General features: G+C 45.7%; 1 protein-coding gene across 1 annotated transcript; it reads left to right on the top strand.

Moving 5' to 3' along the window:
* The first annotated feature begins 2083 nt into the window (after window positions 1-2083).
* On the top strand, window positions 2084-55909 carry LOC119461019 (uncharacterized). Its single transcript, XM_037722192.2, has 7 exons — window positions 2084-2272; window positions 37504-37675; window positions 38678-38857; window positions 43203-43457; window positions 48100-48332; window positions 48930-49148; window positions 51151-55909. Exons 2-7 carry the CDS (start codon window positions 37513-37515, stop codon window positions 51373-51375), a joined length of 1275 nt encoding a protein of 424 aa, XP_037578120.1. The 5' UTR covers window positions 2084-2272; window positions 37504-37512; the 3' UTR covers window positions 51376-55909.
* The last annotated feature ends 1103 nt before the right edge of the window (window positions 55910-57012 follow it).

Raw genomic sequence — 57012 nt, 5'->3', positions numbered from 1 at the left:
AAAGCAGAGATGATCATATTGATATGGGTACTTCATAATGGATCCCCATGTTGCGTTCTACTGAATACTGTCTTCTCGAGGGAATAAATGACATGGTCTTTGGAATGTGTCGCAATTTCTCTTCGGCGTACAAAAAAAAAAAGAATGTCAATGTAGCAATGTCACTGCTGGAAGTTCTTTAATCAAGGAAAACTCCCGCTGTTTTGAAAATTCGGATCACTTCTGATGAAAGCTTGATTCTTTTTGCAAGGGATTAAGAGCTTACACAGACGCTACAAAAAAAAAAAGAAAGAAAAAAAAACTGCCTGAAACGAATGCCTTTACAAGAAAAGTTAGGCAGGGACACTTTAAACAAAGAATCAGCGGGAAAATTTCTAATAGGAGATATTCGTTGCTGTTTGTGACTGATTAACTTCGAAAGGCTAAAGGACGCACAGCAGTATTTCAGTTGAATGCGATGGTGTTGCGTTAACACGGTACGATATTCACGCATAAAGCCTATCAGCAATTTCAATTCTAAGACCGCAAGAGATCACAAAATTCTTTAACAGGACATATTTGGGCTCACTGAATGTTATTGCACTGTAATGCAGTGATTTGGGCTTGTTGGTATGGCATCGTGATGCTTATAGCGCATGAAAAGACAAGGACAAATGAAGAGGTGACACACACAGGCGCTAACTTGCAACAATATTTATTTCGAGCAAAGGACCCACACATATATACAACTGTTTCGCATACATCATCATACATGCGCCGTTTACAAAAATGCCTTACACACCATTACGCAGGTAAGCTAACTCTTTGTGGGAAAGGGCAATTGATGGTTGTGAAATACAGTTATCCCCGAGCCTATCAATCAGTTATTGCACTGCCATTTCAATAGCTGCGCGCGCAGTTCGAGTCTGCTCCCCACATATCATAACTCTTTGTTATGCACGGGGTATAACTGCGTGGCCTCGTTTTTTTTTTCCGGCGCGATTTGTGACAGTCACTAAAATCATTGTGACCGGTACAGTATATTGGTGGCGGCCGCCCCGGACCAAGGTATTGGAACTTCCGTAGCTTCCATGTTGTCCGGTGACTCACTGCACTCAGGGTGGATCTACGAGAACTTTGACATGTTTTTGCGCATGAGCATAAATAAACGCGAATGAAACGCACTAGCGACGATTAGTTCCACGTTACGCGCCATGTTATTTTTTTCTTCTTTTTGGCTGTACCGTATATATAGCTGCCATCGACAGAGCATTGCCAGTTAATTCTGTGTTCAAGACAATAAGGATGTACGCCAGCGAGGACGTACAGTATTGAACTTGTTACGACAGGAGCTGCTCAGGCAACGAATCCTGACGCATCCAAGCAAGTCACAAGTGCGTCGCAGTAACATATATATGTATACATCAGTATTACCAAAAATTTATTCCCAACTTTAATGAGACAGAAACGACACGCTATGGGCTCTCGATGCATACGATGTTTGCGCGTTGCCAATAAGGAGGTGTCTGCGAGCCCGAGGCGACGGCAAGAGATTAGGGAGAAGGGCAAGGCGAAAGCATGGTCGAATTCCAGGAGGCTCCAAGCGCAGGATTTTGCGGTCGTTCCGGTCCGACAGGAGCTCTGGATCATCGTGAGGCACTGGAGACACCGGTGCGAAAGCCCCTTCCGAGGTTAACGATTGTGTCTTCCCTTTACCTAGGTGCGCTGTCGAATGGGAGAGCGATGCGAAGTAGAGAAGCGAAGAGAGAGAGAGAGAGAGACAGAGAGAGAGAGAGAGAGAGTGCGCCCACGCATCCTCGCGCGTCGCCCCGGCAACGGCGCATGCGCGGACGCTCTGCGCAACCTTGTCGAGAAGCCCTCCCGCTCTCTCCCCAATATTTTCGGCTTCCTTTTTTCCCTTCTTCCCGACGGTTGTACTCCTGTCTTTCCCTGTTCGACATCCCTGCTCTCGCTGTCCGCTCCGCCCTCTCTTTGTCTTTCTGCTCTCCCTTTCTTACGAGTCTCCCGCCAATTCACCTCTTCCTTTCCTTCCCCACGAGGCGCTCCCTACACGCCTACGAAACTACGGCGGCGACGGCGCGCACTAGAGCACCGTTACTTCGGTCGGGCCAGTTGCAGCCGTCGTTGTCTTCGTCCTCAGCGCGCCGCCGCTGATTCTTTCTTCGCGTCGAGCGGAGGGCCTTCTCGAAAGACGAACGGGAAGCTCGGGAGGACGCCGGGCCGCCATCTGAGGACCAAGAACTCGGGCCGAAAGCGCAGACAACAGGCCAAGGTGAGCGCCGGGGCCTTGGAGAAAAGCAACATAAAGGGCCAGCAACGTTTTGCTGCGCGCCGTTCGGGGGCAGCGCAGTGCCGGCGATGACGGGCAGTGGAGGCGCTTGTCGCGCAGTGGGGACCGCAGCAGCAGCCATGTTTCGCGCGCGAGAGGAGGGGGGGTCGAGACGTCCCGCGTCCAACAGCTGTTGGCCCGAAAATCGTGATTAACGCCTGCGACGCCTCGTGTCTCTGAGGTTACAAGGTTCGTCACTACTGAGCGCGTTGTCTCTGAGCGGCTGACGCGTTCGGGTGGTTTCAGAAACATGTGAGCGGGCTTTGACGCGACCCTATACGCGGGACACGGCCGAGGCATTCGCTGATACGTGTATGCCACACAATGCGTTTCGAAGGTGAGAAGATCGTGGCAGGCAGGAGCAAATATTTTAGAGCTTAAGAATTGAGAATTGCTTATTAGTTGGAAGCGCCACTTGGGTAAAACCAAACAAAAGCGTTGCATAATATGCAGCTCGCTCGAATGGCATGGCTAGTGCTCATGGTCGCCGAAATACTCTTAAGCGACATTTGCTCCAATACTTATTCCTGTTCTTAACAAAAGAAATATTTGAAGCTATACTTGGCGGATATGTGCGAATTTCTAGAGTGTTGTTACGGTGAAAACATGAACAGCAAAATGACTTGACTGTTCGGAGCAGCTAAGGCGACGGAACGTCTGTCGCAGGCTGCGACCTTGATTGAACCCCACCTGTAGATGGCGCCGCTAGCCGCACTGAGATTGCGCAATGAAATTATAAACAGACCAAGAGGTCCATCCTTTCGACAAGTACTTGTAGCGCCACTGTTCTCCCGCCCCTCTCTTTCTCATTTTCTTTTTTCTACTTGCGGCGGTTGCTTAGTGACTATGGCGTTCTTTTGCTAAGCCCGATGAGCGGGCTTTATTATTGGCTGTGGGTGGCAGCACGCAAGACGCTCGTGTAGTTCAATTTGCGTGCAGGCCAAAGCACAATAGTTGACCAGGATTAATTAAGAGCCCTTCATTACTGCGTCTTTCGAAGAACAGGTGATCCTTTTCGGATTTAAACATAATTAAAGAAATTAATTTTTTTCTCAGTCGATCTTCCATCTTAGTGGCGGTGACAGCAGGGCAAGAGAGGTTGATAGGCAAGTCACTACAGTCAAACAGCCAGCCGCATTCAATCGAAGCGATTGAATCGACGACATTGGTCCTAACACGTGAAGCTTCATTTTCAGTCGCTTTGTTTCCTCTGACCATATAGAATCAAAGGGTTGTAGTTTTTCAAACGCGAGATCTACTTACTGAAAGGCTTTACAAATCTCAGCGTTACACTAGTTTGTTGCTGCACACGCACTTGCTCGGGCTCTGATTACCCATTATGAGAGCGTAATTTGATAAATAAGATATAGTCCCAGAGAAAAAACTTGATCTCCCTAGTTAATACGCGTATGAACAAACCACATATATCCGGCATAAACTATACGCCGAAATAATAAACATGCTATGATTATGAATATGGATATACTATGAAAATGTCAGTTGCGTGAGAAGTAAAAGACATAGAAGGAATAACGTGCATCAGGAAATACGTTTTAATTAGGCACACGCCAACGCCGGAATCGGTTGATGTAACCGAAAACTTGATGCGCCGGGGCGTTGGTGAAAGGCAACGATGTACTATCGTGGACTAATGAAACGCGGCGAGCCAATTATAAAGTAGAACATCTCTTACGAATGACTAATAGCCCGAGAGGGCGATTTTGTACCACCACTTTCCTATTTCAGCGACAGGAAAGTAGCCCCCCCCCCCTTGGCAGAGATCCAGGGTGCGCTACTGGGTGGTAGTATCTGAAAGAGTATAGACAAGCAAGCAGTTTACTTTGCCGGCAATTGCTCCACCCGATCGTCTCTTGCAATTCCACCGAAGCACATCACCAGAATGTCAGCCAAATAAGTGCAGAACGCCATAGCCAATGAGCAACCGCGGATGATTACGGTGGTGTTCTTGCTCCTGGTGGTAATATCTCAAACCGTATAGAGGGACGAGCAGTTTACTTTGCCGACAAGAGTTCCACCCAATCGTCTCTTGCAATTCCGCCAAAGTAGGTCACCAGACTGCCAGCAAAATAAGTGTTGCTGACGAAAAAAAAAAAGATGCGCTAAACTTCTTCGCAGACTATAGTGAATCTATCTGGATCCACGAGGCGTTGTAACCTCGCACGTGGAAAGAATCTCTTCTACAAGCTTCCACGGAGCACGTTCCTTCAAGCACCATAGCACGATCACGCCTAGAGATGCTTCCTACCACCTGTAACGAGGAATAGAAGGAAGAAAGAGGACACCGCGCCAGAGAAGACTGTTGCGCCTCTTGGCGTAACCGTTCCGAAGGAAGTTCCCTTTTCGCGGATGAAGCATTGCAGTGAAGCGCCAGCTGGTGAAACTTGGCTTGCAGCAGCTCAGGTTGTAGCAGTAGTTCAGGTTTGCGATGTTTTTGCCGGCCTATGGCCTTGTCATGTTGATGCAATCACAGCATGTCGTGAAAGCTTCGTAACACACCGGGGCGGATCATAGGTACACAATTAAATTTATGCAATTTGATCAAGTATGCAGGTTTGTTCCATGACCAGCACCTTTACCCTTAAAGGGTAAGATCGAATTGTTGATGTGGACAAGTTTTCCTTTAGGGCGACCTTTTGCGACAACAAACCCGATGATAGTTGCAATGGAAGAGACGAAAACTGTCTGAAATAGTGTTCAATGGCCATAGCCGCCAAACTGTCATGTCAGATATTTCGGCGCTCACCAGGTGGTCAGAACTATTACAGTTTTCAACGATACGGATTCTGTAATCACATATGCGCTTCGAGCTAGCTGTAATGAATAAAATAATTTTTGTTACAGCCTTAAGGGTAAAGGTGTTAGCCATGGGAAAAACCAGTCCCTTTAGGGGATGCAAAAATAAGAGGGCCCCTTTCTTGATCCACCAATACTGCGGCATAGCAATTCGTCGCTGTCCATGATGACCTTCGTAGCCTATCGTCCAGACATGTTATAAGACAAGCGTTTCCGATCGTCAAGTGCTACATTTATTATTAGGGTAACAATTATATGGACACTCCAGGTGCATTTCTGTCGTTGCCGTGATGTTCCGTATAAAGTTCAAGGGCGATAACATCGTCCTCGCGCGCCGTATGCTGCACGGGCGAGTGAAAGCAGTGCGAGGGTTAGCCGACGATGGTGGCTCAATCTTGCGTGTGCAACGGAGCACAGCTGGGAGGAAGCCCGCTGTCTTCCGTCGCACGCAAGGCTCCGGGATAGGGGAGAGACGGGGAGGGGCGTGCTACTCCGGCGGCGGCTGCATATGGCGCGGCCGCGCGGGCTGTATTTTGAAAGCTATCTGCGATGGAGACAGAGTGCGCCGAGTGCCGATAGCTTCGTGTGCGCTGTGTTCTCGCCGCTTAGTTCACGTTGAGGCTGGAGGCAGCACGAAGGTCAATTCGCTCGCTGCTGCTGCCGCGCTTCGTCACTCCAGCGTTTTGACAGCGAGTGTGCGCGGTTATCGAGTGAGATGTTTGCTTGTGCGCACGTGATACCATTCTTGTTAATTTAGTTAGCAAGCGAATGTTTACAGGATTATACGGCCGATAAAACTACTATCCTTACTTCGTATAGCTGTCTACTAATTTGCTGTCGCAATCGATGCTTCGCCTTTCGGGCGAAACTGCGACATTTCTTTTGTAATTGTACAAGGTGAATTCAAATATTTAAAGAGCAAAAGCACAATGCCATTTTCAGACTTCGATGTCACCAAACTGCCTATCAGGACTTGTAGCGCGAAGTTTCTGTCTTATAAAGTAGTTAGCGGATTCTCAATGGAGCCACCTCCTTGAGCTAGACTATGAACAATTAATTTACTTTAAACCACAGCAGCAGTTTTTCGCGATGTCACCCTCAGATTTTCATTTCACGGAAATTACACCATCGCACGACATGGCGTAGCACAGGACAGCGCACATATAAGAAGTCGGCGCACATACGTATAGCCATCTGTACTATAACACTATACAGATGCACTGGTCATCTGCTCTGCTCTCTATGGAACTGTCCAAGAAAACAAGAAACGCCACCTAAATATCCTCACTGCAGCAAATGTACGCCGCCAAGTGCAGCAGTGTTTTATTAAACCGAATCGATTGCTGCGCCTATTTCGCCCCGTTCTCGAGCTTGGACATTCTCCGGTGTTCTCGCTCGACACAGTTTCGAAGCGTGTATGTTGCCGAACGCCAACTATAGCTCTCTGAGACGCACATGCTATCGCGCGATATCTTTATGGCATCCGAAGGTTTAGATGTTGTGGTCGGTGGTGACAGCGCTGTGTCGCTTTCTTCCGTCGCCTGGGGCTAACTATTGCAAGGTGCGTTTGTCCTTTCGGCGTCTCCTGTCGAGATGCGCCGAAACGCTACTCTTCTTTCATGGGTAACACACATTTCAATGCCATATATCCACAAACCTGTCTATGACTACTATCGCTGTTCCTATAGAAACTCAACGGCGGCAGCTTCTGCGGTAACTTACAATCAAATAGTACGCATAAAAATTAAAACAATGGCGATCTAGCGGTAAATGCGACAGGAATACGTTAACATTACGTCGCACATCTTTGAGGTCCAGGTTCCATCATTTAACCCACGTTCACCACGTTGGAGAGTGTTGTTCACGCGCTCACTCAACACACGTGTATATGTATATATATATATATATATATATATATATATATGAAGGCAGTATTTATTCGGATCCGGTGTTTAATCAGTTAAAAGAAGTGCAGGCACACGTAGACAAGCGAATAGATTTAATGTCGACGTTTCGGCCGGGGTCAATAAAAAAATATTGGCATGCAGCTCCAGAGCTACGTAGCTCAGATAGTCTCGCATATTTTACCTCTACTATAATTCACCATTCGCTCTGTAAATCAATTGATTCCGTCCCTAACAATTTACTGCAGTTCCAGTAGGCATAAATGTGTGCTCTTAGGACGCACAAGGATGTTCCTAATTCTCAACACAGCCAAAATAAATTCTAATAACTATTGTCAGCAAAGTTACCAGTCCTTTAAAGCTATGCGGCTGTAGATTTCGTGGTGGGTTGTGGAATGCTAATTCATGGAACTGGTTAAATCCTCATTAAAGCAAAGTTTTACTTTTGTGGAGTTCAACTTCAAGCTGGATAACAATGAGTTGCACGGAGCCAAGTACGAAGGATGAGGCGAATAAAGCACAAGTTAGAAGCCTGAATCGTGAAGTTAGGATTTTTCGATGCTACTGAGCGGAAAAATTTATTTGATTGCATTATTTGTTTTTGTTTTTTCATTTATCGTGGTAACTGCGCCTCGCGGCTCGCCGCAAGCATTTTCGCAGCGCCCGACAACAAGCTTTAGGAGTCTTTCTGTTCCCCCTTTTTTTGACAATTTTTCACAGTCAACATGAAAACAACTTGCAAAGCAAATTGATTGGAATTGTGAAAGTAACCTTATATATGAAATTTATTAGAAGGTTGACCGAAACGATGTTATTGAGGTCATGAAAGGAAGTAAGCATTTACAGACGCCATAAAAAAAAGAAGCAATTTTATAAACGCTCCGAACACAACGACGATCTCGTGGTTTCCGCTAAAGCTAAGATATGCGACAGGTTGACGCTTGAATAACAAATCTAGCTTACGTAACGAAGTTGGAAAAAGCAATCAACGCTGTAATAACAGTGTTTCTTAATAGCGATCAGTTTACCTTCGCGGTGAGAGCGGAAAACACCCGCGTAATCGAAACCTCCGCGGCTTTTATTTCTTTGGCGGACCAATCTTTCATCAACGTTCATGTCTACCCAGAAAGAGTAGGCGATAGGCGAGATACCACAGAAATGTGCTGGCTGAAAAAAAAGGAAAAAGACAAAGAACGTATCACGTCCCGCTGGCTTCGGCAGAGAGAGGTTGCGGGATAGATTATTATCGATTTCCCGGGCTGCAGGGGCCGCCACGTATCTAATCTGTCTTTATTTTTCTGCACGCTTTCTTTTTTTCCTCCTCTTCTATTCGCTACCGCGCAGCATATTAAACTGCCTCAGCGCAAGAACAGAACAAGCCATTATACCTGGTGAGAACCCACAATTTGTGTAATACAAAATACCACTCTAAATAGAAAGCGCTTGTACGGGCTCCACGTTCGAGGAAACCTACGGCAAAAAAAAATGTTTTACTTTAGTACAGTATTTGTGTTTCAGCAATTTTGGTGGTAGACGCACGTAGTGGAGAAAAAGAAAATAAATAAATAAAAAATCGAAGCGAATTATGCTGAACGTCATGAACAGTACGAACGAGAAGGTTTTACATCCCCAGAAAGTGGACAGAGAAAAAAATCTTCGAGAGTGGAACTTAAATTCCGACATGCACCTAAATCCGAAGAGAAATGGCTCGACAAGACCGGCTCCGTATACCCCAGCGCAGAAATGTATTTTTTCAGTTCTGGACTTAAACGACGACGTGCCTGAAAAGGGGACGCAGTGGCTAACCCGACTGCAAGTTGCGAAATAGGTTATAGACTCGAGAGGATGCTTTGAGCCTATAGCCGCAGATTCGTATAGGCTTCACGTGGAGCACTCCGAAAATGGCTTTCCATATCGAGAAAGCTCCGTGCTGGGAAATGCGCTGAAGTGACGGCTCTGTGGAGAGCCTTTAAGCCAGAGAAAAATGTATATCGCACGATTCGCGTTTCGCTCGCATTTTCCCATCAGCTCCTGATGGGGAAAATATGAGAATTTTCTGCGAGATGCCACCGTGCCAGTTTGACAGGATAAGAGCATATATTTGGGCGAGTCGGTGCGGATACATGATGGAAATAAGCAGCGCAACTTTTACTCAGACCGCATAGGCAATGAAGACACACGCAAGAACTGACTCGCAACTAATTTATTTCTTTAAAATCATAGCGACATATATATGGCAGAATTATCACAGTGCAAGAATTAAAATTATGCGACCAACAGAAAATAATCCTCTATAAGCATGCTACGCATGCACATACAATCAACGCATTTGCCACTTGTCAAGATACGGATGAACGATGAAGGAGACGCTGACAGCTAACTTCTGACTTTATTGCTGTTACTTCTTATTACGGTCGTGGGTGGTGGGAAAATGACCAACGTGCTGAAGGAGCAAGCAAAAACAACAACAAGAACAACAACAACGAAAAGAACCATCATATTCAACGCAAGATGCCTGATTCGTTTGGGTTCCACAACATGGAAAATGCTCGAGCGATATCAGCTAGTTTGGTTTTGGAGCCATCTTGTAATTGCAGAAACCTGATACCGCAGCGTTTAAGTATTGGGCTGCAATACTTTGATTTACTTAAAGCTGTGCTTTCTGTTCCCCTGTCTCTCTTTTTCTTTTTGAGTGCACTGCAATCAAGCGAAACCTCGTCAGAACGACGATTTTGATGTGAATCCTGGTGCTCACTTCGCTATAAACTGTCTTTTGGCGTGACACTTTGCAGCAAGACAACATTTAGACGTAATGGAAGCACCTTCGCGAAACTCATTGCTTCGTTTTTTTCCCCCAGAGATTCGCGGAAGATTTTTGCTGATACGTGTTCTGCACAGAAGCATGGCAGGCCGCGTGCTTCATCCACAATGCAGAAGAGGCTTGCGCAAGACGTCGCTTCTAACGGGTGAATTGCGAAACGGGATTACGTCGGTGGATAGATATACGAGACCAGTTCGGTTTGGGATAGTGCAGGCTCCTGTTGACGCTTACGCGTAACCTCTCATCTGGTGCGCATTTCGCTAGGTCGGCTGATAAGCACGATCTGCGAACTTCGCTAGAAGCCCGTGCCTCGCAATCGATGGTCTCGACGGCAGCTGGCGCCCTATCTCTTCGTTCAGTAGTCGCGTACCCACAAGAATGAATGCCCATTTATGACTTTTGTTTCTGAACAGGAAACTTTGCAACTGGCGGTCAGATTGGACTGGATTGGAGCAAACTTTATTTGTGCCTGCAGTTGGGCGTTCGCGCGCCCCGACGAGGGCCTGCGTCGTCTACGAGGTTGCCGTTTTTCTACAGAGGTTCTACGTTTTCTACGTTTCTACAAAGGTGCCTGTCTGTTCTCCCTATCGACAACACTTGCTTATTTCAGCGCCTGTGCTTGGTTCTGAATTCCTGGAACAACAACTCATGAGTGTCAGCGCCCGCTCTACCGACATGAATGACCGAAACTATTATTCCAGTATTTTGTCCATCTCTATCTTTGTGCCCATTTTCATTCCAATTTCGTTCTAAATGTCATGTACCTATTGTCCTAACAACAAGCACTCTCTAAACAAAAAAGAAAGGAAAAGAAAGAAAACGAAACAAAGAAAAGGAAAAGGAAAAAAGAAAGAAAGAAAAACTGCGTGATGAATAGGCAGCATCACGTAGTTTAATGAGCTCTCATTTTTCATTGAATTGATTGATTCGCAAGGTTTACCGTCCGAACGCAACACAACACTGGGTCTTTGAGAGAGACTGTAGTGGAGAGGGTTAAGGATTAAGTTTGACTAGCTGGAGTACTTGATCGTTTATTGAAATCCAAGTATACACGACCGTTTTTGAAATTTGACCTCTTAGAATGCAATGGCCGCATCTGGGAATCAAATCCGTGACTTCACGCTATGCTCAGGGGTTCATGGTGAGGGAAGGCGGGCGTTGCAAAAACAAGAATCAGAAGGACGGCACGAACGCCGTGTCCGTGTCTCGGTGTCCGCATTTCGCACTGCTTTCTTCTCGATCCACGAATATCTCGGCTAAGTTCTATAGCACTCTAATCATCAGGGTTCTGTCCAGTGGATAATTCATGTGATCTGTAGTGAATGTTCTGTAAGGGACACAAGGAGGCGCAAGTGAAAGAAGTACGTGGTTCTTAGCGTTCTTTCTTTCTTTCTTTCTTTCTTTTGTGGTGCAAACAAAGACTGGCGTTAACCAGGACGTGATGACACTGTCATGAGAGTCTTACCGCTTTTGATAATGATTTGACAAGTATTTTATTTCATTCAGTAAAAATATAAAACAGAGAGAGAGAGAGAGAGCAGAGCTTAGTAACATCCTAAATTACAACGCCACTGGGACCAACGGTGGGTCCTGGAGCGACTGTAAACGTGAACACGGCGTGGGCATCGGATGCTGTCGTCATTGCCAGTAGGGAAATTAAGCCCGTCGCGACGGCTCTGCGATAAAGCTGTCTGGGGCCTACGTACTGCACTAAAGAGGCTGCCGCTTCTTGGAACACTTTCCGGAACAGGCTTCCCTTATTGCTTCTCCTATTACAGCTGTGTGCGCTGTGCTGCCGACGGCTTAATCGGAGTGTAGGCGATAGGACGCTCGAGGCCATCGCTGTCTCCGTGCGTAAAGCGCTGGGGCACGGTGATTGAGTCCATGACATGATTCGGCTTCGACACTTGTACCTGCAGGATAAGCAAACTGAGCGAAGATATTTTCTTATTGTTCCACTTAGGCTGGAATAAAGAAGCGTTGGCACGTTCTTAGTTTAGCAGTTTGGGTGCTTTTGGAGAATGAAAATAAGCTATGCAGCAAGAAGCCTACATTTCATGTAACAACGCAAAACCGGCGCAACGTGGGGATAATAGGAATCTGGAACAAAATATAAGTATACCTTCGAAACGATCAGACTCGAAAATTTACAAGCTTGATATGGATGCTACTGCTGTAACATAGGAGCAACTTGAAGACATACGTAATAGACTTTCATCACGTTAGTGGAAATTAGAATGCATATTTTTATATTATTATTATATTATGATTATTATCATTAGTAACAATAACTAAAACAATAACATAGTCTGAGTAAAGAATATGACAATGAAAAGAAAGAATTTGTGTAAACACAAAAAGCAATGAAAATTATTAAAGCAGAACGTTGTACTGAAAAGGGAGTAAGCGGTACAGCATGCCCTTACTGTCACAATCGAGCGCAACTTGCGAGCTCAATTTTTTTCTTACAGTGAACATGGCACGTAATAAGACAAAACCTACGAGAAAGCAAGCATTCGTCGTAAGTACAAGCTGAAAGGGAAGCATTCGATAACACTGCTTGAACTTTCAGACGTTAGCTAAACGCTTTCAGGAGGCTTATGGACTACGTGAGGCAACATAACATCATTCTCGCGCGATAACACTGTAGAATCTTCTTCTTCAATGCGCACTTTCCTTATAATCTAAAATAATGAAGTACTCGACACACTTGACCAAGTAAAATCACACAGCACCAAGCACGCGTACAACACAAGACACGCCGCTATGTGCGAGCCCTTCTTCAGCAGTCCTACTAATGCCGCTCGTCCCGGCCATTTTTTAACCCATTGGTCCCAATTTTCACTGCAAGACACAACAGCCTTACAGGAAAGTGGTTTCGACAATTCAGGTTGTTGGTTCGGGGGAAAAAAAAAAGAAAAAGGCTGACGCAAGGATAAGTGCGCCTCACTCCGGCAGATCCGCTTCGCGGCCGTGATCTCATTCGGCTCAGCAATTATTGCGACGCAGTGAATTAAAGGCATTCATTGCTTAGAACAGGCTGTACCTTGCGCCTACGCGGCGAGCGTTCGGTTTTCGAGAATGCCCACGCCCCATGAGATGCCGTCCTAAGCGTCCGACCGTTAAGCCTTCTCCAACTTCCGGTGCTGTGGAATTCGTGAAATCCAGTAATCCCAGAGTTGGATTTAGATGAGCCACCACAGATAAATATAAAATGCACATGCACAGACGGAGACCGAACTAGACTCCGTCTCGCAATGTGTCAGCAGTGCAACGAAATGTACGTGGCGCCTGAGCCAATCAGAGAAGCCCACGTGCAGATGATGTCATTCCGCAGTGTATCAATCCGCGCCTGTGCCAAGCCGCTGTTGCATTTTTACAACGAAATAGCGTTTTTAGGACGCTAGAAAATAGACACAAATGTATGTAGTGCTCCCCTATACTAGATCTATGTATATATTGGCAATATAGCCGATGCCGAAGCACGGAACTATATTCTAGTGCGTACTACGTGGTGCAGGTAAAGCACGTAGCGATGCCTTAGCAATTCCCGTATCTTTCGCTGTACTGCAAGTTGATATTTAGACGGATTATTGTCTGCTTGCGTTGTGTTTTGGCGGACAGAAAGATGCATAGGTAGAAAGCAAGTATAGGAACGGCAGGGAGATCAGCCGGATGAACGTCAGGTGCGCTACCTTAAACTAGGGGCAAGGGAAAGTGGGAATATAAAGAGCAAAATAGCGAGACATAGAGAGAGGTAGCAGTGTGAGAACGCAGAACGATGTACGGGAGAACTATAAACATTCGCCCAGGCCAGCGCACGAATAGCTTTTTGCGCCACCGACGGATGCAGCCACGGTCCAAGTATTTATGACTCAGAAAATGCTTTAGAGACCAGCTGGTTTAAAGCTGTCTGAAGCGAGAGGCGTTGGACGTCGTACCGACGACAGGTGCACAGCAGGCACTTGAAGATTTCCTCGCCTTTACAGGATTACCAAGTGACTAGCGGAGATCACGCATTGATCCTAATGGCATACTGCGATCCCCCTCTCCCCCTCTAATTCCCTGGCTTGTGAGATTGCTAAGAACGCTACCTAAAAGCCTTGGCCCGGACTGAGAAGTTCATACTCGGAGGATAAGAGTGGGGGACAAAGTCGTAGAGTCTCCGTATCATCGGCTGAAACCAATATGGCTCGGGTAGAATATTGCACTGGCTAATGGCGCAAAGTCCGAAAGAATGTCACGATAAATAGAACTAGTGTGTGAGTTTTCTTACACTTGCAGTTTATCCCCAATACTAATCTCAATTAGACAAATATATTCTGATAGAAAAAAATATCCACATCATGCAAGATTGTTATGGCTTTGCAATAAAAAAAGGCAAACTAGTACTTTGGGGAAAATGTGCACTCCTTCAACTGATTGCCTGTCTTTTGTCGGTAGGCAGCAACTCTCATCTTACAGAACGGGCTGGATTCTTGGTCGATATATTTTGGTGAGAGGAAGTGTCGGCACGAGAACAAAGCTTTAGTACTGCTCGTGTAACTTCTCCCATCCCATCCATCTGATTCGATCAATCATTTTCTCTTGAATCGATCACTTTTCCATGACGTGACTTTCGACGCGATGCACCACTGCACTGGCGAGAATCCTAGCACTGCACTCGAGACTGATGCGACGGGAAAACAATGCTGACGAAACGTGATATCTCCACCATTGAATCAGCTTCCACTGGCCTAGCCGGAGACGCACACCGCAATGGATAGCGCAGAAGACGATTGATTAAGAACACAGCGCCAGTTTTGACCCCATAACAGATACTGGACCGGTAGATTGAGTCGGCAACGACGTTAGTCAAGTTACCTCCTCGGCGTCGGCTTTGCACGTTGTTCTTGCATGTACGGTCACGGTTTCGCACGCGTACGTACGTCCCCCGGGCGTTGCATTATATTTAGATTATGTATTTATATGTATTCGGATACATTTTGTTGCAGTTGAGATCCGCCTTGATGCTTACAACGGCGTGCACACTCGCTTCCGTCTACGTCACCCGCGTTTGAAGCCACTGCAATGTTTTCTATGCGCTCCGTCATGACGGAACTACTCAAAATCGACGTCGAAGTAATTATCACCACATGGATGGAGAGGTGGCGTCTTTGTTTACAGAAACGCAGCAGTATTCATAGATTACTAGCTAGCATATTTAAAAACAAAGAAATTTACGCAAGCGGGCTTCTTTGCATCAACAGTCGTATTGCGGAGAAACACTCTTTGAAAAGCGTTTGGCATTCGCGTATACGCGGATGTCGTTGGAAGACTGTCACAAGCCGCATGACGGCGAAAATCAAAATCGTGGGTAGGGAGGGGGGAGGCCGCGTACTACGCCGCGCGCTTCGGCCCGGGCGGTTGTATGTTGAAAGGCATCGGCGGTGGGGGTAGAGGCCGCCCTCTTTTTCTTCTTGCGGCTTAGTTTGCGTTGATGCGAGCGCCGGCATGAAGCTCAATTCGCTTGCTGCTGCTGCCGGGCTGAATCACTCCAGCGTTTTGAATCACTCCGCGGTCATCGAATGAGATGCGTTCATGTTTGCTTGTGCGCGTGTGAAACCATGCTTGTTAATTTAGTTAGTCTGCCTATGTTTACAAGCTTATACGGCCGATAAAACTGCTATTCTTATTTTGTGTAGCTGTCCATTAATTTGCTATCGAAATAGATGCTTTGCTTTTCGGGCAGAACTGCGACCTTTTTGAAACAAGTATACACTTAACAGGAAAGGGAAAGTGAAGAGCAGGCTGGCAACTGCACCCGGAAGGGGCACAGCTCCTTCCTACTCTTCAGAAAGGAAGAGACAAACATAGAAATGGAAGATAGGAAGAAGGGGAGGAAAGAGGAAAGAAAGAGCAAGATGACAAATCTAAAAGAATAAAGCAGTACACACACAGTACAGGTCACTCACAGTAGGTCACGCTACTAAAGAGATACACTATTAAGCTACAAACGTGAACCTAAATTAGTTACTTTTACAAAAGTAAGGGGAGCTCGATGAGCCTGATCGTGTCGAGACGCACAACCACTGGGGTTCAAATTTTCGTCGAGTGTCGTACACCACAGGCCAAGCTAGGATATCATAGTCCCTCACTAGCGACGTGCTCTGTGCAATGAAACCGGGACACTCCAATATCAGGTGCTGAAGTGTCTCGCAGCAACCGCAAGACCTACACGATGGACTGACCACACGTCCTAGTCGGTATAAACGTTCGCATGAGTTCACACAGCCAACCCTTAGCTTGAGTTGTTGCGCTCTAACGCGACGAGGCAAGCCTCGACGGCGAACGCGGGGCGGGAATGTTCCACATGCGACGCGCTGGTCGGGGTGCTGCTTGAGTTCGTGGTGACGAATCAGCAGACGAGCGTCATCAAGCTTGCACAAAATGTCTGGGCAGACAAAGTCGTTATGAGCGCAAGTTGAATCCAGCCAATCAGCCTCTTCATTTCCGGCGATATATATGCGAGAAGGTATCCATTGGGCAACGAGAGATACCACACGTGATCAAATTTTGTTTGCAGAGTCAGTAATGCTGCGCACAACTGGACAACCAATCTGACTGCAAGGCCAGCGCGGGAGTCCGTAAAGATGGCAATCTTCAATGCGGTTAACTTCTCTTGCACGTATTTCAGTGCAACATTCTTCGCTGCTAGCTCAGCAGTTGTTGACGAGGTTGGATGGGGTATATGAAATATACGCCGTACTTGAGTCGAAGGGCAGAAAAAAGCTGCAGAGGCGCCTTGACCATCGCTGTGTGCAGATGCATCTGTGAATACTTGAATATGAAAACCTTGTGAACATGTCTGACTGAGCCAATTGGAATATTGCCGAAACAGGCATATCAGACGTTTTGTCTATGTCAGGGATTGTGAGATAAATAGAAAATACGTCTTTGATATCTTTGGGAGGTGGAGGCATAACTAAGTAGCATGTTCAGAACTGCGAGCAATGTTCCTAATTAATACCGCCATTTTTTCAGGCGAGAAAACGGGCGGTGAATCAGACGATTAAGGAGCGATTGACCATTCGATGCGTGGTGCAAACGCTCAATATTGTAGCGGCAATGCGACTATATAGAGCTTTTGGGTCTGCTTGCGGCATCAGGGGTAACTGATGCGCTTTCAGTGAGCAATGGTACGGATTGCGCCTCACGAGGTAATCCCAGCATCAGTCGAAGGGCAACGCGATGATCTCGTTCCAGTTGGGCCATCGAACTAGGTGGTACGTTCAGGACTGCTAACGCGTACATCATGCCTGAGAGTACACACGACTGGTACACCTGCAGAGCCGTTGTTTGGTCGCAGCCGGCACCTCTAGCACTCAAGGAGGCCACATACATTTCGATTTGCGTCGTACAAATTTAATGGCAGGACGCCAATACATGTAATCATACACATTCATAATAATAATAATAATAATAATAATAATAATAATAATAATAATAATAATAATAATAATAATAATAATAATAATAATAATAATAATAATAATAATAATAATAATAATAATAATAATAATAATAATATTATTATTATTATTATATGATTTGATTTGAAAACATACACACAGAAAAGGGAAAGCGAGGACCAAGGCTCGCAACTGCCACCAGAAGGCGAACAACGCCTGCCTACTCTTCAGCCAACGTCACCAGTTTCAATTTCACACGCCGTGTTAGGCATTTCGTCGACGTGGTGTTGTCGCCGCCACAGTTCGTAACCGGCGTAGCAACAGGGCGCGGCGCTCGGCCGTAAGCAGGTTTTCCGCCTGTTCGTGAAAGCCTTCGGTGTAGGATGATCGACCAACCTCTTTTCCCGACGGCGCCTCCCGCCCCCCCCCCCCTCCCTCCTCCTCCTTCCTCCACTCTTCCCCCTTTCCCCCAAGAGAGGTTAGGTTTCGCCGCGGCGCTGCTTTGCCCGGGCGTGCGCCGACCTAAATATACTCGCTATCTGCGTTTCTCCGTAAGCTTCGCATTAGCTCAGGTTCTGCACGCACACGCCCCCGCACGGAAAACAATCTCCACTAGCGCGCAGGGCGCTTGTTGCGACCTGAATCCTGCAGCGGCAGAAACACGAGCCCCGCTGGGCCATAGAGTACAGCATGCCTTTTGCTTGTTTAATTATTTTGCCTACATGCCTTTTTGTTTTTGTTTTGGTATTGGTACGCCTCGTGCTTTGTTCGCGTCGTGCCTACCTCCTTTATCGCGCTCAAGCCAGGTGTCTGCAAATGTTCATTTTACGGGGATGGTTCGTGCCTCACTTCGGTGCAGATGTTTAAACGAGAGGGCTTTTCATCGTCGCGGGAGCTGTTATATAGTTTTTTTTTACCTTTTTAGACACTTCTCTCTCCGACAGCAGGAAAACTTGGAGAGTTATAGTTCCCGCTCAGTGGCTACTGTGAGGGCTTTGAGCTGTACTGATGAGTGGTGTTCACAACTCACATAAGGACAGACTAAGGGGGTCCAGACTATTTTTAGTTTTTAGAAAAATTTTTATATGTGGTGGGAAAATGTCTCTGTAGAAAGAATCGACCTTCGTTCTGCTAAACTTAGGACGGATTTCTTGAAAGAAAAAAAAAGAATTATTATTGCACTAAAGGCGGAAAAGAGCGCTTTAGACCAGCATTGTACACCACCAACTTTTTTTTTCGGCAAATCTATGCCACTACTACTATTGTCGTCCGGGAAGTTAAATTTATGCCACCCACAGGTTGTTTTTGAAAAATTGCCAAACTTTGGTATTTGAGCAACTGCCTCCGACTGACCCCGAAATCAGGGCCTTATTTTTTTTGGGGGGGGGGGGGGGGTCAATTTAGGTAAAGCGATGAAGCTCAGAAAATATTACTGACAGATCTTCAAAATATTTCTCGCGAACTATAAAAAAAACGAAGTATGCAACTACACCACATCTTTATTTGGTTATAAAATCCGAAAAATGACAAAATTTCAAAAAAGCGAAAGTTGGAACTTTTTAGCGAGGTATTGAAAAAAATAATCATCGCCGACTTAAAAAAAAATGTTATAGAATGTCCACCCATGACTGGTATATCTATTCTGTAAAAACACGCTGGATTATTTTATTTTAAGTGAGAAGCTTTAGCCTATTTTAGGTCTGTAAAAACACGCTGGATTATTTTATTTTAAGTGAGAAGCTTTAGCCTATTTTAGGACCCATGTTTGGTCATCCCAACAGCGAGACTGATTCTAATAATAAAAACGCTTAACCTTGCACTCGACCGCGCAAGGATTTTCCGGAAGTGCGTGCGTACTTTTCATCTTATTACTCATGATGATAATGTCTTTTCGCGCGTCTCGGACTTACGGCCGTCACTGCGCGTTGCTTAGCGTAGCTTGCAACACCGACACCGCGTTCCAATGCCGACACTGCGTTCCCCCGCGTTCCACCGCTTTGCAATGCCGACAACACGTTACAGCAGACCCGCTCCGTGAATGCATCTCTCTCTCTCTCTCTCGATCTTATTTTCTATATCTCTCTCCCGAGCATAGAACGCAAAACCTCTTCTTAACGTTGCAGAGCATTGGCACAAGCGCGTGCGAACGCGCCAGCTGAGGGCGAAAACGACGACGCTCGAACGCAATCAAATGGTTCGCATAAATGCATGTTCTGCAAGCTGGCTGTATAGCCTAGTGGTTACGACGATCGCCTTGGGCCCATGGGTACGCGGGTTCGAATCCAGCCTCAGTAAGAACGTTTTTATTTCTTTGTTCATCGCTTATTATGACAGTTTCTTGATACGAACCACAATATGACGGCTGGCTTAAACACCTTCACTGTTAAAAAAAAAAGAAAAAGAAAACAGCCGGCAGATCCCACGTCCTGTGAGAATCGATGTTATGCGAAGCAGTGTGCGGGGAAAGCCTACCAAGTTAACGAAACGAACATGAGAGCACCAAGACGTAGGTGGCTCTTCCATGACATGCATGTCACGCCATTCATGCCATGAGTCCTCAGGAGTCCCTTTAGGTACACATAAGATACCTTAAGGCGAAAGCTTTAGCCATGCTCATGGCTATTCTTTCGACCATCAACATTTTGCCTTTTCCTTCCCTTAGTACCACATCCGAACCCATTCCATTCATTGGTTTTTGAGGCATTCTCATTTTTGCTGAGTAATGGTAATGACTATGAGTTCTACCACAATCTGTTAGCGTTTCCTTCACTTAGTGACTACGTGATAATCCATTTCAGTGGTTTTTGAGTATTAATCTTTTTTCGCTGAGTAATTGTCATTTTTGTTGAATCATGGTCATGACTATGACTTCTACCACCAACCTTTAGCGTTTCCTTCACTTCGTAGCCACGTCCGAACCAATTTCAGTGGTTTTTGAGTGTTAATATTTTTCGCTGAGTTATTGTCATTTATACTGAGTCATGCTCATGACTGATTTCTACCATCATCCTTCAGTGTTTACTTCACTTAGTGCAGACGTCCGAAACCATTCCAGTGGTTTTTGAGTGTTACTTTTTTTGGTGGGTCATTGTCATGACCTACATGACACGCATGTCATGACATTTATGTCATGGCCCATCATTTATGTTCCTCATTTATGTTATGTTCCTCATTATGTTCCTCAATTTATGTTATGTTCCTCATTATGTTCCTCATTTATGTTCCTCATTTATGTTCCGCATCTACGTTGAGGTAGCAAGCACGCGAGAGAGCTTACAGAAAGTGTTTTTTTCAAGACTAGTCAGGGGAACCTATTTATGGCATTGATCTCTAATTACATCTGCTATCCGAAATGTTCCCCGCGTACATGAACGATGCAACAGCCTAGTGGGGATGCGCGATGACGCCACTGCAGTGGATGAGCCAGCTGGATATTTTCAGATAAGGACAGTCGCAAAACGGGTCCCGAGTATTTTCTCATTTTCGCTAGATTTTTTTTATATTAAGCATAAACACCCATCCACATCGCAGAACTGCGATTAATTTTCCAACACACATTTTTTTCACACACAAGAAATCTTAACAAAAATAAAAATAAGAAAAAAGAACAACACAAACACGAACACAAGCGCACAAAGAGTGTTTCGTCTACGGGCGCCAGCACCAAAAGCCTACTCTAGTAACTATAGAATGATCAGAGCAGTCAAGGAGACCGCATGAGTTTCTTCATATACTCGTATACACCACCGTGACACCATAAACACCACCGCGAGATCAAATCATTAAGAAAGAACCACAATGTAGAGATAAAGAAAACTAAGTTTATTTCACTGGGGGTAAAGGTTCGCGATTGAGCAGCGTCTTACAATGAGAGAAATGGTTCCGCTTGTAGTACGACAGCTAAGGACATCGATACGTACACTGCAAATCATTCACTAGTGTTGCCTCCTTTAGGAATTCCACTAAATGTTTGTCAACGCTAGCTATAGTATCCGTAACAGTGCGTGTTTACAAAACAGGATAAACATACGCTACAAACAGCTCGGTGGTCGTTGTATACGGCCACACTCTGTTCGCCGATCGTGAGTGCTATACTTGTTTTGCCAGCGCCATAGCTGTAATTCTCTTTCAATCGTTGGGCGTACTCCCGATAACACACCAAGCAGATTTAGGGCACGGTCCGCCGGGCGATTACTGCACCCGAGACGTTAATCTGATATTAACTTGTCCGTCAGCATTACGGTCGTACCGGGGCTGGCTTGAAAAATAAGTCGTTGCACCTGGCGCCGAGACGTAGGCACAACTTTGTCGCAAAATGTTCCAGCTCTGTCGGGAAAACATTATTACTTTTATGACGGTCTCATTTCCAGGCGGAAGGAATAGTCGCCAGGTGTGGCGTTTCTCTTGCTACTTGGCAAAAGCGAGTATTCTTAAGCAAATTAAAAGGCCTCGGTCTACTCGGCCAGGACACTGAGCGCGTACTCTTTGTCTTTCATCTTTACTTTTTTAATCCTGGTATACAAGGTATTGAAATTGTTTAAAATGTATGCGAGATTTAAACGATGTAAGCATAGCATTCAGGTGTCATGTGTCGTGAAAACATTACACACTACATAAAAAAAAACAAAATAACAACTGATTCTCTTATGTTAGCAAATATTCCATGGCGGCGAAGATTGGAGTGCGATATGTAGCTGTCTGTCAATTCATAACTAAGCAACTTTCTTTTCGAACTAAATGGTAAAGGTACCTCAGCTGTATAACACTTTCAAAATGAACATTCTGATGAGCATGTGTAAATAAATATTTTCAGATCTTCACCCCCAATTAGAGTGAATAACACTTGAAGCGCGCTTTGTAATTCTGCTGGCAGTCTCTGCCTGGTCAGCTCTAATTAATTAAAAAATAAAGATAAGCCGGAAGAGAAACGCCTGAACAAATGTCTGACAGACGCTGTTGCCACCTTGCTTCGTGTCTTTCGCGTACGAAATGAAAGAAAATGCAAGGCGTACTAACTTTCCGCACTTATGTACCCGTCGGTGCATGGTTAAGACGCCCCAAGTCGGTTTACTTCAACGGCTACGAGCAGAAGAGGCTCAGATCATGGAGGTCTCTGGGAGAAGAATTGCCTTTGAAGAAAAGAATACAGACTAATGAGCTCCTTGGGCACGTTTGTCTCTCTCCTCTCTTTCTTTTAATGCGTTAGCATTAGGAGTGCCAGAGTGTAAAAAAAGAAATGTGTGTGTTAAGTGTGAGAAGGCCGGCCCCACAAATCACGCACGGACACGTGTACACGCGCCCATACTCTTATATTGCCAATAATAAGCAAAGAAAACGTAGCACTTGTGACGTGGCTTTTAGTGTTCCTGTACGGAGCCTACATTACGTTGCGGTGATCAAGAGGAAAGCAGTGGCAGGCCTCTGATCGACGCATCATCTGTCATGTTTCATGTAACACCGTGTGCAGCCGACTCACGGCGGATATTTCTTTTTCTTTTATTTTTGCGTAGCGGCCAAGTCGTTCAATGATGCGCCCGCAATTACATGATGCGCCCATTCAATGATGCGACCGTGATAACGATTCCGTCCAGCAATTACAGCTCTGCCTCCATCTGCTCATTGTTTTATTTCGTATCAAACATGCACGCGTTTTCCGAGCTCCTACGTACGGCTGGGCTCCTTCAGTCTGTGGATCATAATCTTTGCCAGTCCTATTCGCGGAGACGAAATAACTTGGAAGGCTCCGCGGTGAAACTTAAACATTAGTTTTATGAACAATGACACTCCTCGCACGCGCTATATGCCCAATGTTATGCCTTTTGAGTGTTACAAATTTTGTCTGTAGCTTAGTAGTACTTTGGTATGTACCCTAACCGTTCCACGCCATGAAAGCGAATACATATATGTGGGCAGCTCTGTGCTACATGATTTGTGTATATTACATTGACGTTACAGCACTTTTGTTCGTTTCGCTGTCGCTGTAAAAGTGAAGTTTGTGGACTGGTATCTTGTGGTCTTGTAAAGCCACAGTGCAGTGGAGGCGCATCTTAGCAGTGTACATGGTATACTACAGTGCATTGAACGGTTGCTGGAATGAATGCGTTGGTGTGCTTAGGGATAAATCTCTGCGGAGTACTAGCTCTTTTTTCTGAAGACAAGAGAATATAGAGCTTAATAAAAAGCCTTGCATGGTGACTACATCGTTACGCTTGAAGTTTACTACTCACTTCCCGCTGCCTCGATCTCTGTTACGCACAATCGCTGATTTTATTTAGCTTTCTTGTGACCACACTGAAAACAAGAGCTGTCAAGATGGAAAACTACTAATATGGCAAAACTAAATGTCCAGCGAGGAATTACACAAAACCTTCAGCTTTTACGACAGGTTAGCGTAACTATCGTGACCACCTTTCCACAGTTCTCTCTTGCTGTTCTTTGTATCGTTCTCATGACTTGGTATGTAACTTGGTATGTGATTTGCAATCGGTAGGTAACTTAGACAATGAACACATTTGTAACTTTTGTGAGAGGAGAAGGACATAAATCTGATATCTACAGCCATATACATGAGCATGCATAGTTTCTCGAAAGCATTAGGATAAACCGATGTCTCTGAGAACGAACCATACCGACGCAGAACAAGGCACTCTGGTACGTTTATCTACGCTGCTGACTAGTGGTGTGGGAAGAGAGAGAGACAGAAAGGGAATGAAAGACAGGGAGGTTATAGCCAGTGTAAGTACCGGCGGGCTACCGTGTGCTGGGGAAAGGGGTAAAGGCAATAAAATGAGACAGAAGAAACAAATACTAAAAACAAAATGAGAAACATTCACACAATAACGTGATGATACATGCTATAACGTTCAAAGTCGGTCGCACAATTCACGAGCCCATAAGAACTTGAGCAGAGCCCTTAAGGCCTTGAGCGCCGAAACCATGCGAGAAACATGTACAGCTGTATGAATGTGCGAGAAAAATGTACGGGAAATGTAGGAAAGAAAAATGGCCAACAACTCCTCATGCGACACCTGCAGCTGTGATGAGACGCTCACACTCACTAATCTGTGCGTGCCCGCGCTATAGCGCCAAGAGGCAAGTGATGTGCAGGGTGCTGGACAAATTTAACAATCTTCCGCTATCAGAACTAAAATTTATAGGCCCGTGCTACGAAAGAAACTCCGCGCTGAAGGCTTTATTCGTGCTACTAAGGTTTCTGTGGTCTACGGGCGTTCATAAGAGATCTTAAGAACGCGGCCCACTACTAATCTATAGTGTGCACGGTTTGTTTGGGCTTGTCTCTCTCTCTCTCTCTCTCTCTCTCCCACCTTCCACTCTTTTCTGTTTCATCCATCCAACCCTTCCCCCCGTGCAGGGTAGCCATCCAGAGGCAGTTCTGGATGGCTACCCTGCACGGGGGGAAGGGTTAGATGGATGACCATCCCTGCCTTTCTATGCATCCTGTCTCTCTCTTCTATTTCTCTCTCTCTAGGAAGCAGCGAACAGACATCACCGTTCTTTGTGAGTCGTCTGTATTGCAGACAAAAGAAGAAGCGCTATCCACGCCACAATAGATGGTGGCCCGAAGATGCAGTGCCGGCGTGCATTACCCGGATCGATGCGCTCCTGTCTTGATAGCGTTATTCTCCGCAGGGGGAGCGCCTTTTCTTTCGCGTTGGTGCTCTTTTACACGACATTCGCTTCTATGCGCTGAAGTTACGATTATGCCAAAGACGTCTCTTGCTTGGCTCCTATTTTACTTGCGTTGCCCGCGCTATCACCATAGCACCTTTAATGATTTGATGGCCCTTGCAATATCGTGAGCAGTATGAAAACGAACACAGAAACGCGTGGCAGATAGCCTCGCGCCCACCTTGGGGTGCAGTTAGATTGGTTACGCTTAGTCAGGGTGCAACTGGCGGAATTCCCACCGGCGTTTGAGTTTTCACGATGCAGGAAACCCCTTTTCGACAGCTGATGGTGATATCGCTGCCACTGCAAATGTCCCGATCAAGTACGCGAGCAGGTACATACGGAATTGAAGAGATGATCACTTTATTTCAAGCTCATCACTCTAACCACAATGCCAGAGCCAGCTTCTTCTTCTTCTTTTTTTTTTTGCAAACAGTAAATGGTACTTGTATTGTTAAATTGTTCTCTCACTTCCTTTCTTTTTGCAACCATAACGGCTGCTCGCCGTGAAAAATAAAAAAGGACAAATGAACGAAGTATACATGACAGGAAGACATGTTTCCAACAAGCCAATGACATTGCGGCGGTTAAACACGAACGGCAGCGGCCTTTCGCCTTTGTGTTTGTCACAGTGAAGACAGGCCACAAGGAGTAATGGATACCGTGCAGCGTTACTGGCGCGTTTACTTGAAGCACATGTGCCGGTCCGAGTTCACTACCGAGTGCAACGAACACACTTTCAACAAGCGTGTTTTGCCTGCAGTCATCCATTACAGGTCGTACGTCGATGCTATAACAGGGTGATCCAAAATGAATGTTCATTATTGCGAGAAGCGCGAACGGACAGAGACAAGTGAAGAACACGGGACGAGGGCTTACTAACTGAAACGTTTCTATTCAAAACTAGCATATATATCAGGGCTTCGATGCGTGCGCATGTCACGTGACAGCCCATCAGCACGCGGACAAGGCAAGATTACGAGACCGAAATTTACCAGCGATTGCACCATGTCAGGCCTCAAGGAATCTACTTCCCAACGGTAGATTTCTGGAGCCCCGAGGATTAAAATATTTTTTAGGCCTGACACGTGGCGATCGCAGGTAAATTTCGGTCTCAGAATCTCGCCCTGCCCGTGTGCTCAAGGGCTAGCTGTCACTTGACATGTGCACGCATCGAAGCCTTGATATACGTGACGTGTGCATGAGGTTGTGGACGCAGAACATGGTCTCTTGAACACTAGCTTTTATTCTTCGTCTTCCTCTCCTTTCTGACACAGTCCACCTGTGACAATATATGTCAGTTTCAACTAAACATTATCAATTTGTTAGTAAGCGCTCGTCCTGTGTTGTTCACTCGTCTCTGTCCGTTCGCGCCTTTCGCAATAATGAACGCTCGCCATCTCGCCAAGTTTGCATTTTGACAAAACGAATGGCACTCTTGTACCATTCATTTTAAGCGTGTGTCAAAGCAGTCGCTGTGTTAGACCGTCGTATCTGGCAATGCGAGTTCGGACACGTACCCGTGCGATGTGTATGACTGTGTGTGGTGGTTTCAACAGAACTTGATCAAGGCACCTGAAAGAGAATGAATAAAAAGAAGCTTATCAGCCCTTATATGTCCAGTACATTATTTCGCACGCAGGGAGAACAAAACCTCCGAATTATTTTCTCTTCGTTAAATGAAGGCGGAAGAATCGTGCCATATTCAAAACGGCAGAGGTGCCAAAATTTGTTTGGAGCTGGACGTTGAGGAGAACAAGTCTACGGGGACGCGTTTGGGCAGAGAACGCTTTTTCCGATAAGTTTGATAAAAACTATATTCACTTTAAAAAGAAAGTGATATTTTGGAGCACAATGAATTTACGACCGCCTGTGGAAAATCTCAGCGTCGACCAACAATACGTAGCAAGAATCGGGGTGGGAACGCTACAATAACGCACTTTCACAGGCACCTGGGGCTTGGGATGAAAAATCACACCCTTTGAACCCATTCTTTTCAAAGAAACAATCCGCCTATTCAGGTTCTCCGGCGTTGGATCACTCCCGCGGGAGGTATTATTGATCGCTGTGCTGCAAACAAAAAGTAATGTTCGCGTGAATTTTAATGTGCGCCGGGGTGGGCGTTCTCATTTCCCCTTCCTTCCTCCTTGATCGATTGATTTGGCGCGTCGTGAACGACCGCAGAGTCGGATACTGTACGTTCCTCACCGGCGGCACTCATTCAATTTCCTGCGCCCCACGATATGCAAATCGGCTTCTATAACACAAGTCTACCGATGCTTCCGACGGGCAGCTTGGTTATTCGTCAATAATTAGCCGGATTCGCGGTGGCAAGAAAGTGATTTGTGATGGAAAGGGAGATGCTTTGAGCTGGTAGAGAACTGGTAGAGGTTTGAAGGAGAATGTTGATTTCTTTTTTCTTTTTTAAATTTGCGTCAGCTGCAAATATACATACATATTAGGAAACTAAGGCATTCCGCCTAATGAAAGCTTCTATACCAATGTAAAAAAGAAAAAAAAAAGACAGAGACGTAATTAGGATGAAGCCAATATCTGCTTGCACTTCCGCTATACGCTTTTAATGTTGACAGCACACCCGGTTCGTAAACACCAATGTGGATTTTTCGTACCGTGTTCAATATCTGCTACCTGGAGGTATAGCACGCCTATATACGACGTGGTGTTTACGCATTCACTAGAGCGCGTTTCTACGTACGTACACGTTTGTGTTACTAGAGTTCTCTGTGTACCTCTCATCGTATGTTTGTCTTGTCACTCTACCTGCACCATGCGCACACGGAGCGAGCAGGTACAGGCAGCTATTGCTTCTTGCTAACGCGAGTGAAAGTGCTCTAATGTTTTAAGGCAACGAATCCTTAATAGTGAGTTCACTTCTATTTTGAAAGCTATCTCTACGCGAATACAAAGAATGACCTTCTAAATACCTGACTTGATCAGTCGCAGCAAACCGTGCGGGAGATGTCCATTGGATGCTCTCACAGTAGTACCATAGGTACGCAGCCCGACTCATATCCTGTTACTTTTGTTTCTGAGCACGTTTAAAGTACCTTAACGACCTACTTCATTCGCAGAGCTACAGATGCTGTAGCAAAATTTCAATGTACTTTGTGATGTTGCTCCATATTACGCTCATCAAAGCTTCATTACCTTTCCAAATTGCGGCCACATCCAACTTCTGACCATATCCTGTTGGACTTGGCTGAACAAAACCACCTATATGTGTACGAGAGATGCGCCTCCGGATTTGTGCAGCGCGGTATAATATCCTTCTGAAACAAAATGTATAGCAGCAGCATGGCCAGCAGCGGTACACTACTGACCACCAAAGTGGTGCGTTGTTAAGAATATCGGCTTTGATGCCTAGCATGACAAGGTTAATAATTTTGGTTACGAGAATTTTCTCTTTCATTTTTCTCTTGTCACGAGGCTCAGGTGGGATGATACTGATAGCTTGATGTTGTGGGGGCCTGGTTCATATATGGACGCTGTGGCCTAATTGCTGTAGTATCCGAAGCAGTCCGGCACGAAATTATTAAATGTGTTTCAAGCATTTATACGCATGGATATGCACACAGATAAGCATTCAGTGCCGAGATACAGTTCGGGAGAACCCTCACAGCCCCTCACAGAAATGCTTGCGCTGATCCGCGCAACGTTGACCAAATGGCGAGAGGGCGGACGAAAGAATCATGCACCCTGACATTGACGAACGCCATTTCTCAAGTCGGTCTTCGCACACGAAATGAGTAATCTGTCATCGAGGCGGAAGAGTCAAAGCTTAACCTGGAAAATAAAACCGAAAGAGGAAGGATGACTATGAAAGCCACGTCAGTATACTCTTCATTGATCACCTCATTCAGCACCATGATCAGTGCCTCATTGATCACGCGAAGAAAAAACTAAAAGAAAAGAAAGAAAGAAAGAAAGAAAGAAAGAAAGAAGGAAGAAAAGAAAGAAAGGAAGGAAGAAATAAAGAAAGAAGGTAGGAAAGAAAGAAAGAAAGCAAGAAAGAAAGGGAGAAACGTTTCAGCTTTGTTTTCAACCGTGGACCCTTAGCTGTAAAGGCACTTAATCTAATGCATGCACTTGTGTTTTGCCTGCGTTCGCGGCTAAGAAAGCTCGGGCGCCCTGAAGATCAAAGAGACTCATTATCGGGCCTGGAAAACCAAATCAGGTCGTCTCAGCATTTCTTCATCATATAGTGTTTGCTGAACTTTCTTTAGCACAGCGTTTCGCGGTATCATGCTGGTTATGAAACCGACGCTTCGTAAACGCATTATGTATGTACGCCCACTCCAGCGCGAAACGCACAGCCCACTTCCGCTTTAAAGGAAGCGTCGAGCCCCGTGGAGAGTGAGCAAGCGTGATACCAGCGCAGTGAACACGAAACATAGTCCAGAAAATTCTGGGAAGTGAAACTACGTCCCGCATAACGACTAACTAAAGAAAAAAACAAAAACAAACAGTATTCAATAAAAAAAGCAGTTGAGGGAAAAAAAATCAGAAAAGAAAAACAGGCCTCATGTGGCACCAAAAAGGAAACGAAAAGTAAAGAAAAAGTAATAGTCGTTGCTAATACCAAACTAACAATGACGTTGACAATGCCACGATGACACCATGATAACAACGATAACCTAACCTAACCTAACCTAACCCATTATCGTTTATTAGCTCACATGCCACTAACCAGTGATCAAAGCCTCGATAGACATGGAGGCATATAGGTAAATCTATTTTTTTGGGTTACGTCGTGTTCCACAGAAACAAATTCTGGATACTTGTTGCCGAAGTCTCCAAAATTTGTCGAAAGTAACCTTGAGAAGCCATCACTGTCAATAACAAACTGCCAGCATCTTTGTCATCAGAGCAAAGAAAGAGTAACTGATACATCGTCCGACTTCGGTGCCGGTGATGCCCAATGGTGAGGCAGCGACCACGCTTTGGCGAAGCGAAATCAGCTAGCGTCTCATATGCATTCCATAATGGCGGATATACATTAGCAAAAGTCACCACAAAACAGATATATACGGTGGTGAGAATATTTAACATGTGTAAATAAATACTATACCGGAAAACGAAAGCCTCAGAAAGGCACCCGAGATTATAATAAAGTGGGAGGTGCCGGTACTCCGGTGAAGCCAAGGGACAGTGGAAAGGTTCATACTTTAAATTGTTTTAAGCACATTGACGACAGGGACAAGCGAGTGAACAATGAGCACACAAGGAGCGCTTGTGTGCGCCCACTCGTTTGTCCTCGTCGTCAATGCGCTTAAAACAATCTTAAGTACGCCGTACCAACAAGGCCAAACTTCAACGCATGTCAAAGGAACTGTCCTCTATGGCAGTTGAATGTGTCTATAGTATGTTCCGCATGGTTCTCGCATATTTCATACGAAATCAGTGTGAATTCTCTACAAATTTTGTGTAATTTAATAAGGATCATGCGGACAGAATATGGAATTATTAGAATGGATACGTTATGTTTCCACAAGGTTACATTAGTGATAGCTGTGGATCCACGGACTTAATCCGCAGGCTTGGAGAATGAAGCTCTCGCAAGGCAATTAAACAATGTATCGCTAATGTCTTATACACACCCACAAAGAAAAAACATTTTTTTTATTTGCAATTATTTTTCATTTCCTCCTTAGTGATATAAGGCGTTGCTGAGCACAACGTCGATGGCTTTATTCCCTGCTGTGGCGGTGACCACCTTCCGAGGGGGGCAGAATGCAATATCTTTCGTGTACCGTGTTTCGTGCGCAAAAAAGCAAAGACCCCAGGTGATAATCCACCACTACGGAGTCGCTCATAACCTACTGTGCAGATTCAGGACGTTTGACTCCAAAGTTCAATTCAGTATTATCAAGAACGCTTCAAAATCCATACAGTGATAACAATCGTAACATTAATCTTTCGTAACCGCTATCTCCGTAAGCAATGTCCTTGCAAACATATGGATCCTGAAAGCTGGCCATCCCACGGAACACTCGCAAGTTGGGTTTATGTCACCCACAATGAAACGCACAGAGCGGTTGTCGCAGTCGTTTCGTGCTAGCACGCCGCAATGCACACAGGGCAGAGAGCAATAAGGTCAAGGTTAGATCACCTAATGTGAGCACCGGCTCTACATGAATGGTCGTGACATAAATGAGGATGGGCCCCCGCTCGGTTAATTTCCTTCCGCCGTGGCTTGTTACGCAGGCGACATTTACTGGAGGTCAGCGGCTACTGCGCGCACTTTTATGCCGCAAACTCACGGAGCCAGTCGTGTACGACCGACAAACGTGGGCGAAAAGTTAATTACCGACGACTCGCCTCCTGCGTTGTGAGAAACGCGTATGCTTCTTTTTTTCCTTCTCTGCATTCAGTGGTATAAGTTTAGCGGTCGAAATTGAGACAGATAGCCCCCTAGTTCAACATTCCGCTAGCGCTTGGTAACTCGCAAATGCGAGTCTACGTAAAATAGTAATTAGCGCACACGCACAAATTGCCTTGTTCAGTGGAAAGTTTGATCGTAAGGTTTGTTGGAAAAGAAAATCTTTTTTTTATAAATTCTCTAAAACCATTCTCTAAAAGCCAGCTTCAATTGATAATAGCTTCTGTGATTTTCCGAGCACTTAGAGTATATATGTGTGCCGCTGGTGCTCACATGCAAATTTCGTAGCAAGTTCTTCTGGGTGGAATATTTACGCTTTTTGACAGGGCGGTCATGGGGACACATATGGTACGTGACCAACCTTAAACAAGCCTAAGTATTGCGGACAATTTGCGAAGTACAAAGTTTCCATGTGACAGTCGAGAGTCAAGTGAGAACAGCTTGCCTCGGTTAGCTATAGCTATCGCAGATACACTATACAGTTTTAATAAAACAGTGTGAATCCCCCGTCACTGCCAGAGTTGCGCAGATCTTTCTTTTTCGAATGAGATAACTTTGACAGAGCGATGTATGCGCGTAACCAGCGCTTTACAAGAGAGGCGAGTGGACCCGGCTGGCGACGACATTTCGTGGGCTATAGGCTTATCATTTCTTGAGCGAAAAGCAATTTTCACTTATGCGTTTATTTATGCCTTTTTATCGACGAGAGGTCGAGCATTAGCATGGGGAGTGATGTATACGCTAAACGAGCGCTTTGTAGAGAGGTGAGTGGACCATCCGCACTCACAGTATGCACAAAGAACGCTTGAAAAATAGTATACAACGGAGTCCTTGTTTCTTTTTCTTCGATTTTCGTTCTGCTTTTCTCGTCACAAGGAAACATCTCAAGGCAACGTTCTCTTCTGGAAACAAGAAAGTTCGCTGAACAGGTGTAGCAAGTACAAATGCTCTTGGTTGATTGCTTTTTATATATCTTTATCTTGTTGAGAAATCCATTGAAAAACTAGACCACCTTACCTTTTTATGAGATGATTCTTTGTGTGTACCGGCGATGGTCAAACCGCACGACACTAGACGTACCGAGGTGTTCCTCAAGGCGGAGTACTAAGCCCCACCCTATTCAACCTCGCACTCATTGGTTTCGTTGAACATCTGCCAGCAGCGATCAAGATATCAATGAACACAGACGACATATGTATATGGACTTCAGGTGTGCCACGTCCTCAGATACGTGCAAGACTTCAAAAAGCTGCTACTCTGACAGCTATATACCCCCGCAACCAAGTTCTTGAACTCTCTTCAGACAAATGTGAACTGGTGGAATTCACTCACAAACCAATGATATCCTATGCCATCTCTATAAATGGCAAGATAATTTCTTATGAGAAGAGTCGCACATTTTTTGGCATAATCATTGATAGAGATCCCTCATGGAGCCCGCACGTGACCTACTTGAAACAGCGTCTGACAGCAATCTCCCAGCTTTTCAAGTTTCTGGGCGGAAAGACTTGGGGAATGTCAGTGCATGTAATGTTGGAATTGTACAGGGCTCTTTTTCTGGTCTTCTTGACGTACCAACACTTGCCAGAAAAATTTTCGTGCTCTACAGGCTATTCAAGCTCGGGCTCTCATGGTTTGTCTAGGTTTTCCTAAATGCACATCGACAGTGGCGACTATTGCAGTCGCCCGTGACCAACACGTTCAAACACACATTGCGGTGGAAGTGTTGAGAGTGTACATTAGGCACATATGGCCAGTGCCGTTTCCATCATCTGGCAACACTACTGTCAGAAAGGTCGGAGGCATCATTTTGTACTACGATTTCGGATTATTACACCCGCCTTCCATCAGGCTTCACCCCCGCAACTAAGCCATCGATTCCTTCATGGTATTTGGCTCGATCTGCAGTGCACCTCACCGTACCAAGAATCAGAAAAAAATCTGAGCTGTCTTCACCTGCTCTTAAACAACTAACTCTGCTCCTTTTGCACGATAGGTACGCCGACCACGTACATATTTATACTGATGGATCGGCAACTCTCCAGTGTTCCTCTGGAGTCGTAGTTTTCTCAGCGAAAGCCAGCACCATCAGTTTCAAGACGTGTCACCCAACGACATCGACGGCTGCGGAGCTTGCAGCTCTTCGCGCTGCACTTCGTCTCGTCAGCCAAGAACAACCTCGAAGATGGTCAATATTCATTGACTCGAAGGCAGCACTGCAGTCGTTTCTATCAGCCCTGCGGTGTGGATCACACGAACAACTTGTATTCGAGATTATAGAACTAATTCATACCTTGACTGAGAAAGGACACCACGGGACATTTCAGTGGCTTCCAAGTCACTGCGGCGTCATAGGGAACGAACACGCCGTTAACGCTGCTTGGTCGGCTCTTCAAGGCAACGAAGAGGAGCCGATACCGTTATCAAGGATAGATGCCGCTAGAAAACTTCGAATGCTCACCCGTCATATCACGTTCTCCCCGTGGAACGCAGGAAGTTTTCAAAGCAACCGGCTGCACCACCTAGACTCTTCTCGATGCCTTTGCATCCCAGCTGGACTATGCCGTCACGAAGCTACCCTGCTTTGTCGAATATGTCTAGGAGTGGCCTTTACTAAGTCTTTTTAATTCCGAATCGGATGGGCCGACGACGCCTCGTGTGATGACTGTGGTAGCGAGGAGACTCTTCGACGCCTCTGTGACTGTCCTCGGTAAATTCACGGAGACGATCGCTCGCAATTGCGATAGCGCGCTTTGACCAAAGACATCTACCAGAGGAACTTATTTTAGAATACCGACATCACAAGCCATCGCAGCGGAGGGCGACGAGGGCACTGTTGCAGTTTTTAAGGGAACAGACTTGGACAAGCGGCTGTAGCCGGAACAGATGCTTATAGTGCTGCACGTGCTACTGTGCTGTGTGGTGACGGTACGCGGTGACAGTGACGGACTGTGATTGTGCGTCTGTGCTCCTTTCTTTCTTTACCTCTACTTTGCTGTCACCTTACCTCTTCCTTACCTCTTTCCCCAGCGTAGGGTAGCAAACCGGACCTTCCCATCTGGTTAACCTCCCCGCCTTTCCCCTTTCGTCTGTCTCGCTCCTCCCTTATCTTGTTGACGCTGTCAGCAGCAATAGATTGTGAATGCAAACGATGGGTAGAGATAAAATATGGAAAGCTTTTGGTGATCAATAATGCCAAGTAAATATGGAAGAACAAGGAGATCTTGGAAAAAGAGCGAAGCTACAAGATGTAATCTTTCGAGATGATTGCCGAGACTATGTCAACAGTATTCACCGTTGACATAACCGACATGAGCAACTCATGCGGTGGTTCGAGGCAACGTTTGATTCTTAGACTGCAACGCAATCTGGACCATTGTTATGCAACGAGTTATTCTCTCTTCTCCGTTTACTCTTCGGCGCTTCTTACTGCTGTTCGTTTGTGGATGTTTATTGAATGAAATGAAAACGAAAACACACTGTAGCAAATGTTCTGATAAAGCACTTAAAATAAAACTATAAAACCTCGAGTGTCTCAAGTGTTAGTGCAAACGGCTTTCTTTTGCAAAGTTTGACATAGGATTATTTGCGTTCTCGCACGGAAAAAGCTTTGAAACGGCGTAAACATCGAAAAGGAAAAATGATTTCGCAACTATGTGGTCAGCGCCCTCAGTGCAATCGTTCCTTAGGATAAGCAAAGCCATTAAATCCTCAGTAAACGCCATAGAGGGTTCACTGATCCGCCGCCTTTTCCAAACTGGACAAACCGAACTAAAAGGTCAAAGACACAAAGGGTAACACGTGACCTTTATTCTCCCGAATCCTTTAGTCCGCGTCGTCGAAGAAGATAGAGAAGTAAAAAAAAAAAAGTACGTTGCTTCCACTAGGGAGTCGTCATGGAAAAGCTTTTGCCAATATCAATCTATTCAATATGTCAAGATCAGGGTCGCTAAAATAGGCTGGATGAAATTTTAGCAGCCCTTGAACTCAACGAAGCTTCGGACTCGCTCGCAGTTTGCCTTTTCCAGATGAATACAACATAAGAAAATACACGCAGCAAAACAAAAACCCGCGCGCCTAAGTAAACGAACCATTGCTCCGCTGCCTAAGAAAACATCTCGCATGGTGGACTTGAACGCTTCATGGTTCTGTTTAACGGGGCGTTAAACGCAGCCTTAATCCCGATCTCAACAATGAGGACGCGCGGCGCCTAGACAGCGAGTGGGCCGTAAATGGCTTAAATAAATAAAACTGTGCTTCAGGAAAAAAGATTGAAGAGGGTAACGACGTTTTTCAATGGCGTAGAGATGCTCCATGTCCGCTGCCTACAGTCGTGGTGCACGCTTCCTTGGGGTCCTGACAATGACGGAAACATAAGTGCTTTTGGGTTTTATTTTATTGTAAGCAGTTCGCGCGTACTCAGTATGGTGGCTCGAGATTTATCGCTGGAAATCCAATTTCCACGCACTTAAGAGCGACGACTGGGCTTCTACTCGGTCTTGCTATTCATGGCTTGGTTATCACCACGAGCAAGAATTAAGATCCGAGCTGGGGGCAGATTTATTAGAACGATCAACGCGGATTCCTTGGAAGAATGAAGGGCCCCCACGGCGCGTTTTTATTACCGTGGAAAGAGTTCAGTAGTCTACCGAAACGCATTTTCATTGCATGTTACTCGTAGTTGGCCGCTATGCTAACGCTAAAACATATTCTGTTTGAAAGCACCAATGTCCTTCGCTGGTTTACTGCTCTTCTCGATAGCTGATGCTACAGGAAGTGAACGAACTTAGTGGCATTTATTTTCATTCAATGACATTTAAAGTGATAGCCCACTCAGGTTTGTGCATGGTGTGTATTGCCGAGAATATTGGGGGGATGACGATGGGTGCAGAGGAGCGATTTTAATTTATGTGAGCGGGAGTGCAGTTTAGAGCCAGTATAGATTTTACCGACTGAACGGCGATTTGTACTAGCGTATTTGCGCAAAAACACCATCGTGTTGAAACCTGCAGCTATGGAACTTTGTTTACTTGGCAGGCCTTCCGGCATAGGAAAACCTGCCTTTACGACATTCCATAGGGGATAGCGCCTGTCGAAAGGCCCCGATTTTCAGATGATCATTCTTCATATTCTTCTGCTGCATGACTCTCCGATAATCACGAATGACAGCCTCTCAACATTATGTATCTGTGCGTGTAAGTATGTTTAAACTACTTGTTAATCTGTCACCGTTCCTGTTCTTTGCTGTTGGTCTAACTCGCAACGCATGGTGATGAATCAAGGGTGAGCAAGGAAAGCTTTAAGCTGGAGTAAGCTGGAGCTTACTGTTTATCACTTCCAGCCTCCACCGTCTTGTGAACCGTTTGTCTCGCTTTAGCAAAAATATAAAGAGTACAGCACATGAACTCGATCATTTCTATGGACTAACTTCAGTCATGTACATTTGTAAGAAATATAAGAAAGAACACCGTGTTTGTTTTTAAGCACCGAATACTTGTGGTATGTAGATTCTAATCTAATGCGAGTATGGTTGACAAGTAGCTTTCTCGTTCGAGAGTTGATCTTGTTGAGCGCTTTCATGCCGGGCATCTGTGTTTACCCACTACGGGCTAATAAAAAAAAATTGAGTGTTCCCTTTAGTATTGCTCGACGAGGTACATAGTGCACAGTTCCGGGCATTGTGTAATACTGGTGGTATTGTATCATCGTCGTGCTTTGAAAAATTACGTATTGTTATTTGCTTAAATGGTCTTCTTTTCGAAACACGCCTCAGCCTGATTTCGAGGCTTCCCATAGCGATGCGGCAGCCAATGTCGGTGCTTTTATTATGGCTTCAGGCAATATTCTCACGTCAAATGTCAATCTACGATAATTAAACGCGTGCATAGCAGCCCTATACATTAGAAGCACACGTATAACCATCGCTCTTTGAATATGTGTGAGTTGCGCGAGACACAAAATAAATTTTGCATATTCTTATGAACGTGACCCATGGAGTCCAGCTCCTTACTTAGGCAACTGAGCGATCTCTCTATAATAATGTTCATTATCTCCCTGTTCCCGCATGTTCCGGGTGCCATCCCTGGTGGATGCAGCAGGGTGGCATGATGGGCGTCACTCAGCTTCTTTTGGTGGGCGCCTGCTGCCTCCTGGTGAAGGAGGCCCTGGGGCTGCCCACCACAATGGGTGGCACAGCGGGAAGCCACGCTCAGCACCACGACGCTCACGGACAGCAGCAGCAGCAACAGCAGGAACCATCGGACGCCGGCAAGTTCTTGACTGTCCCATTGATTACTCTTTTGTCGATATCGAAACTTGTTAAATAAAAACAAGGCACTCACGATTATAAACGTTGGCCTCTGAGGAAGCAAGAAAGAACCTCTGATGCTCGCGTTTTCACTTGGAACTTCAGGCCTCAGAAAAAAAAAAAAAAAGTAATATGTGTTTTGTAATGGCTTCATTGCAATACAACTGTGTTAGCGACGAAGTATACTTAATGTGTTGCGTTTGATAAAATTGAGAATTTGCGCAAGTACTGAGCGTAAACAACGTCGACATTATTTAGTATGCTTTGGCGGTGCCTCCTGGACATTAACGGGCCAAACGGGAACACCCCAATGTTGGAACCTGGATTGGTCCGTGGGTTGAGTGCTCGCCGGGGTCGCACAGGGTAGGTGGTGTATAAGATCTTGCATGTGAACACCCTCCGGTACGCTCCGGCGGGGGTGGCACCAACCCCCGGACCAACCTGGTTCCAGCTTTGATCCACTTGCTGTCCCTTCGGCGCCCTGAAGATTGTGTGCCGCCCGCTTTATTATAATCTCCAGTGCTCTCCTGAGGCCTCCGTTTGCCTGTATTATTTTTACTTTTGCATGCTAAATAATCTCACCGCAATACACATCTGCATTGCGATGAAGCTTACTAAAACCCATCCGCCATTATGGAACACGCACAAGACTCTTGCCTCGAATACACCAACCAGTGACAGTGTTTTCTTTTGTTACTTTTTAAATTTATTCGTTGATTCACTCAGCTTGTGCCTGATGCAGGACAATATTTTTGGCATGATTTTTTTTCCACATAACTGGCTTATGACTACACTCTAATTAGCTGAATCCCGATCTGGCAATTGGTCGCTAATGAATTTGCTAATGGAATATTCATATGCACGATAGAATTTAATTTATGTTAAACGAAAGCATGTATTTACAGCTTTGTATTCATTGAGTAAAATGCTTTCTCCCCATGGTTTCTTGCATGACGAAGCAGACAAGCGTTCCCAGGAGGACATCATGTTCGGAAACCAGCAAAACAAACCTGCAGGAATGGTTGACGATCTGATCGTGTTTCCCGAAAGAAAGTCTTCCTCTGCGCATGCCAACAAGGAAGGTTCAGGGACCAAGCCGGACAAGAACACCACGCACCAACAGCAAGCTCAAGAAAAAGCAGGTGTGTTTGTAAAAATAATCTAGAAACGCAAAATATGGGAAACCGAAAGAACTGAGTCGTCCTGTCTTCGCTGATGAAATCTTGTTTTCTAAACGTAAATTCAAATTCATTCGGGCTATTTTATCGTTTTGTTACTGTGTGCAGCGCCCTTCACTTATCGGCGTCAATGTTTTGCCCAATAGTTCACTCTTGTGCTGATAGCTTGCCCTCTCAATATTTTGTCAGCGTGTTATTTTTATATCATGCACGGATGCTATCAGAAAAAAAGGAGCGTATGTTTCGAAGTGTAACGTGGGATTCATGTCCTCGGCGAAACGAGATATTCAGTGAACCATAAGCTTCACATAAAAGGGCGCTCTGCTACATTTTTTTGGTGGTTTGCTCAATTTAGTCGCGATTAATTTCTTTATAATTTCTTACTGTGTGGTTTCTCCAATTTGTGACGTCACAACTTCGCCCGCCGTAGTCGACGCATCAGCACATGTTCGCGTTCGTGTCGCGAGTTTCAAATATAGGGTCATGTTAGGTTCAAGAGTGATATTATTAAAGGAACGCATGCAAGAAGCTCGGCCTGTGATATTGTTGGTCTTGAAACGTACGCAGTGGCTAACATATTTTCTATTTCCGACTTTATGCGCTAAGCATTTCATTTGGCTTGCAAATGACAGTAAATTCACTGTGACGTCTGCACGATGAGATAAACACGTCTTTCTTTTCTTTATATTTTCCGGAGGAGAAGGAGAGGCCACTGAGTTGTGGAGGTTTTATTCTTTTTGCTTCAGACCTTTGAAGAATTTAGATGCAGCTGATTGCAAACCATTCGCTCAGACCATCGGGAAAAACAAAACAATGTGCGACCTAGAGTGATGAATGTTTGACGCCTTCAGTTAATCCGTTTGGGTTCGCTTTCGCTAGACAAGATTCGATTCAATCAAATGCAACTAAGTTGATAAAGCTCCCCAAAAGCTTCTGCGCAGCCGCTCTGACGACGCCACATTGAAGCCCAAACTGCTTCTACATAATTACCGTACTCCGTTCGCAGCTTCGCCGATAGCGGGATCTTTAATTATAGGTACATTACTATGCTGCTTGTATCAATGTATAGAGAGAGAGAGATAGCAAAGGAAAGGAGAAAGGCAGGGAGGTTAACCTGAAATAAAATCTGGTTCGCTGCTCTACACTGAGGGACAGGAGAGGTAAAAAGATAAGAAAGTATCTTTTTTACAATAAGAAAGATAAGAAAGAGTGTGAGGGCACAGACACACAATGACACCCGATAACTATCACCGCACATTCCCACAGCGCTTTATCACGCGCAGCTCAATGAATTCCAGTTAAGGTTAAAGCCGTTTTCGCAGCTTTGTTATCCTTAAGTATTGTAGCAACGTGTTCATCGTTCTATGTCTCGGTGACTGAGGTCGGCATTTCAAGATGGCTTGCTCTGATTACAGCATGTTATCAAAGCGAGCTAGCGTAGTCATGAGATATTGTCTCTTTTCGATGTAGCGACGACTGCCACACATATTGAGTTCAAGGCTCTCCTCGCGACCAGCGACCACCCAAGTCTGACGTTGCGTCGCTGGCTTTTCCAATCCCGAAAAGCAAGTGACTTCGTAAAGACCACTCCCAGCCCTAGTCACGAAAACAGTCATGAAAGACTGATCAGAGATCTTGAGTGCATTTTATATAAACTCTTTAAATACTTAAGTTGTCTTAAATGGTTTAGGTGTTTGTCTTATTTTGGATAGGTGTCAATTCTGACGTCAGAATCCTGGGCACTTGTCTGCCGTTGGCAGGTGTTCTCAAACGTCGAAGGTGATTCACTATGTATTTCAGGCTTTCTTATGAGTCGAACATCACGCTTCTTCTTCTGTCGACTGTTACACGTAAGGCAACATATTACATGTTATTGGAAGGAAGGAAGGAGGAATAGACGGATAGACAGGGAGGTTAGCCAGTTCTCAGACCGGCTGGCTACCCTGTGCTAGAGAAAGGGGCAAGAGGAATAAAAGGTAATAGAAAAGAGATTGGAGTTTGCAGTTACCTTTTGATGTCACATTGCTCTCGACTACACAGTGTCTGCCAATCATGGCGTTCTGTAGAGTCCTGCTAATATACAGGGCTGTTCAATTCATTTTAATTAGATGCGTCTTGCAAACTCACCGGCTACAATTCGTAAATAGCAATAGGTGTCGTAAAATAATTAACTAAGAAGTTATAAGTGAATTTTTGTTAATTAGTCTAATATGTGTTTCGATTTCTCGTGCTACTATGTCCGCCTCTTCGAATAACCCCAGCTCAACAATAAGAATTATGCTACCTGCCACCGGCGATCTTTAAAAATCCAGTAAAGCTTAATTTAGAACACCAGGTATAATCAGTGTGGTTCGTCTTCCGCTATGATGTAGTTAAATTGAGTTACTGCTTGCGTAGTATTCTAATGAGAAAGCATAGTGGAAATTCTAAGTCACCGCTTTCGTGATGAGCAGCATTTCTTTTTTCGCCAGAGCTGTTTTGCGTCACCCTTGAATATGCAGCTTCGTTGGTAGCATTTGAACCATCGTTAAGGGCCATGTAAATAATTCAGCCCAGAAGCTTGGCGTCAGCCACAGTGCAGTACTCTGCAACGACCACCAGAAACGTACTGCAGTGCCTACTATAGAAACGTAAAAAATAAGCAAATAATTATAAATACAGCATGCAGACAGTCTGTGGCTTAGAGTGTGCTCCAACCAAAGTGCTTAGCTTGCATCATTTATAATGCGGGACACGTAGCTTGCTCGTGTGGCAAACTTGTTACATCCGAGTCATTTCCTCGCGTCGCCCACCTAAGCAGGGATTATGTCGTGTACCTGATCACTCGCACGTCTTGTCCCCATTGCGGGCGTGAATTTTTGTTTTGTATGTCGGAAGTTAGAGCCAACGGGGCAATGAACTGAGGGCTCCGCCCTACGATGAAGACGCCCCGCCCTACCTCATTATGAATATTTTTTTTCTCTCTCTCTCTCCTAGTTTTTTGTTCTGTCCTTGCCTTCAGGAGATGATTTACTTTCTAGACATCCTCTCGGGAAAATGTTTCATTACGACGACGGGCTGTTTTCACCACGGCGTTGCAAAAAACAACAAATGATTACCTCCGGTGGTGTGAAGGCGCGAACAGTGAACACGAAGAATAACTTGTATTTTCTCAACATTTTTTTTTCTCCGTCTCCGAATGGACGACAGCTTCTAGAGAAGAGAAAAGTAGGCGCTGGGCAACTATACAGCTTTCGCTACAGACGTCGTTGTTACCACCATACCGTTACATTCACCAAATATGCCCACAGCGTTCGCGAAGACGCACCGGCCGTAAATAATGATGTCACATCGTAAAATTTGGCCTAACGAGACGATTTGGAAGTCATTGCGCACTCTTGACCCATTGTATTAATGCCGCATACAGAGCAGTGCTGACAGGCACAATTGTGCATCTTCGCCATATTCGCCTTTGTGTCGTCTTTATGTCGCAAGAACAAACGACTTCTTACACAAAATATAGCGGTCATGTTCGCCACTGTGCCATGCGTGAAATGTACGAGACGACCTGCATTGCTGTGTCTAGTCTTTCAACTCATTTATGCCTTCCTGGGCCACTCTAATGTCTGAATTGAATATACGACGCGAACCATACTTTGAGATTCAGAAAATACTTCAACTTTGGATCAGCATCGACGGGGCCACCAGCGCAGCGCAGCCCCTTTCAACTTTCCTGATAGACACTATAGCCTCAGGCAGGTGCAGTGACTAGCTTTGGTTGTGGATTTCTTTGCACAAGCGATATATGTCCCCTTTGGCGCCATTGCTTTAATCTAATATAGCATGCTATAGGCGAGCCGTCAGGCATTTTTAAAGCGATTAGATTTTTTTGGCTTCTTCAACTGTTTTTGCGGTAGTCGATGGTGGACGGACCTTCACCGGCGCAATTATATCGGCTGATGAAAGTGCGTCCACCACCGACCAACTTTGCACGCCGGCGCTCGCGCGGCTGGCGACAACACACACATGCAAATCGGCTCATTAGTATGTATAACCACTTACACTACTGCTACAGATGTGCTGGCTAATGACTCTGTTCTCTACGGAATTACGCAATGAAATAACAGACGCTTCCTATAAATGTCCTCACTGCAACAAAAATTTTCGTCTTCCATTGCGTAATTTCTTTGATAAAGGATATAGCCTAATAGAAGCCTATGGCTATTCGTTTGCATTGACAGTCATCGTCGTGGGTTTCTGTGCAATTCTTATTCGAGAGATTTTTATTAAAGAGCTCATTTTACCTCTCCATGTACCGCCATCGGCGAAGGTGGCCACACCGCTTCGGGAGGAGATACGTCGTCGGGTGGTGCCCCAGAGGACGAGGCGCCCGAGCAGGCTCCGCCGGGCGCCGCTGACATGGAGCAGCAGCAGTCGGCAGGCGACCTGATGGGCTCACCGGCAGGTCTGCAGACCGGCAAGTTCGACTACTACGACTACTCGGACGACGCGGGTGTCTCGTCAGCGGCCGCCACCGCCGCCACCGACAGCGCGGAGAGGGCACCCACGCCGCAGGACAACGGCGGTACGATATACAAAATCTCTCTGACGAGGCGTTCAGTGAAAATGTTTGCACACTTAGCAACAGCGTTACCCAGGGTGTAAGGTCGAATCGATTGCTGGGCACAAATGAAGTTTTAACAGCGAAGCTGTTTAAGCCGGAGGTAGTCCGGTGGTGTACGCCCTGAATGTGGGCCGATCCTGGAGGTCGTGCAGAAAGGATGCAAGCGCAATGGCACATACCCCTGTGAACTAGCGAAGCTGTTTAAGCTCGAGGATGGTCCGTCGAGTGTACGCTGCAAAACCTCGCTCTGGCGATGACTTCACCATGCGTCGCCTAGCAACGATTCGCTCTAGCTGCGCCGACCCTCGCCACAGCTGCGTGAGCCATGACGTCTTCGCGCGCGCCGCATCGCTTCGCCTTAGCTTTGCCGAGCCATGACGTCACCGCGCCGTGCGGAGTGGTTGCCGCGGCTGCGCAGAGGCGGAGCTAAGCCGTGACGCCACTGCGCCGACCCACGGGATATATAGCTCCGCGTCGCCGCCGCGGCGACACAAAAGCCCCGCCGTCTCAGCGCTGGGCACATCGCCGCGAAGGGGCGGCCGAAGACGAGCGTCACTCCCGAAGAAGAGGAAGCGCGGCGCGAAAGCCACCGTACCACTACTCGAGAGCGAGTGAGACGACTTCGGTCCGATATCGAGTATCACGCCACCGAAGCGGCGGCGAAACGTCGGCGATTCGCAGAAGGTGCCAAGTTACGGGCCCGCGAAACCGAGCAAGAGCATTTGAGCGTCCAGATACTTTAATGACCGAGTGTTCGTTGCTCCTTGGGCTGTCGATGATTCCGGGGTGATCTTGCGCAAAACGTGGCCGAGTCTCGAAGCATAACCTCGCAAGAACTTGGCCAAACCGAGATAAAGCTTGGTGGGGTCGCCAGTTTCGCTGTTTGCCCAGTCTTCGAACCACTAGTGTGAAGCTGCCCCTAATTTTTTTTTTTTTTGCTTTCTGGTCGTTTTTTTGTGGCGATCAAAACGTTATGATAGCTGCGACAGACGACACGAAAAGTGCATGAAGTGAACTTTAAAAAGTACCGCTGTCAATTTATGCTGTCAGATATTTCGGTGCGCCAGGTGATCGGCATCAGCACCAGACTTGTGCACGTTACAGAAAAAAAAAACATTACCGATTACAATTACAATTATTTCTTTCAGAAATGTAATTGATTACAATTAGCAATTACTGCCCCACAAAAGTAACTGAACAATTAGTAAAGAGCAATCGATTACTTTAATTTACTTTCCTTCCTACTTTTATTAACATTGCACTGATACAGTAAACAAAACGAGCTGGCCTAGCTCCTTGGATGTGTGCTCTGCTGCCCTTGGAAGGTTCTTTTTCCTCACTAACATTTGCTTTTGAAAATTTTGTTCGGTTATCTTCCCCGAGTGCTTTTTTAGGACATCTGCAGTCACACTGAAAACTAGTTCGATGTGTGCGCTGGAGAGAAGGGCTGTGTTTAACGCACCAAAAGCTTGCGCACAAGATTCTGGTCATTCAATGCCGCGATGCTTGTCTCAGGGTCCTCTATGAAACGCAGCGCTTCATTGTTGCTGAGGCTATAGGGGAAGGCACTCCCGACAGGCCAGTGAAAAACCGGGAAATCATCCATACCATATTCCCCGACGTCATCGTCCGAAGTGGTCATCGCTATCGAGCCATAGAAGCGGTGCTTATATTCGTCGGCCAACATTGTGGTGGACCTCCTCCCGGCTCCCTTCACTCGTTAGCCATTTTTCAAACAACTAATTGTAATAGACATTTGTAATGGCCTAGTGGTAGACCGCCCGCCTCCGCTGCGGGAGGTTGTGGGTTCGATTCCCACCGCCGCCGGGCACCCACTGGTTCAAATGGGCACAAGCGTACCCCGGCCTGGCGTTCGGCTTCCTTCAGGGGTGATACGCTTGGGGAAGGAGCCTGCACCTTAAGTTCCCGTCGAAACCTTCGTGACCACTAAAAGTGATGTTTAGACCGACTGCCATGGCGGCCATTTGCCATGTGGCACCCCAAGCACCTATTGAGGTGGGAACGCCTTCGGGTAGAGGACAAACACCCCTTTCCAAACGCTGAGGTCCCATAATGGCCGAGCACCAGGCCGGGAGCACGCTTGTACCTATTTTACCGGTAGGTACCCGGCGGCAGTACTTGCCTCTCACAGCCACGGCGGATGCTCTTCAACAAGGCCGTCTGTGGTTGGACAAGAGGCGCCCAGAGACAACTCCTGAAATCTCTATTGGGCCCTATTTCGAGATGTGAACCCCCTCGACAGCCTAGCACAGGCCAGGGAACCTCTCTAACCATTAGAAAAAACCAGTGGCTTCCCGGCGGCACCGGGATTTGAACTCGGTACTTCCCGCATACGAGGCGGATGCCCTACCGCTAGGCCATACCCTAGAGGTCTCGTTCGCTAGGCCACCGTTTTGCGTTCAAAACAAAACGTTTCACGTTCACGTGTCATGTTCAAGTAAGTTCCTTGAAAAGATGGCCACAATATATAACGCAATTTAATATAAAGCTGCATATTATTCAGCCCTAAAAATAGCTCTCATGGGTTACCATCGCAAAAATCTATGTAAACGACCCACGTGTATACCAGACAGATAGAAACATACGCGTTTAACGGCCAACAACTTCTTTCTATATCAGAGAAGTCACGTGAAAATGGCAATAGGAATTGCCTTTATTTTTCCCATACAGCAAAATTGGGGAAAGGAATACAGACTGAAAGCTACAGAAGTGTAGCTTGAGTGCACCTGAGGCCGAACGTAAGTAAATACATAGCAGAGAAACCAAAATGCAGTCAACAATCAAAGTGATAACATAATACAAACAAGATTCCATTCAAAGGAACAGCAATTGAAAGAGTAAACATTCATATATATGGCATTAAAACGTTTCAGCATCTGAAAGCAGTATCACAAAAACCAAATAATGTCCCTGGCCCTCTTTGCCTCTCTCTCTATCTCCCTCTCTCTCTCTCCGTTTTATGTATGGTACGGCCACCACAAGAACGAAGCGGGCAGCGAGGGAAGAAAATCCCAGGGGAGCATGGTGTCGAACCACATAAGGCGACTAGACTAAGGACATTCGCAGCTGAAGGGGTGACTTGGGAAAATGTTACTTTTGTTCAAAAGTGCTTCGACTGGGGCTAGTTGGCATGACATGACTGAAGGTGAATTGATGCGCTGCAGAGGCGAACGCATGCGGACACTGACGAAAGAACAAGGAAGGAACACACGGACCTTGCGCTACTTGCAAGGTCGTTCTTTTTTTTTTTTCGTCAGTGTCCGTGTGTATTCACCTGTGCAGCGCGTCAGTTCGCCTTCAGTCACGTAATGATTGAGAAACTTTTGGAAACATTGCGAGTGAGACATGAAGAAGCATCAAGGGAGGCTTTGTCCGGCATGGAGGGACTTACTGTGACAACGAGTAGTGAGGATGGCGTTGAATGTGGCTGTGATTACGACGGTGATGATGAAAGGCGCAGCGCAGGCGGATAATTGTCTACTCCATGCCACGCCAGTCAGAATCACCCGTCGCATGACTGAGTGCAGGCTGGAGGGATGAAACGCAGGATGGTGGTAGAAACAAACGCGGAAACACAAAAATTAGTAGCCCTTCCCCTGTCGAGGAAATGGGGGTAAGCGAAGCGTGTCATGTGTTTCTTCGGTGTTCCTCCGAACGAATTGCACTGACGAGTACCACGTTGTGCTCGAACCACAGCCGATCACACGCACTGCTACTGGCTCCGAAGTTCCGGTTGAGAAACTCGCGTTGAAACCTGGCCGTCGCACCGGGGAAGTTGGCGCTAGCGTTGCCGAGGCGTGCACCACCGTTGTCGGGTTCCTGGAGGGGACGACGCTGTCGTTTGGCTTCAACATCGAACTCCCGCAACGCGGGGTCCGCGGCTCTTCGCTGACGTTTCGCCTAGGCTAGAGATGCCCGCACGCTAGAATCGGCACGTCGACGACGAGCCCTTTCCCGAGTGCGTTCATTCTGGATGGATTTCCATGAAACTGCTTCAAAGTTAAATCTGTCCGTTACGTAAGACAATGAATGGCTCATACCCCTATTAAGCAATGGCGCATACCCCGCAAACGCGGCCTCACCATTACGACAGAAGAGAAGTGAAATTGTACGCTGGAATAATTAGCGGCAACACAGCCAGCTGTGGAAGCAGATGACGACGACGAACGCGGGGAGCAGTGGCACAAGCGCGCGCCGAGCACGAGCGCTTGCCGACTACCTGTGCAGCTTCGAGAGGTGTTTTTTTTTAGTATTACATCGCTTGCGCAGGCTTGAGACTATTTTACGCATGCGTTTAGGTGCCACCATCTTGAGCTGTTAACGCTGCTGTTTTCTGTCTTTAACAGCGAAGTTTACGTTACCACTGTCGATTCGCAAGCATGAAATAGTTGTATAAATGCGTTCAGCGTTTAATGACCATGTTACGTGACTTCACGTCTCATAAAACTTAGAAATTGTTTGTATAACTGCCCGAGATGGCGGCGCCCATGAGTCGAATATAAAATCGTCTTACGCATGAAAACGCAATCTTTGTTTGAGTAGAAAGAAAGAAACCTGACGTAGCTGCGGTGTCGGTTCGCAGGTGAGCTGGATTACTCGCTATACGACTACGGCGACGTCGGTGTGGGCGGCATGGGCTCTGGCGTGTTCCGCCGCAAGCGGAACCTGCGAAACAGCCTGGAGGAATTGCTGCGCAACCGCCGGATTCACCGACGAGCGCTGCGGCTCAAACGAGACGCCAACATGGACGACTTGCTTCTCTTCCTCACCCAGATGGCCAAGCAGGAGCCGTACCCACTGTTCGCTGAACAAGAGGTATAGTGGCCAGTGCTCATTTACATGTTGCATAAGTACGTCTCAGATGTAAAGTGGGCGCTTCAAGACCCACATAAGCGTAGCGCAGTAATTTTCATTTACTAGTGTGCACACCGGACACGAACACTCGCCATTCTTGAACGTCTATTTGTCTATATTTAATAGAGAATGCGTTACATGAATGCATCATAACATTAGCGAATGAGCCAATTGAGCGTGTCTAGAAGGACTACAAGCTGCCACACTTTGGGCGTCTCTGGCCCTTGCACCATTAACCACCATTTATCGTCCTCACTATAAGCTAAATGATGCGCGACAAGTATATCCCTCACTTCGCTATAGATAGACTGAGACCATACCTACTGCGATGTCTCCCTTTTTTCTTTGGGGAGGTTGCGTATCTTAAGGACAAGATGAAACGATGGATTTTTCTAAGATCCCCCCCCCCCCCCCCCCTCGTCGGTGCGCCACTGTCGCTAATGATAAGCTCACTTCAACATTTGGCCCCAGCGCCTGCTTTTAAGAACTAAGCTTGCTTACAGCCTTCCTTGTAGATGTTTAAATTTGCTCACTTCCACACGCGCGCAAATCCGCCAGGTGCCCCAAGTGTCTCGCATCACACTCAATCCACCTGAGCCGGAGAGTCCTTTGGAGCAGTACCTGAACGAGCTCGGGACAATGAACAACGAAGAACGCGCGCGGGCTTTGGTGGCACTGGCTGCTCTGGCAGATCAGGAACAACTTCTACCGGCACCCATGACAGGACGACCCGTCTTCGAGGAACAGCAGGCAGAACCACTGCCGGACTGGTTCCAGGTAGGAGCGAGTCTTGCACGTTCGAATGATTATCTCACACTAGAGAAATGCTGTTAGGGTTGTTTGGGGTGATGAGAGGGGAGGGATCGTGCCGTAGATGCAGTAACTGTTTAGCTAAATGCAGTCACCTGAATTATTTCGTGGTAGAAAAAGAGCTGTCTGCACTCACCAATGTTGCTCATACTAGGTAATCTGACATCTGATAAGAGGCAATGCGTGGCGCATAACGTGGCCGATGGCAGATACGTTTAGCGCGTGATAATAAAAGTTGGAGTCGAGCGTGCCATGGTTCGCGAGAGATAAAGCAAATCATAAGAGTTTGGACAGGAGAGAGCCTAGTTAGCTACATTACTCAAAGAGAGAGATAAGGTAAGAGTCAAGTTAAACAGGCCAAAATAGGCGAAAATGGAAAATGATAATTCACGCACGCTAGAAACGCAGACAAGAAACAAATAAACAAATAAATAAATAAAGAGTAGAAAAAGAAGGAAGAGAGAAGGAAAGAAAAACAGGATTCAGATTTGGAGATCTAACCTACTAGCACCAATTTCCCAGCGCTGAACTGGAAAGAAGGCTAGATCGAGGCAGCACGATAGCATAACAATAGCGTGCCGAGTTTGCTTTCTGAGCAACTAGCACTGCTTCGTGGAACTTCCGGCTGCATAACAGTTATTGCCTTGCAAGAAACCTTTACGTTGGGGGTTTCTGCAGATTATCGATAAGAGAGAGAACTGAAGAAATTATCAATTAATTCAATTTCTCCCTATAACGATGTGCTAGCGTCCTGATTAGAGATATGCGGGCCGGGAAAAAATTATAAATCGTGGCGGAAAAAATTGTTTTCTCTCTTTTGTTTTTTCAGCACAGAGAAAGGGAAAAAAAAGCCATTAATATTTACAGATGCAGTAATATTTGCCTTCCTCTGCTGTGCAACATACGATTCTACTAGCGACGGCGACGACATGAAAACGGCAGCATAGTTATCAAGTGTCTTCATTAAATGCTTCCAGTTTCGTTTTGAAGGCGCAGTGCAGCTTTCAAACGTAGTGGAATACAGGACGCCCTCTTGGGTTATCTCGTGACATTAGGAAGGATAGCTTATGACGGCCCTATGACACATTCAAAGAGAACAATTTTTTTTTGCAGAAGCTATACTTGATCCCCAAGCATTTAACTTTTTCACAAAGATTTGCCATGACCTGCTTCTCAATCTCGCTAAATTTAATCTCGGTGTGGCACTTGTAATTGTGCCAGGGAAACGGGCTAAATTCTTCGCGCTCATAAAAACACTCATAACACTACGGAGCGCTTGCAAAGGGGATTGATTGCGCAAAGGCTGAAATTACCAAGCCATTTCGAACTTTACTACGCCTCACCAATTACCTGGCCCTTAGTTTCACCAAACGTAAACAAAGTGCCTTGTTTATTTCACCGAGGACAACGGGCGTGCTCGTATATTGCATAGAAATGCCAAGAAAAAATAAAAACAGGGTTCAATTAGTCATGTCATAAACCGGGTTCCTTGGTATTCCATGACCAAACTTCTGCCCACGCAAAGTTTGTTCAAATATTAGCTGTAAAATTAAAAAAAAGACGCTGCAAAAGGTCTTAATTAACCTACACAGAATAAACATTCATAGTTCATCACTCTTAAAAACACTCACAGCAGGCCTCATACTAACACAGAAGTGTTGAAGGGCACGTGCCCAATGTGCCACCTCCCCCTTTCGTTACGTCACTGCTTCCCATATACATGTCTGTGGGCGGTGAACTCGGAGCAGTACCACACGAAGGGCTCAATCACGGTCGCAGAGTGCGCATTCGTAGTTCGCCTCGAGCGATCCTCTTGTTTTAGAATGTAGGCGACCGCCGAGTCGCGGCCAAAACCATTGCCTGCCATAAAAAAGAAAAAAGGTTTCTGATCGGAAACTTACGTTTGGGCCTAGCTTCTGCACGGTGATTTACCTCCGTGCCTCCTTGTTTTTATTTGATCAATGCACAGGTGAATCGGCGTTCGCGAGGCTCCTTCTACCCTCAGGACTACCGGTACCTTGTGATGCCTCCAACGCCTCAAAAGCGCAACGTAGGCGCCGACCACTGGGGCCGCGTGCTCAGGCAGCGCCGCCGACAGCAGCGATCGCAGGACCAGGCTGACGTCAACAGGCTATATGCACTGGCTGGACTGATGGCTCAACCGGACCAGGAAGACCTTTGGCGCGAGCCGTAGAGTCACCAGGCGGCCCAAGGCTAACCTTGCCGAAAACAGACCGGAGCTGAATTGTAGTGCTGTGGTTTTCCAACGTTACCAGTGCAAGTTGTCAATACGGAGCAAATGCTCACTATTGCTTGCGTGGGGAGGCCACGTGCCTGCATGCAGAACACAAAGGAATGCTCTCGCGTACGTTTGATGCTAAAAATGCTCGCCAGCACCTTCGGATGTCGACATTTTACTTCACAATGACGCATAAGGGGGTGTCGAGTTCTAGCCACAATCCTTTCCTTCAAACAGTGCTCCTTGTTGGCAGATTAAGCGCAAATTATGGAGTGTAAGAAATTAGGTGAGGTCGCCTAAGAATGAATATTGTGACGTACCATAGCAATCGGAAGCTTGGTTCGTACTTCAATTGTCTAGGGCGAACGCCTCCACATTTTCCGTCACTGTAATTCCTCACATTGCAGACAATGAAAGATAAATTGTTATCAGCGTTGTCAATTGCAGTTAGTTCAAAACTGCAAAAAAAGAGGGCAAATTGGTTTTCGAGCAGATTGGATTTGTTGTGGAAAGAAGGCTGAAATTTTGAAGAGAGAAACCTTGTGATATACTTTGCAAAATATTGCATACTTTTTAAAGGATGTCGATCTTACCGCTGACAGTTGTCGAAACAATCTTGGTGCGTGTCTAAACATGCACGTACGTTGGAATCTTCAACACAGCTGTAAAAAGAAGCTGTACACTTTTCGTCGGCAGCTGCAACGAAGGCGTCTTCGTCAGGTAACGATCTCGTTTGCGTCATCATGCAACGGTGAGTAATGTTGCCACAGCAAAAGATAAAGAAAATGTGTTCCGTTCAGATGTCACATACTTATGACAGATACAAAAAGACGCGCCCTGGGTATTTCCATTACCTATTGTATCCACTTGTACCCAGAATATCTTTGTACATCCTGCTCTTAACAGGCAGTTGTGGAAAGACAACATGTGTGTCATTTCGTTGTGTACACGTTGTTGTTTAACATTTGCGATCCGTACATTAAACACACCACATTAACCTAGTGGCATGCTTAGCACTGTGCGTAACACTCCAGTAATGATGTGATGCAAACTGCCCTTATGGGTCAGTTTTTGGCGAATACCATCGTGTTTTGTCTCATCCAAGCACTGTTGTGAGTTATACTAACCTTGACATGCACAGGTAACGATGGCAATCACGGTAGTTAGAAGGCGAGACACATTCCAAGTGGATGATGTTAAGGCAAGGAGCTGCCTTGCAAATCAGTATGCTTGTTTTGAGCAGTCAGTATTGCTTAAAGTTCTTCGGCCGTAAAGCTCCGGCGACAAGACCTCGATAGGACTGGTAGAGTCCCCTTTAAAAAATGTTACCAAATAACTAATACTAATAAAGATCATCGGCATGCTGGACCAAAATTAAAAGGGAGAGCGAAAAAATTGTTACTCTAGCTTGGGCATTTCTTGTTGGCCTCTTTGAAAGTAAAACTAGTATTGATTCATACTGTAGTCACATACGCAAAGTCTTTCCCGTGAAAACCGTAATTTGTAATGAGTTCTATGCCATAGTTTTTTATCTTCTGTTTCGAGCATATCTTTCTTATTTTTGCTTTATTTACAAATGTGTGGCTTCTGCAAACGAAGTAAGCTAACAGCCAGAACGTGGATGACGGCAGTCGATGTCTCGGTGCTTTACGGTCGCTGAAATTGAGTTTGTGAAAAGCACTTTGCTTTCTTTTCATTCATATCCCTTAAGTATGCTTTTATAGGTTTTTAGAATTGGCAGGGTCAGCAAGTCATAAATATATATTTTATGAAGTTTGTGTATACCGTTTAAGCCATTGAGGGTAACGGTGGATCTAGTAGGTCGTTTTATGTCTCACTTCGACGATTTCAAACGGCACTGGTATGTCGAGCGTCATGCCTTGTATATCCCGCTTAACAGTTCTGTTTTACAAGTCTTTCTCTGCCATATTTTGAGGTGTGGTTTCTGTGTATTAAGTAGTAAAATTGCAGGCCTTTGCATTAGAAGTACGGGTGAGAGCTTTATGGACACAAGAAATCAGAGTGTGAATTATGAGAAAGCTATTTCAATTTATTTGAATCCATATCCAGAATATGTGCACGTAGATCTATAGAACAAGTAAAGTGATAAGTCTATTTTCCCAAGTTTACCACTGTTGTTTACACCGTGAACAGTGTTGCTACTCGTCTACGTCACTCAGCCTTTTTCACACTATACGAACCAATATAAAAATCGAGACATTGAAGATTTGTTCGAGAGGATAGATGAAGCCAAATGTGGACCAGGCTTCAATAAGAGGGGCCAGATATGAGATGTTAACCTTGTAACGATCTTCTAGTTTGTATGTTCTATGACGCAGTGTCGTTCTTGACGGAACAGAGGAATTGCAAATGTGGCAAGCGATGCGTTCTGTGTGAGGTACCCGAATTTCTGCATTTCCGTATTTATACTAGTGTAGAAGGAGCTTTCTCATCAGTGTTTATCTTAAAATTTTCTTGGTGTTTGCGTTTTTACGCATGTTTTCAGCCCTGTGAAAAACCAACCAAATTAGCGAGCGATCTGCGTAGCTCTCCGTAGCAATGTCATGACTTGTGTTGTTGGTCATACGGCGTGTGTTCGGCTGCATAAAAAGACACGCATCTAAATCCCATGAAAAGCGCTGCCTCATTTGAGCTGGCGCTGACCCAACCTTTGTAAATGTTAGCTGCGGAACCAGAAATGATGTGAAGCCACTAGCTACGCAAAAGGGGCAACGCCCATCCTAGGACACCCATAAGCTGTCAAATACATACTGGAAGACGCCATGAAACAACACTGAAACCGAATGTTGACGTTGTGCTATGTGTCTTCGCTGAATGAGGAACGCCATTCTATGCGCAACAGTGTTTTCAGAACGATTACGTCGCACAAGCTTCAATAACTGCGCTGAGCGACAATCGTACGAACATTTCCTCAAGTTTTTGTGTCTATGATGAATTGCTGTTGCGCTTGTCGTATTAACTCGAGGATACTTTTGGTTGGCTTACTAAAGACGCCCTTGTTGGTCCGCGTAACCAATCCCAGCTCTGGGTTCAGTCTTGCCAATGGTGATATCATGTTCGTAAACTCGCCTCGTCGTTCATATGTGTTTTTGAAAGCGCTTCAAATACTGAACAAAGCTTTTCCTAAGTGTTGACACTGCTTTTTGTAACCTTGGCGTTTTGCAACCCCGGTCGTGTGTGTTATAGAGTTAATGTGTTCGCGCCGCCCCGCTCGCACAAAGCACTACTTGTCTAGAGAAGGTACGTAAAGGAAATGCCGAAATGAATGTTCCTCAATGTCTTTCCTGAAATCGTCATGAAGCTTTCAGCTTTGCTTCTTCAGCCGCTAACTTCGTCTGCACGTGATAATTGTAGCATCCTGAACAATTAGCGCCCTGTTCATCGAACCAAGCGGCCCAGCTCCTTGCTATCGGCTACGTTTTCAGTGTTTTATTTTGGGCGAACGTTTCAGAGAAAATTGCCGCGCTTAGACATTTGTACAGCAAATATTGGCTTAGGCTGCGGCATTGATGTTGCGGCATCGATGTTGCGGTCACTTGAGCAATGAAGCACAGCAGCTGATGGAAAAGATGATCAGAGGTGAGCGCCTCGGCTTGGGATTTTACGATTAAATTCCGCACAGGAATATTCAAGGCCGGATAACGCTATAATGCAATTTGTAGCAACAGTTCCTTTTGTTGAAGCATAAGAATAGAGAAAAACACGAGGAGAAGTTTGTAGTGACAGTTCCGCCCCGTGCCAGCCGCTGCGATGGATGGTTTTGGTTGCCTGGAGTCGTTGTTAAAGGAACCTACCAACACACAGGACGGCGTGGCACCTGAGCTGTTGTAGCCGGCGCACGTCTTTCAACCAGCACTACAACCTGGAAGAGAATGCTTGTGGAAAATCCTGTGCCGTTTGCGCGCTCTTGCGGCACTGTCACAAGTACGCAGAAGTTAAACATACGTGATGGCGCGATAACTGGTCACAAGCCCTGGACTGTTGGCGCTATGATTTATTTTCTAGAAGTTTGTGAAAATGGCTGTTACCTGTAACAAAGAGAAAACGGGGGCCCGGAAGTCGGTAGCTTTTGCTTCTGATATTGCAGCATGTGATCGCACAATCACACACCGGTGATTCGTAGGTTGTGCCCGAGTTATGCGTTGAAGACAGACTGTTGAGATGCTGTTGTTCATCGTCGTGCATATGAACCGTAGTCCCAGAAATTTGCTGAGTGCATTTACCAACAAAAAAAGTGAGACATGTGTGTCGGGACTTCGGCACGAGATGTTACCGATGGGCTTGTTATTGGTGATAACTGTTAAACCGTTTGGTGAAGGCAGAGTTTAAATGAAAGCGCGAATGTGCATTGTGTACGTGACACTAACGTGTAAATGTATCATATATGAAAACATGGCGTGGCTCGCATTTGATCAAATGTGAATAAAGGATGTTTTTGGAAAATGCAAACAGGCGTGCTTGCGTATTCGATATAGCTTGTGCCCCTTTTACCACAGCAACTACTTTGAAAACGGATCTCCAATGACACCCGTAGTGCACACAGAGGAACATCGTTCGCAGTGTACGCTGTAAGTATTTATACATATTATATGTTCGGGACTTTTGTGAACATTTTGTGTCAGCATATTCAATGAGAATGTCAACCAGTTACTGTTGGAAATATAAGAACTACGCGACGAAATAGTGAAATAAAATTTATGCCCCTAATATTGCTTGTATAGGAACGTTGTCTTTACGACATGAAGTAAGAAAGCTCATAAGAAAAGTGTGAAAATCATGTGCATGACAGTTGATTTGTTGAGAAGCAGTGCGGGTTCGCTTGACAACATTGTTCTTAAGTCGTATGACAAGAAAGCTTGAGCACAACATTGACGAAAACATAAGGACGAGAATACAATGGCACTACTTCAAACTACCTCTTTTAGTCAAGGCACAGGGTTTTAAAGGTCGAAAACACGTGAAACTACAACCAAAGAACGGCACAATACATACTTGATGCGACAATTAAGAATAAATGTACAGAAAAACAAAAGGGGATGGTTGCACCAGATTTAAAACCCCGATGGTTTTCATCACAACTCTTGCATTCCTGGAAATAAAATGTACGTATGTAAGGGTGCGTGATGTGATCTCTCACAAATCATTTTATCAATTACGGTCAAATGACCTTCGACCACAATTTATAAGTTAGCTCGCGAGTGGAGAGAAGCTTATAAAATGGTAAGGAAGGACGAAATGTATGTAAGCGTAAGGTCAGATTTGTATATTTTTCACCACGCCTTATCGGAACAATTCGCCACAAACAAAGAAGAGGGATAACAAAATATAACCAAGAGAAAAAAAGCGGTAAGCAAGAATTTCAACGCGCGCCTCGGGACAAGATGTGCTCATCGGCCACATTGCTGGCTAAGGTTAAGTTCCCCCACAACCACAGGTGACACGAGGCCACAGAAAACTTGGAGGACGCGCTTCGCCTTCAAGAGTGGAATGCGATAGCATTCAAAGATCCTTGACTGTTTCTCACACTTTCCGGTAACTGCAGCTGATGTAACCATAATGTTTACCGGGAAA

Source organism: Dermacentor silvarum, chromosome 8 (genome assembly GCF_013339745.2).
Source record: "Dermacentor silvarum isolate Dsil-2018 chromosome 8, BIME_Dsil_1.4, whole genome shotgun sequence".
Lineage (NCBI taxonomy): Eukaryota > Metazoa > Arthropoda > Arachnida > Ixodida > Ixodidae > Dermacentor > Dermacentor silvarum.
This window is presented reverse-complemented; position numbering and strand designations above follow the sequence as displayed.

What these genes read in the sequence shown, in the direction of transcription:
- LOC119461019 (XM_037722192.2), top strand. Translation starts at nt 37,513, where the DNA reads ATGATGGGCGTCACTCAGCTTCTTTTGGTGGGCGCCTGCTGCCTCCTG. An exon ending in CACTGTTCGCTGAACAAGAG is followed by an intron (nt 48,333 to 48,929) that starts GTATAGTGGCCA and finishes CAAATCCGCCAG; the next exon opens with GTGCCCCAAGTGTCTCGCAT. An exon ending in CACTGCCGGACTGGTTCCAG is followed by an intron (nt 49,149 to 51,150) that starts GTAGGAGCGAGT and finishes ATCAATGCACAG; the next exon opens with GTGAATCGGCGTTCGCGAGG.